At 36.8% G+C, this 72,089-nt stretch overlaps 1 protein-coding gene and 3 pseudogenes across 1 annotated transcript; 2 read left to right on the forward strand and 2 right to left on the reverse strand.

Annotated features, from left to right (window-relative positions):
* Positions 1-1,302: 1,302 nt before the first annotated feature.
* Vmn2r66 (vomeronasal 2, receptor 66) lies at positions 1,303-18,678 on the reverse strand. The gene is made up of 6 exons (NM_001033878.3): positions 18,482-18,678; positions 14,377-14,656; positions 13,181-13,987; positions 12,246-12,473; positions 11,772-11,895; positions 1,303-2,222 (listed from the first exon to the last, which is right to left on the reverse strand). The coding sequence occupies exons 1-6, from the start codon at positions 18,676-18,678 to the stop codon at positions 1,303-1,305; spliced, it is 2,556 nt and encodes an 851-aa protein (NP_001029050.3).
* Positions 40,736-41,202, forward strand: Vmn2r-ps64 (vomeronasal 2, receptor, pseudogene 64; annotated as a pseudogene).
* Positions 48,430-48,655, reverse strand: Vmn2r-ps65 (vomeronasal 2, receptor, pseudogene 65; annotated as a pseudogene).
* Vmn2r-ps66 (vomeronasal 2, receptor, pseudogene 66) overlaps positions 59,733-72,089 on the forward strand; it is a 17,860-nt pseudogene continuing 5,503 nt past the window's right edge.

The raw sequence follows: 72,089 nt of genomic DNA on the forward strand, positions 1-72,089 counted from the left end.
ATAATAACCTAGTGAACATTTCAAATTGCTTCAATCATTACATAAGCCAATAAAATATAAGTAATTATGAATTTCCCAATAATTTCATTGTAACATAATGATATTCATTTCTTAATTCCCTATATATCTTCTACAACATTGTAATAAAACCTCCAAAATTTTGGCTTTGGTTTTTGATAATTCACTATGTATAGTTAGGGATGCTAAACTGTTCAAACATTTAGGGCCATTTACTAGACAGTGTATATTCTAGCATAAACCATGCCCTCAAAAAAGAATGAGTTTTCATTCCAGATGCCCTCTCTACTTCTTATAGTTTAAAGTATGTTGGAGGACACCTAAAGATCTCCTGAATTTATTCTAGTGTTTTTACTTTTTGATATTTTAAGAGTTTGTTTAGTAATTAGAATTTTAAGAACAGTATCCTAATATATAGATAGAATATCATATCACTTCTAAGTTATAGGCCCTTAATTTTTCTGCCTCCTATGCCAAGATATTTTTCAAGCCTTAATGGTGAAGCTGTTTTACTTAAGGTGGATAACCCAGTCTATTATTCTCTGTACTTTAAACCATTATGCATTTCTCACCTAATTCCTGTGTATTACATAAATCATCTTCTATAACTAAGTTTGAGAGGACACTATGTCCTCAAATATAAACATAAATACAAAGATATGCTTTTCAGGGAATGACCACTTAGGAAAATAACAACAGATATATATGGACTCTTTTATATCCTCATTCATGAGGCTTTCAGCAGAATTACAATATGAATCATAAAGTATTTTCATTATAAACAGTATTGAAATTGAAACAGAAAGCATTGAGACCATCATAATGTTTATCATCCCACATCCTGGAATATTATATTACAAATAAAATGAGTTAATTGCTCTTTATAAATTTCTTTGCAGAACTAGAAAATATAAAGGTTTTCCTTCTTTATTTCTGTATGTATGTACTATCTACAAGGTAATATTTTTTTCTAGAAAATAACAATAACATAAATACATGTAGATGGATACTACATGAAATAATTTGCAAAGCTGAGTGCCACTTTTCAGATACCTGACAATTTTATAATAAAAACAAACCATCATTAGAGGTATAAAATTGTCTGACTACACACTTTGATCCAATAAACTGAGATCCAGGTCATGTGTTAGAATTTTATTATACAGCTTATGCTTTACATTGTTTACATGATAAACACTTCATATTTAAACATAAAATTTGATTGGTAGAAAGCAGTGTTGTGAAAAGGTAGATATGTTTGGTATAGCATATGAGAAGTTACATTTAACTTATATTTTCAGCTTTAGCATGTGGTCGCCTGAACTTGTAAAAAGAATTTGTCTGTGGTCTTAATAAAATAAGATAGCACTTTGGGGCAAAAATGCAAAGAAGCAGCCCTGCACTGGAGGCCAAGATACAGAAAACTTCCACAGCAACTGTAGTCTTACCTTTGGTGCTGTGGTAGACAGGGATGAAAGTGATCCAGACACTGCAGAACACCAGCATGCTGAATGTCAAGAGCTTGGCTTCATTGAATGTATGAGGCAGATTCCTGGCCAAGAAAGCTACAGTGAAACTTGCTAGAGCAATGGAGCCCATGTATCCAAGGACACAGTAGAAGGCAACCACTGAACCTTTGTTGCAAACAATGATGATCTGGCCATGTAGCATGTGTATATCAGCATCAACAAATGGAGGAGAAATTCTGAGCCAGATTCCACAAAGAATCAGCTGAACCATGGTGCATATGAGAATGATGTATTTGGGTGCCCCTGACACAAGTAGCCACCTCATTCTTCTTCCTGGAACAGTAGCCTTGAATGCCAATACTACAGTAATTGTCTTAGCCAAGATAGTAGAGGCAGCCACAGTGAAAACAATGGCAAATGTGGTCTGCTGCAGGATACAGATGACCATAGTGGGATGACCAATGTAAAGCAAGGAACTCATAAAACAAAATATAAGGGAGATGAGTAGGACATAGCTGAGAGTTTGGTTATTGGCTTTGACTATGGGAGTTTCTCGGTGTTTCAGGAAGACACAGATTACAACAGATGTAAGGACAGAGAAGCATAGTGCAAAGCCAGCCAGTGCTTTTCCCAAAGGATCTCTATAATCTAAAACAGCCACAACTTTTTGGAGGCAGAGAGTTTGATCTTCATTGGCATATTGGTCCTCTGGACACTTCACACACTGATCCATGTCTAGTACAGAAAAGGAAGAATTATAAGATATAGTTATTTTTAATCATTTACAACACAGACTCTAAAAGGCAAAAGATCTTGGGAAGATGTCACACAGACATTAAGTAAACAAAGATGCCAGCCGATGCTAATATACCCATGAAAACATTCAAATTCCAACGAATAAGAAATCAAGGTATTCCAAAACAAAACCAAATTAAAACAATATATTTTCACAATCCAGTCCAACAGATGATAATAGAAGAAAAAGACCAACACAAGTAGTGAAACTACACTCAAGAAAAAGGAAGACAATAATCTCACAACAACACTAAAAGAAGAGAACCACACAAGCATATTCCACCTCTAAAAAGCAAAATAACAATAAGCAACAACTGATGGCCCTTAATATCTTTTAACTTTAATGCACTCAATTCCCCAAGAAAAAAAAAACACACACTAACAAGCTGGACATTTAAACAGGACTAGCATTTTGCTACATACAGGAAAGCAACATCAGTGACAAAGACAAATACTACTTCAAAGGGAGAGGGGGAAGGCATAGGGGATTTCCAGAGGGGAAACTAAGAAAGGGGATAACATTTGAAATGCAAATAAAGATAATATCTAAGAAAAAAAAAGAAAAAATATTTCCAGGTAAATGAACCCAAGAAACTAGCTGGAGTAGCAATTCTAGTGTCCAATAAAATAGATTTACAATCAAAAGATATCAGATAATATGGGGAAGAAGACCAAATACTGATTAAAGTAAAATTCCAGCAAGAGGAGCTCTCAATTTTGAAGAATTTGAACATCTGTGCTACAAATGCAAGGGCACCCACATTTGTATATGAAACATAAGGAAGCTCAAAGCACACATTGGACCTACCTTACACAATAATAGTAGGAGACTTTGATACTCCACTCCCACCAATGGACAGATCATGGAATCAGAAACTAAACAGAAACCTAAGATATGATATAAACCTAATAGACTTAACAGATATCTACATAAAATTTCACCCTAAAACAAAAGAATATACCTTTTTCTCAGAACCTCATGGTACCTTCTCAAAAATAGACCATAAAGTCAGACTCAAGACAAGCCTCAACCAATACAAGAAAAATTGAAGTAATCCCATGCATCCTATCAGATCATCACAGACCAATGCTGCTCTTTAACAACAACTAAACAATAGGAAGCCCTCATGTACCTGGAAGCTGAACAACTATTTAATCAACGATAACTTGGTCAAGAAAGAAGTAAAGAAAGAAATTAAAGGGTATTTGGAATTTAATGAAAATGAAAGCAAAACATATCCAAGCACATGAGTCACAATGAAAGCAGTGATGAATGGAAAATTTATAGCTCTAAGTGCTTATAAAAAGAATTTCGAGAGAGCATATGCTAGCAACTTAACAGCACATCAGAAAGCTCAAAAACAATAAGAAGGAAATACACCTAAGAGGAGTAGACAATAGGTAATAACTTAGGGCTGAAGAAAAGAGATCTACTCAAAGAATCAGCAAAACCAGTATCTGGTTCTTTGAGAAAATCAACAAGATAGATAAACCCTCAGCCAGACTAATCAGAGGGCATAGAGATCATACTCAGATTAATAAAATCAAATGAAAATGGAGACATAATAACAGAAAATGAAGAAATTAAAAAATTACTAAACCCTACTACAAAAGCCTATACTCAATAAAACTGGAAAATCTAGATGAAATGGATAACGTTCTAGACAGATACCAGGTACCAAATTTAAATCAGGATCAGACAAACCATTAAACAGTCCCATAATCCCTAAGGAAATTGAATCAGTTAGTAAAAGCCTACCAAGAAAAAAAAATCCTATCATTACTTTTCAAACTCTTTCATAGAAAAGAAACAAGAGGAAAACTACTCAGTACATTCTATGAATCTATGATTAAACTGATACATACACCACATAAAGAGCCAAAAAAGAAAAAAAAAAAACCTTAAAACCAATATCCCTCATGAATATCGATGTAAACATACTCAATAAAATTTATGCAAAACTGAATCCAATAACACATCAAAATGATCATTCACTATCATGAAGAAGGCTTCATTCCAGTGATGCAGAGATGTTTCAATATATGGGTATCCATCAATATAATATTCTATATAAACAAACTCAAAAAAGAAAAAAAAACACCATGATCATCTCATTAGATTCTTAAAATGCCTTTGATGAAATACAAGAGCCCTTCATGCCAAAAGTATTAGAGAAATCTGGAAATCAAAAGGTACATGTAAATATAATAAATGCAATATACAGCAAGCCAACAGCCAACATCAAGCTAAATAGAGAGAAACTTGAAGCAATCCCACTAAAATCAGGGACAAGACAAGGCTGTCCATTCTTCCCCATCTATTAAATATAGTACTTGAAGTTCTAGCCATAGAAATTAGGCAACAAAATCAGATTAAAATAATACAACTTGGAAAGGAGGGTGTGAAGATATCAGTATTTGTAGATGTTATGACAGAGTACATAAGTGATCCCCCCAAAAATCTATGAAAGAATTCCTACACTTGATAAACAACTTCAAGAGAAGTGGCTGGACACAAAACTAACTCAAACAAATAAGTAGCCTTCCTCTACACAAAGAATAAATGGGCTGAGAAAGAAATTAGGGAAGCCACAACATTCACAATAATGGCAAATAATAAAAAATACCTTGGTGTGACTATAACCAAGCATGTTAAAAATCTGTAGATCAGGAACTTCAAGTCTCTGAATAAATAAATTGAAGAAGAGCTCAAGATGGAAAGATCACCCATGTTCATGGTTAGGCAGGATTAACATAGTAAAAATGGCCATTTTACCAAAAGCAATCTACAGATTCATTGCAATCTCCATCAAAATTTCATCTCAATTTTTCACAGAAATAAAAATAGCAATTCTCAAATTCATTTGAAACACAAAACCCCTGGATAGGAAAAACTATTCTCAACAATAAGATAATTTCTGTGGGAATACTCATCCTTGACTTTAAGCTCTACTACAGAGCCACTGTGATAAAAACTGCAAGTTACTGTTACAGAGACAGAAAGTTATATTAGAGGAATACAACTGAAGACTCAGAAATAAACCCACATACCAAAGAAGCTAAAACAATCGAGTAGAAAAAAAGATAGCATTTTCAAGAAATGTTGCTGGTTCAACTGGTGGTCAGTCTGTTGAAGAATGCAATTGACCAATTCTTATATCCTTGTACAAAGCTCAAGTCCAAGTGGTTCAAGATCATCCACATAACCAGATGCACTGAATCTAATAGAAAAGGAAGTGGGAAAGAACCTCAAATACATTGGCAAGGGGAAAATTTCCTGAACAGAACACCCAGGCTTATCGTCTAAAATCAAGAATTGACAAATGGGACCTCATAAAATGGAAAAGATTCTGTAAGGCGAAGGACTTTGTCAGTAGAAGAAAATGTCAACCAACTGATTAGGAAAAAGATCTTTATTTGTACATCTAAAAGAGGGCAAACATCCAAAATGTTAAGAACTCAAGATATTGAACTCCAGAGAAACAAATAATCCTACTAAAATTGGGTACATACCTAAACAGAGAACACTTAACTGAGGATTCTCGATTGGCTGAGAAGCACTTAAAGAAGAGCTTGCTGTCAGGTGTCTGACACTCTCCTAAGAGGCTCTGCCAGCGCCTGACAAATACAGAGGTGGATGTTTGCAAAAAACCATTGAACTGAGGAGGTGGTCCCCAGTGGGGAAAGTAAAGAAAGGACTGATGGAGCTGAAAGGGTTTGCAACCCATACAAAGAACAAAATATCCACCAACCAGATAGCCCAGAGCTCCGAGGAACTAAACCACCAATCAAAGAGTACACATGGAGGGACCCAGAGCTCCTGCCACATATATAGTAGAGGATGACCTTTTTGGATATCAATGGGAGGAGAGGCCATTGGTCCTGAGAATTCTTAATGCCCTTTTAGGAAGGGAATGAAAGAGTGGTTTGGTGGGTGAGCACCTGCATACAGTACTACTCAGGAGGGGGAAGAACATAATCTTTGAAAGTAGAGGGAGAGAGGGATATGGGCGGGAGAGAGGAGAGGTAGAAGAAAAGGGGGGCAGTTCATATAAGTGCTAAGAGAGGAGAATTACAGAGGTTCAGCAATTTGAAAGGAGAGTAAAAGTTTGGGAGGGGTAACTGTGTGTAGCCACTAGGAAGTTTGAGATGCCAGGGACCCAAGATGTTCCCAGGGCACAACAAAGAGCACATTATCTGAAATACCCAACAAAGTGGAAGAAGAACCTGTAGAGACCACATACAATGGAACTCAGTTGATCAATGGGGCCACACACCCACCTCAAACATATTAATCCTGAATTTATCTTGTCTAAAGAATGTGCAGGGACAAAGTATGGATCAGAGACTTAAAGAAAGGCCATCTAAAGACTGCCCTACCTATGGATCCATCCCTTGTACAGACACCAAATACAGACATTATTGCTGATGCAAATAAGTGCTTGCTGTCAAGAGCCTGGTATAGCTGTACCAGAGAACTTCTGCTAGGGCTTGACAAATACAGATGCACACGGCTTTAACTACGTGCTCAAAGCATTGGACAGTTCATCCAGAGAAAAGTTAAAAATGAAAAAATACTGTAGTTAAGTAATCTTACATATCAAATTAATGTAACAAATATAAACAAATCATTATGCTAAACATTAAAAAATAAACTTCTTTGTCAGCAACTCACACAGTTTTCTCCAAAATCTACCTATTAAGAAACAAGGGAAATCCCAAAAGATCCAGGAAAATTTAAGTAAGTCATTACATCCTAGCAGAACACCATGTATTAGTGATGAACAACATATACAAAAGTAATCACAGAAGGCTTACCATCTCATGGATAATGAACAACTCTTAGTTTTATGAAATAATGGATCAAAAAAAAAATAAAAATTGAAGACTTTCTAGAATTCAAGGAAGATTTGTACACAAAAACCTCAAATATATGGGACACAACGAAAGAGCTGCTAAAAGAAAAGTTAACAGCACTAACTATTTACTAAGGAAATTGGAGAGATCACATACTGGCAAGTTAACAGCACATCTAGAGGCTCCACAACAACAAAACGTTTAAATATACCTAACAAAATTAGATGGCAATAAATTATGAAAATGAGGGATGAATTTAACAATACAAAAAGGACAATTGCAGAAAGAAAAAAGAAAGTAAAGATTTTTAATAAATTGAACAAGATAGACTAACCATTATCCAACCAATAAGAAAGTCATAGAAAAACATCCAAAATAGTAAATGAATAGATAAATAAATAAATAATGAAAAGAGGAAATAGCAGACACTGAAGGTATTTATTAGGGCATACTTTAAAAACAAGCACTACACAAAATCTAATAAAATCTAATAAAATGATTATTTTTCTGATATGAGATACTTACCAAAGTAAAGTCATGGCCAGACAAGCAATATACATATACCAATGTCTCCCATTGAAATAGCATCACTCATTTAAATACTACAACAAAGCCTGTGTCCAAGTTTTAGGTAAAAACTCAACCAGAATTTCAAAGATCTAATACTAGTTCATCTCAAATTATTCCACAAAATAGATACAGAAGGATCATTTCCCAAGTCATGTTCTAAATCTCTCTCTAGTTACCCTAACATACAAGCTATATAAAGATTCAGTGGAGAAAGGAAATTATAGATTAATTTATCTAACAATTATACATGCAAAATTATTCAATAAAATATTGTAAACCAAATTCAAGGACACAGAAAAAATATCCATCTCTTCATGATAAATACTTGCATAAGTCCTAATGCAAAAAACATACCTAAAGATTCTAAATACAATTTACAGCAAGTTTATAGCCAAGATAAATACTGACATAATTCCTAATGCAAGAAATACACTTAAAGTTTCTAAAGACAATTTACAGCAAGGTTATAGCCAACCAAGTGTGGATTCCTCAGTCCCTCTTAGAAAGATGAACAAAATATTCATGGGAACAAATATAGAGACAAGGTGTAGAGCAGAGACTAGGAATGTTGATCCAGAGACAACCGCACCTTAGGTTCCATCCCATATACAGACAAAATACCCAGAGACTATCTTGGATGCTAAGAAGTGCATGATGGCAGGATCCTGATATACCTGTCTAGTGAGATGCTCTGCTAGAATCTGACAAATACAGCGGCAGATGCTCACAGGCAACCATTTGACTGAGCATGGGCTCTCCAATGGAGGCATTAGACAAAGGACTAAAGGAGCTGAAAGGGTTTACAACACTATAGGTAGAACAACAGTATCATCCAATGAAACCACACAGAGCTCAAGTACACATGGAGGGACCCATGGTTCCATCCACATATGTACCAGAGGATGGCCTTGTCAGGCATCAATAGGAGGAGAGGTTCTTGGTCCTGTGAAGGTTCATTGCCCCAGTGTAGGGAAATGCCAGGGCAGGAAGTCAGGAGTGGGTGTATGGGAAGGGGAACATCTCATAGTAGCAGGGGTGGGGGATGGAATAGTTTTTTTCTGGGGGCAAACTATGAAAGGTGGTAAAATTTGGGCCAAGGGGATTATACCTCCATTGCTGATGTGAAAGTGAACTTAAAGAGAAACTATGGAAATCATTATGGAAATTTCTAAGAAAATTGCGATTATATTTACCAGCAAACCCAGCCTTAACACTCTTACATATGCACCCCAAATATATTCTATCTTAAAACAGAGACACTTGCTTAATTAAGATCTTTTTAGTTTTATTTAAAAGAGACAGAAAATGCAAACAAACTAGATGTACTTCCACTCAAGAAAGGATAAAGAAAATGTACTACATCTACATAATGCAGATGACTCCCTGTTTAAAATAAAATGACATCTTGAAATCTGCTGTCAAATGGAAGGAACAATAGAGAAATCATCCTAAATAAAATAACCCAGACATAGAAAGAAAATATTGTATGCATTGGCTTAAAAGTGTACGATCACTGTTTAATAAATGATAAGAAGCTACAGTTTATAGGCCCAGAGAGATACGTAAAGAATAAATCTGAACAGAGAAAGATGCATGTCTCAGGGAAGAGGAAATGTATAATTTTTCTTATTGGGGACCAAAAAGACAGGAACAGAAGTGATCTGTTGTATGTTATGGAGAGACAGAAGATGGAGATAAAGAGCTGTATTTGGAAGATATTTGATGGACAGTTTGGAAATACAGTTCAGTGGAAATCACCTGGATGTATAAGGATGATCCTATTGAGGACTTCTCTTAGCAACGTATAGAGACTGAACTTGCCATCTTTGGTAACTTGGGAAGTAGTATGAATAGATAACATTTGGCTCTCTTGTTGTCGAGTAGTTCCCATTAAAGTCCCTAAACAAGACATACTGATGCTAGAACACAAGGTCATCATTTGAAATTTAAGAGTGCACCTCCATGGCTGAGTACAGTTTCTACTCAAGTTATTGAACTGAAGGAGGTGTAGCTGGTGTGGGTTAGAATCTAACATTCACCAGTTTTATAGTTTCTTTGCCATGAGCATGTATTCTTCAGGCTATGTATGACAAACCTAGACATCATTCTACCAGTAAAGTGAATTGCAAATCAAAGAATCCTAAGATACCATTTTACACCTGCCAGAATGGTTGAAATAATAATAATAAAAACAAAACAAAACAAAAAAAAACCTCAAGTGTTGGCACATGATATTAAGGACATATAGGAAGAGAAAACACTCCTCCATTGCTGAGGGCAGTGCAAACTTGTACAAGCACTTTGGAGATCAATTTGATGTCTTATCAGAAAACTAGGAATATTTTAACTTTATGACTCAGCTATACCCCTCCTGTTAATATAGCCAAAAGATGACCCACTTTACCACAGAGAGACTTGTTCAACTATGTTCATCTCAGCTTTACTCACAATACCCAGAAACAAGAAACAAGCTAGATTTCCCTCAAATGAAGAAAGGATAAAGAAATTAGGGCACACCAACACAAAAGAATTCTTTTCAGCTACCAACAAAACAAAACAAACAACAAAACAAAACAAACAAACAAACAAAACCAGATCTTGAAATATTCAAGCAAATCAATGGAATTTTATTATATCATCCCGAGTGAGATAGGGCAGAGCCAGAAAGACATCGATCTTATGTACTCATTTACAGGTAGACATTAGCCATAAATTTCAGCATAACTGTGCTACAATCCACTGACCCAAAGAAACTGGGTAATAAGGAGTTTCCAAACATTACACAGAAGCTGTAACTACAGTCTTAGGAAGTCAATTTAGAGAGATAGAGGTGTTGAAGAGGGATTAAGGGGGTACAGGGATAGTGAGAAACTGGGAAGAAGGACCAGAGAATCATGGGTGTGACAATAGAAGTTGATGAGGGGAAGCTCTGGGACAAGCTAGAGAACTGGGAAGGATGAGGATACAGGGAATATACAGTGATGGCCCTAATTGAGATTCTAAGCAGAAAGGGATATAGAAACTTAATTGGCTACCTGCTGTAGTTAGGCACAACTTGTAGAGGAAGAAAGGAACATCAATCCACACAGGGAACCTTGAACCACATATTTGTCATGCTTATTTGCAGGGATAAAGATGGAGCAGAGTCTGGGATTTGCCAGTCAATGAATTTCCCAAGTTCTACTATGGAGCCAAAATCTGCCACTATTAATTAGGAATGTAGCATAATGTCTTCTGAGAGGCTTCATATTGCAGCAGATGAAAATAGTTAGAGAAAGCCACTGGAAATATCAGGACGAGTTTAGTGAGTATTCTAGAAGGTTTGGAATAGACATGGGTGAGCTAGAAGTGGCAAGGCACTACAAGAACACCTACAGAGATAAATATCCTGGGCCTCTAGTAATTCATGGAGACTAGACTGTCAACTGGGAAACATGTCTAGGTTGGAACTAGGTTCCCTACACATAAATAGCAAATGTACAGCTTGGTCTTCATTTGGGTCATGTCACAAGTGGAGCAGCATCTATCTCCATATTTGTGCCCTGCCTTTGGATTTCTTTTCCCTACCTGGACAGCCACACTGGAACTCAGCGCTAGTACTACTTAGAACAGATAACACATGGTGGAGCAGTATCCAAGGAGATGCTGTCCTTCTCTGATGGGAAGGGGAGGGAGTATTAAATGGATGAATTTGCAAGAATGGGACTGGCAGAAGACAAGGGATGGGTGCTGTCATTAGACTGTAAAGAGAATAAAAGGTAAAGTATTTTAAAAGCATAGTATTCCTACTTTAAATAAAATTTAGAATTATAAACATGTCATAATGCAGTATGGTTTAGTATTCTAAAGAAATATTCAGGAAAAAATGTGTTCCTGGGATCTAGAATAATGAGACAAAAATATAGTTCAAGAGAGAGAAAGAGAGAGTTTACTATTTTGAATAACAGTATTTCTGAAGCATTTTACTTCTTAATATATCTTTTCCCTTCCACAAGGACTTTTGTTAACTATGTTAAATATGGGAAAAATCAATCTGATTACTTTGATAAATGATAACATTACTTGTCATGTTGGAAATTTCATTTTCTGGGCAGGGGTAACAAACAAAACAGCAGATGTCCTTTCCTTCCTGAGGGGATTTTCTGAGTCCTGGTCTGCAAGGCATACTACATACTGAGGGTAGAATCTGTGAAAAATAATACGCAATATAAAAATAAGGACAATATCCTAATTGACAAACATATAGTTATTCACACAACAGAGATCCACTGAAAGACCTCATTTAAGATACATATATCATATTACATTTTACTGTTTTGTTTTTTACGGATAAAATATTTGAGTGTATGATGATTTATATATTAATATATATATATATATATATATATATATATATATATATAAAGAGTATAAGAAAATGAAAGATAATATCTAGGACTCTGTAAAGTCAATAAACAAAGAAATTCCAGGTATTTATTCCATGGCAAATCAAAAGTAGAGAATACATGTTAAGCATTATGATTATGACTAAATTACCTGGTCTATACCTGTAGCCCACTTAATCATTTCCGTAGACATAAGTAACTGTTGACCACTTGGAAGATGACCAGAAAATCTTCCTATTTTAATTTTAAGTCCATAATATTTTTTAAAATCCATGATAAAGAATATGTCATACTCTGTATCCTGTTTCAAATTCTGGTTCATGATGACTAGTTCTCCAGCAGGATTTACAAATTGTAAGGTCTTCAAAAAATAGAACAGCTAAAACAAGTTTGTCATTTTATTTTTAACTAGATTTACACATCAGAATAGAAAGTATTACATTTAGAAAGTTCCTAATTTTTATTATCCTTTCCAAAAAAATCTAACTTTACCAGAAGTATTCAGTACTAAAGATGAAAATAAAAATCATGTAGGTGTAAATATATCTCCACTGTCTTTACTAATAAAATTTTCTTCCTGCATTTGGTACTCTAAAACCTATAATCCTGGTTTTTATATTTGGAGAAAAATGGCATGTTCTCTGTTTTTTGTTTTCTGCCAATAGTGTTATTTGATCACAGGCAATGGGATAGATATTATTAATAAGCAAAATTAATGGAAAAGTACCTGATATTCTTTGGGATCTTTTCAGTAAATTGGTCAGCAACTTTTGAATAACATAATAGACAAGTCATTTTCTTACTGATTTTTAAAAATTTCATGAGAAAAAATTAATATGCGAGTCACATATGTGGTTTCAATATCTGGACAAAAATGCATGACTTAGATTGTGAATTCTGACTTGTACACCAGTGTTGACTCTGTCATAATTTATGACACTAACATGAGATGCCACTTATGCAATAATAGAGTACAGAACTATATATATCTATGGGTAAAATAACTTATTGACATGGCTTAAGACCATGTAGTTTTATTAAAGAATTCAAACCATATAAATGCCATTTAGTGTTAAGACTCATTACCTTCCAAGAGTCAAATTCCAGTTCCTTCCCAGCATTCATTGACCATGTGTCTACTTGTTGCAGAATCATCTCATGGAGTGAGAGGGCCACAGCATACACACCATTATATAAATTATAGCATGTATTACTCATGGCCATTCCAAGTGGTGTCATGAATAACCATTTAAATACAGTTGTGGTTGGACAATTCTTCAGCTTCTTACAATTAGATGGTGGCAAAGAACATCTAAAATACGTCCACCATAGTTTGGCAAGGGAATGTTCACTACTGTAGTTTGAAGGGTGTACTGTTTGGATAAATTGCTCAAAACCAGGTATTTCAGGTTGCTGGTGTGAAAAAATGAAAGTCCCTATGGAGGAGTATAGCAAGAAATCTCCTATAATTGTGATCATATCAAATTGTGAGACACTAACCCAGATTCTCCAAATGCCTTTAGATTTCCACACAATGAGGGCAAAATGTATAGGAGAGTCTTTGTCTCCATAAACTATCACAACTTTTGCTGATGACATTATAATTTGGTTGTAATGCGTATGAAACTCTTTAAGGGCCATGATCTTCTCAGTTTGGATAATAATTGCAACTGATAAACAGACAATGTGTTTTTGCATTTCTCCTCTTAATTCAGAAAGGAATTGAATTCCATGGTCATCATTGGTAACAATCGCTCCTATCCAGTTCCACCTGAAATGAACCACTAAGGACACCATGGCTAGTGGTAGAGATGTGTCCTTTGGAGATATTTGGTAAAGATGAGGAAATTGTTCATTATCATTCAGAAGAAGATGAAAATTTCCACAGTAAAGCTGAAAAATACAGAACATAGGTAACAATATGAACATGATGGAATGCAGAGGGATACTTGTAAGAGCGAAGTGTGCTTGAGCAAGGTGTAATCCTGCTAGAAAGTGTTTACTCTTTATCTTATTATTACTATTATATCCAACTTCTTGTGATTCTTTAAACAAGTACTAGTATACTAAGTCTTCTTCTGGTATAACATTTCACAATACTGCTGTCTCCCATGCCCATTTATGATAAAGTTGTTTTGTTTGCCACAAAATATATCTGTGTATTTATGCTTGATAAATCATAAAAACATAAACCCTTTCTATGACTTATAAACTGCATTCATACTCAGAAATTCTCACTGAGGTAAGAAAGTATTTCCTTAAGTTTAATCCATCTTGATTACCTCAGGAATTCTCGAGATGTACAAGAATGGTCCAAGGCTTGTAGATACTGTCCATTCAGGTATTGTAAGTACAATTAAATATCTTCTTTGATTTCTGCAGTAGTAATTAGGAATAATTTCCTTACTTTTCAAACCCAAACCAGATTTCTTATCATATATTCTTTGGTCACATTCAATGTTAACTAATAGAGAAATGTTGGGCAAGATATGGTAGTCCTTATTTATTTCTTCTATGGCAAGATAAACAGAGAAAATCAAATGTATTGTCTTGGGTGTCACCCTGAAAACAGAGCAGTAGAGAATATAATTCCTAAAACTGTACAAGCACAAGCCAGAAAAATCCTAGCATGCAGAGAGGAAATCAACACAAAAACCCCACAGTTTTGTACTGCTTTTAATTGATAGGAAATGGAATATAAAATAAGTCTACATTAAATTTTCTAAATTCCTAAACAATCTATTTCTGGTGTTTTATATAGCCTACAAACGTAAATCATAATGTTATAACAAGCCCTATCTATTCTCCATGCTCATAATGATGGTATAGGATATAGTTAGATGTAATCTAAGAAAATATAATCAAATTGCACTTTCCCCTATAATTCCTGTTTCTCTAACTTAATGATATTACTCACAAATACCTAAAACACAACTTTAAAAATTATATTAGTAGGTATTAGTAGAATATCTCTTCATATTACCAATACTATATTCACACAAGATTCCTATTTGAGATTATAAATTTGGATTTAGTTTTGTTGTATCTCCACCATCATGACAAATTTTTGAGAGTCCTAATTTATTCATAACGGTGAAATATTATATTGCTTTGCAAGTAGAACACTAACCATGTAGGTGCAACAGTAATCCAGTATTTTACTTCTAAAAATAACTGGCTTATTAAACTGTGCTGTCATGTTTATAGTAATGATATAAACATCCAAGTATCGGTGACAAATTATCACTGAAAAACTGTACAACAATCTCTTTGTTTGGGCACAGTATAGGTTGAAAAACATACATTGTTTTGAAAACATATCTGCTATGCAATATGCAAGGTTTAATACGAAGTTATAAATAATAATTCTACTCTAATATCTATCTATCTATCTATCTATCTATCTATCTATCTATCTATCTATCTACACACAGACACACACATATATGTGTGTGTCTGTGTGTGTATGACTGTATGTGTGTGCACATGCATGCCCACACACATATTTGTAAATGATCATGATCACAGAAAAACTTAAAAACTGAGGCATGTATGCATTCAAAGGTATTTTCTACATAAAATGTTACTTTTTATTGTTAAAGTCTCAATAGGAAATTCTTGCCTTGACATTTTTCTTATTAATAGTATGTAAGAATCAATTAAAACATTCTCTATACCTCTCTTTTTCTATACCATGTGAAAACACATACAGTGAAAAATTCATGAAGTTCAAATTGTTAGAGAGCTAGACATAAAACTTCACATACTTTTAACAGAGAACACTCAGTCATATTGTCTAATTAGCTAGAAAAATTGAAATTAAATAAAATGAATTACAAAAACCCGTTGCTTGACATATGTCACAAGGCTCATCTGAAATAATGCCTAGCTTATCATAGGCTTTTGGGAGATGTGCAAATGTGTTTATGAAGATTTTGTTGTTCTAACAACTCAACTTCCCCTACATTCTTTCTCATCTATACCTGAATATTTTGAATTCTGGTTCATCTCCTTCATCCTACATTTTACCATGAATATTGATTTTTATTATTGAATACTCTTTTCTCTATTATATCAACCCATATCTCTAGTCATTTCTTCTAAATAATTACTTTACTCTAATTCAAAGTCACAAGTATTCATCATCTCTATTTCTACTTTATTCTGATATATTCTATTTAAAACTGAATAGAATCTTTATCTAAAATTGTCAGTGTCACTGTGCTAAGCTCTCCCTTTCACACACACACACACACACACACACACACACACACACACACACACACACAAACACACCACACAAAAACACACACAGACACACATACATATATGTATATATGTTTGTATACATATGTGTGTGTCTGTGTGTGTGTGTGAGTGTGTGATACCATTTTAAATATATTATTGAAACTTTGAAAAGTTATTTTGATAAATGTCCTACAACATTGCAGAGAAAGTATCACAATCTCTTCAACTGAAATCTCAAATACAGTAAACCCATTTAAATAGAGCTATTACATAAAATATATATTAACTTATATAAAGTGTACTCAATCCTCATAAACTTAAAGATACTTAATATTATTAGGAAAAAGAAATAGAAAAAATGTTGAATGAGTATAGTAGATGAAAATATACATTATAATGAGAAATAAAATTTTGAAATCTGTAAATGACAGTCTTGGGAATGGAAAATTCTGTACCCATAGTACTCTCCTCTCAACTTTTACCAGGTATCACTGACACCATATTTTATTCTAGCACTCATAAATAGAAATAGCAAGTCATAGTTTGTATGGACATCTTCTCTTATAACAAATTAACAAATAGTCTGCTGGAATAGGGAGATGTTTCATAAACTTCTAATTGATAACTTTGCATAAGCTTCTGATGTGTTTAATACAAAAAATGTGGAAATGCCTTTGAAATAAAATGTAAAAGATGTTCCTCAACAGAGGGATGGATATAGTAAATGTGGTACATTTACACAATGGAGTGCTACTCAGCGATTAAAAACAATGAATTTATAAAATTCTTAGACAAATGGATGGATCTGGAGGATATCATCCTAAGTCAGGTAACCCAGTCATAAAAGAACATACAAGATATGCACACACTGATAATTGGATATTAGAGCAGAACCTTAGAATATCCAAGATACAATTTGCAAAACACATGAAACAGAAGAAGAAGGAAGAGCAAAGTGTGTATACTTTGCTCCTTCTTATAATGGGGAACAAAATACCCATGGAGGGATTTACAGAGACAAAGTTTGGAGCTGAGATGGAAGGAACGACCATTCAGAGACTGTTCCACCTGGGGATTCATCCCATATACAACCACCAAACACAGACACTATTGTATATGCCAGCAAGATGTTGCTGATAGGACCCTGATATAGCTGTCTGTTGTGAGGCTCTGCCAGTGCCTGGCAAATACAGAAGTGGATACTCACAGTTATCTATTGGATGGAACAAAGGGCCCCTAACGAAGGAGTTAGAGAAAGTACCCAAGGAGCTGAAGGGGTCTACAACCCTATAGGTGGAAAAACAATATGAACTAAACAGTAACCCCCACCCCCTTCCCAGAGCTGTGTCTCTAGTTGTATATGAAGCAGAGGATGGACTAGTCAGCCATTAATGGGAGGAGAGGATCTTGATCTTGGGACGATCATATGCCCCAGTACAGGGGAATGCCAGGGCCATGAAGCAGGAGTGGGTGGGTTGAGGAGCAGGTTAGGAGTAGGGTATAGGGGGCTTTAGGCGCAGCATTTGAAATGTAAATGAAGAAAATATCTAATAAAAAAGAATATAAAAAAGAAAGAAAATTCTTTCAGTTCTGACTTCTACTGCAGGATTCATAAACCATAAAATTCTGAAATTATAATAGATAATTTGAACAAAATCTGTATATCTTCTTAATACATGTAACTAAATATAAGGGCAGATATCCAAATGGCTGATGTGCAGGAATTGGGCATCCATGCTGACAGATGAAACATTATCAGACCAATAATGACCATTTTATTGCAGTATCTATTAAATAAGCCAAAACCAATGTTTTTCCAATTTTCTTATGTAAATCCCAAGAAAAAATAAGTTGGAAATTGGCAAATTAATGGATTCTCTCTAGTAGCAAGACCAATACCATGGGTCATTCATTCAGCATCTGCCTAGAAATTGTGACTCAAAAATGTAGAACAATAAGGTACACATAAAACAACCAGAATTTGAAAAAATAACCAGCATTGAAACATAAAATAAATTTTGTTATCTCCTAGAAAGGGAGAGCCAGAAGACGCATGGTATCATGGTCTACATCCCAACATCTCTAGAATGCTTTGTCTCACATGGCAAAGTAAAATATGTAAATGAAGTATGTACTTACTGCTTGTCTAGATTACAACTGAAATAATCATTCTTCACATAACCACGCTTTGTGTAAATAGAAAAGAAACAATTATTTTCTTTATCTCCTAGATGGTTTTTGGTGTCTTTTATTCTCCAAAAGCATCTGGGGTCACTCAAATGACAAAAAATAGAGGAAATCTTCAGAAACCAGAAGACAGAGATCAAAGTGAACATCTTTTTCACATCAGCAAAATATTTACCTGAGTAAAATGCAGCACATACATTCAGATAGACAGAATCTCATGTATTAATATTTTGTGAACCCATCCAGGTGCCACTATTTATTACTGTACCTACTACTAAAGGACAAATGTACTTCTCTTAGCAATTTACTTTTCAGTTCCTTGTTTGCCTCTTGCGGATTCTTAAGCACTCTATGGCCTTAGGCTCAGCAACTGAGTTCATATGTTCAGGTAACAAATAAAGGGTAATAAGTTTCTTCATAATTATCTTTTTCCTCCATATCCCTTATGATTATATCCATGTCAGTAGACATGAACATCAGGCATGATTCCTCTTGGGCAAATTTTCTAACAAGTCTAGTTCATCAAACCAGTTTTCTGATGACCATTTGAAACAGTTACCTCAGATTACATCAGGTATTCCAAATGAGTTTTACTAGAAATTATGCCAATGACTCCAACTGAACTCAACTGAACACAGCAATAAACAAATTAACAATATTGTGAAATGCTTGCATGTGTCCCCAGTATTTGTAGATATTAATTTTATAAGTTTTCTTTTAGAGTGTTTTCCTCTTTCTTTAATTCATAAGTATATATTGAATTACTTTTGGGTCAGTGTTATGAAAGAATGAGGAATTTGAATTTAAAATTTTCATAATCTAAGTTTGTAAAAGCTGATTTTGTAGGAAATTTAAGGCTAGTAAAATTTTACTTTCATTTTTCTCTAGGGAAGATTAAATAATTTGAGTGCGCAGAATATCATTCTTAAATAACCTCCATTTTGTTAACCATTACTGTTATATTGATTGAGAATTCCAGTCTATTACAATGTAAGGACTTTTTGCATAATGATTTATCATTACAATGCACATAAGCCCAAGATTATTTTAAGTTTGAATTGCCATTTAAAGTTAGTTATAAACATTTTTATGTATTCCTCTTCTGTGTTAGTTTCCTTTATGGAAGATTATATGAGTCGTATATATAAGCAGTAGGAAGCAAAAATTATCCCCGAAAGGAGTGAAAATTCTTACTATAAAAGACAGTTAAAAACTCAGTGTATGTGGCTGGAAATATAACCCATTAATCAATTTTTTTATTAGGATCATGTTAGAATACAGTGTCAAAAATATATTTGTTTTCCCATTTGGTTGCTTTTTGTGGTTGTTTTTTCCTTAGTTGCTATATTATATGGCATTGGCCTGTGTGTTATATCTTAAAAAACTTAATAAGTTTTCTTAATACTTCTTTAATAGTCTTTGTTTTTGCATTATTTTTGATTATAACAGTATTCTTTCCTACTCTTTTCTATTCTCATATTTAACATCCACAGAACTTGGTGTCCTTAATTTTTACCTCTATCAAATCTACTTTTTGCTGGGAAATTTGTTTAGGATAAGTGATTGTTCAAAGAATGACAGTCATGTTATTCAGATGTGGACTAAAATTTCCACTCATTAATAACAATGATGGAATTTTGTAGGCAGCTCTCATCTTCACATTTGGATGTGATCTTTCTTAGATTTGCAAGGCTTTGTTTTTTCTTATAATGTCCCTCGGGATTTTATACCTTCCCTGGTGTGTTTAAGAATATGTTTTCTTCTAGTCATCTAACAGCTCTGTAACATACATTCAGCTTGCTCAGATTACTGTAGGAAGTCCCGTGCCCTGAAGAATATGGATTAACTAGACTAGAATTCTCAAACTAGATTATTGTGAGGTTTTTAATCATTACCCCTTCCTTCAGTTCAATAATTTCTCTCTGTTAATTATCATATATAAAAATAGAAACTTATGAGACATGTGTTGAGTACTCTCTTGGATTATATAATTAACTTAAGAAATCTGGGGTATTATACCCCTGTCCACATATGTAGCAGTAGTTCAGCTTGGTCTTCATGGAGGTCCCTTAACAACTAGAGCAGGAGCTACCTTGTGTTGTCTGCCTTTGTTCCCTGTTACACTATGAGGTCTGAGATTTCTGGCCTCAATGGGAGAGGATCTGCCTATTTCTTCATTGGCTTGCAATATCAGGATGGGATGGTAACCAGGGTGGTAAGCCTCCTTTTCTTATAGGAAATGTTTCCTAGTTAGGTTTTTACTTAGGTGAGCAGATACCATGACTAAACAAAACCAGAAATTCTTTACTTTCTCTCTTTATTTCTTCCCTGACCAAGTTATCACTGAGTAGAGAGTTGTTCAGTTTTTACGGGTATGTGGTTTTTTTTTTTTTTTTTTTTTTTTTTTTTATTCTTAAAGATTGAACCTTAGTTCTTGGTGATCTGATATTATGCCTGGAACTATTTCAATCTTCTATCTGTTGAGGCTTGTTTTGTGACTGATTATCCATTTTGGAGAAGGTAGCATAAGATGCTGAGAAGATATAGTCTCTTGTTTTAGGGTGAAATGGAGTATATTTGTTATATCCATTTGGTTCAAAACTTCTGTTAGTTTCACTGTGTCTCTGTTAGGTTTCTGTTTCAGTGATTTATCGACTAGTGAGAGTGGGCATTGAAGTCTCCTAATATTATTGTATGGAGATAATGTGTATTTTGTAGTCTGTTAGCTTGTGTCTTTTTATTGGGAATTTGAGTATGGTGATCTTGAGAAATATTAAAGACAGATGATTGGTAATTCCAGCTATATTTGTTATTTTAGGTGGCATTATATACATTTGATTCTCCCCTTTTATCTTTGTTGTAGGATGATTAACATCTTCTGTTTTCTTTGGTAGGTACCTACCTTGTCTTGGAATTTTCTTTCTGGAGTTCTCTGTAGGTATGGATTAGTAAATAGATACTGTTTGAATTTGGATTTGTCCTAGAATATTCTTTTCCATGTATATTGATTGAGAGTTTTGTTGGGTATAGTAGCCTGGGCTTGCATTGTGTTCTCTTAGGGTCTGCAGGACCTCTCTCCATGCTCTTCTGGATTTTATTGTGTTAGTTGAGAAGTCTGGTATAATTCTTATAGGTCTCCTTTATATGTTACTTGTCAATTTTACCTTTATGCCCTTAATATTCTTTCTTCTGTGCATTTACTGTTTTGATTATTATATGAAGAGAGGATTTTCTTATCTTGTCTAATCTATTTGTTGTTTTCTCAGGTTCTTTTGCTTTTATGGCCATCTTTTTCTTTCGGTTGTGATGTTTTCTTTTATGATTTTGTTCACAAAGTTTTTAGGTCCTTTGAGCTGGGAATATTCTCTCCTCTATTCCTATTAGTCTTTGATTTAGCCTTTTCATTATGCCCTGGGGTTCCTGTATGTTCTACATTAGAAGTTTTGTTTGTGTGTTTTGATTTTGACAGTTGTGTCTATATCTTCTAAGTTCTGCTCTACACGTTATAGTATCTTATCTCTCTTGAATTTTATTGGTATTGCTTATCTCTGTAATTTTTGACACTTTTCTTAGGTTTTCCATTTATAAGTTTGCCTCCCTTTTTGTTTTCATCACTACTTCTCCTTCCACTTTTAGGTCTGGAACCATTTTGTTCAGTTTCTTCATCTGATTGATTGTGTTTTCCTGTATTTCTTTAATGGAATTATTTGTTTCCTCTTTAAGGACTTCTACCTGTTCACCTGTGATTTCTTGTATTTATTTAACTGAATTATTTATATCCATCTTAAAGGTCTCTATTATTTTCATGAGTTAGGATTTTATGTCAGCTTCCTGATTTTTCAGGTGTGTTGGTGTATCTGGGTCTTGCTGTGTTGGAAGAACTGGGTTTTGATGGTGCTAATGTATATTAGCTTCTGTTGCTGTGGTCTTGCACTTGCATCTCACTATCTATTTATCCCTGGTTTAAGCTGCCCTGGGTGTCTGTGTCTGGAGCCTGCTTCCTCTGTCTCTGGGTAGCTGCAGTGCTCCTTGGAGGCCTGTGACCTTGTTGGTAGCAGTCCTCTTGTGAGGCCTTCAGACTGTTGTATCTGCAGAAGAGGAGTCCAGATGTTGCCCTGTATGTTGCTATTCTCCTGTGAGACATTCAGATGATGGGCTATGTTGCCATGTTTAAAGCAGAACTCCAGCGAGGTTTTCAGACTGTTGGGTCAGTTGTCCTGCATGTGTAGAAACTCCTGGGAGATCTTGAGATTGTTCTGTCTTCAGAGGAGAAGACAAGCTAGTGATCTGCTCTCTCAGAAGGTGCAGGCCAAAAGGGGAGTAGAATTCAGGTTGCAGGGTTTTGATGGGTGATGGGTTGTGAGACCACTTGGATCCACAATATTCTAAGCTGCTGTACCAGTCTGTGAGAGTCCATCACCTATTTGCCTGTTTGCAGCTGTACTCCTAGGAGGCCTTCATAATCTACAGAGAACCAGACAAGCTGGTGATCTGCCCACCGAAAAGGAATGGTCCAGAAGTTTATGTAATTTTCTTAAGTGGTATCTATCTTGAAAAAATATACATTTCATTTTATTTTCCATTATTATGGAGTATAGACTTTTGAAATAAGATCTAATGATTTTTTAAACATTTCTTTAGTTTCTGTTGTTATTATCTCCCTTTTTGTTTCTGATTTTGTTAATTTTGTTATAGTCTATGTGCCTTTTAGTTACTTTGTCTAAATGTTTATTTATTTATTTTTAAAAATTTCTCAAAGAATAAGCTCTTGGTTTTGACTCTTTGTATTGTTTTCATTTTTCCTAGTTGCTTGATTTTGGCCTTGAGTTTGAATATTTCCTGACATCCCTATCTCTTGCATGTGTTTGCTTCTTCTTGTTTTAGAGCTTTTACGCGTGTCCTTATGTTGCTGGGTAGGTTATATTCATTTTCTCAATTTAGGGACTTTGTGCCATAATTTTTTCTCTTAACATTAATTTCTTTGTGTTCCATAAGTGTGGGTATGCTGCAACGTAATTTTCATTGAATTCCAGAAAGTCTTTAGCTTCTTTATGACTTCTTTGACCTAGTGCTCATTCTGTAGAAGTTATTCAGTTTCCATGAGTATATGGGCTTTTTGTTGTTTCTGTTGTTATTGAAGTCCAGCTTTTATCTCTGGAAATCTAAGAATATTCAAACTATCATTTACATTTTCTTGTATCTGTTGATACTTATTTTTTTAGACCAGTTGTATAGCCAATTTTGAAGAATGTTCTGTGAGTTACTGAAAAGGTAAATTCTTTTGTGCCTGTGTGAATGGTTCTAAACATATCTTCAAAAAAGACTTACTTCATTTTTAATATCTGGTAGTTACATTATTTCTGTTTGGTTTCTGTTTATTGACATAAACTCTTCTTGGTGAGAGTTGGGCATTGCATACTAGGTCTATTAATTTCTGAAGTTTGGTGTAAGATTTGATCTTTTGTAGTACATCTTTTGAAAATGTGTATATCCTTGCATTTGAGGCCTAGATGTCCGGAATTGGGATACTACGTTAATGTGCTTTTCTTTTGATGGGTATGAAGTGTCCTTCCTATCTCTTTTGATTATTTTGGGTTGAAATTCTAATTTATTAGATACAAGAATGGTTACTACAGCTTCTTTCTTAGGTTTGTTTTCCTGGAAAATTTTTTTTTCTAACCTGTCATTCTGAAGTTGTGTCTGTTTTTCTTGCTTATGTATGTTTATTGAGGGCAGTGGAATAGTACATCCTGTTTAAATATCTTCTTTGTTAAACTGTGTCTTTTTATTTTTGAATTGAGTCCATTTATGTTGACGGATTCTTTTTTTTTTTTTTTTTTCATTTTTTATTAGGTATTTAGCTCATTTACATTTCCAATGCTATACCAAAAGACCCCCTTACCCACCCACCCCCACTCCCCTACCCACCCACTCCCCCCCTTTGGCCCTGGCGTTCCCCTGTACCGGGGCACCCAAAGTCTGCGTGTCCAATGGGCCTCTCTTTCCAGTGATGGCCGACTAGGCCATCTTTTGATACATATGCAGCTAGAGTCAAGAGCTCAGGGGTACTGGTTAGTTCATAATGTTGTTCCACCTATAGGGTTGAAGATCCCTTTAGCTCCTTGGGTACTTTCTCTAGCTCCTCCATTGGGAGCCCTGTGATCCATCCATTAGCTGACTGTGAGCATCCACTTCTGTGTTTGCTAGGCCCCGGCATAGTCTCACAAGAGGCAGCTACATCTGGGTCCTTTCAGTAAAATCTTGCTAGTGTATGCAATGGTGTCAGCATTTGGAAGCTGATTATGGGGTGGATCCCTGGATATGGCAGTCTCTACATGGTCCATCCTTTCATCTCAGCTCCATACTTTGTTTCTGTAACTCCTTCCATGGGTGTTTTGTTCCCACTTCTAAGGAGGGGCATAGTGTCCACACTTCAGTCTTCATTTTTCTTGAGTTTCATGTGTTTAGGAAATTGTATCTTATATCGTGGGTATCCTAGGTTTTGGGCTAGTATCCACTTATCAGTGAGTACATATTGTGTGAGTTCCTTTGTGATTGTGTTACCTCACTCAGGATGATGCTCTCCAGGTCCATCCATTTGGCTAGGAATTTCATAAATTCATTCTTTTTAATAGCTGAGTAGTACTCCATTGTGTAGATGTACCACATTTTCTGTATCCATTCCTCTGTTGAGGGGCATCTGGGTTCTTTCCAGTTTCTGGCTATTATAAATAAGGCTGCAATGAACATAGTGGAGCATGTGTCCTTCTTACCAGTTGGGGCATCTTCTGGATATATGCCCAGGAGAGGTATTGCTGGATCCTCCGGTAGTATTATGTCCAATTTTCTGAGGAACCACCAGACGGATTTCCAGAGTGGTTGTACAAGCCTACAATCCCACTAACAATGGAGGAGTGTTCCTTTTTCTCCACATCCTCGCCAGCATCTGCTGTCACCTGAATTTTTGATCTTAGCCATTCTGACTGGTGTGAGGTGGAATCTCAGGGTTGTTTTGATTTGCATTTCCCTGATGATTAAGGATGTTGAACATTTTTTCAGGTGCTTCTCTGCCATTGGGTATTCCTCAGGTGAGAATTCTTTGTTCAGTTCTGAGCCCCATTTTTTAAGGGGGTTATTTGATTTTCTGAGGTCCACCTTCTTGAGTTCTTTATATATGTTGGATATTAGTCCCCTATCTGATTTAGGATAGGTAAAGATCCTTTCCCAGTCTGTTGGTGGTCTTTTTGTCTTATAGACAGTGTCTTTTGCCTTGCAGAAACTTTGGAGTTTCATTAGGTCCCATTTGTCAATTCTCGATCTTACAGCACAAGCCATTGCTGTTCTGTTCAGGAATTTTTCCCCTGTGCCCATATCTTCAAGGCTTTTCCCCACTTTCTCCTCTATAAGTTTCAGTGTCTCTGGTTTTATGTGAAGTTCCTTGATCCACTTAGATTTGACCTTAGTACAAGGAGATAAGTATGGATCGATTCGCATTCTTCTACATGATAACAACCAGTTGTGCCAGCACCAATTGTTGAAAATGCTGTCTTTCTTCCACTGGATGGTTTTGGCTCCCTTGTCGAAGATCAAGTGACCATAGGTGTGTGGGTTCATTTCTGGGTCTTCAATTCTATTCCATTGGTCCACTTGTCTGTCTCTATACCAGTACCATGCAGTTTTTATCACAATTGCTCTGTAGTAAAGCTTTAGGTCAGGCATGGTGATTCCACCAGAGGTTCTTTTATCCTTGAGAAGAGTTTTTGCTATCCTCGGTTTTTTGTTATTCCAGATGAATTTGCAAATTGCTCCTTCTAGTTCGTTGAAGAATTGAGTTGGAATTTTAATGGGGATTGCATTGAATCTGTAGATTGCTTTTGGCAAGATAGCCATTTTTACAATGTTGGTCCTGCCAATCCATGAGCATGGGAGATCTTTCCATCTTCTGAGATCTTCTTTAATTTCTTTCTTCAGGGACTTGAAGTTTTTATCATACAGATCTTTCACTTCCTTCGTTAGAGTCACGCCAAGATATTTTATATTATTTGTGGCTATTGAGAAGGGTGTTGTTTCCCTAATTTCTTTCTCAGCCTGTTTATTCTTTGTGTAGAGAAAGGCCATTGACTTGTTTGAGTTAATTTTATATCCAGCTACTTCACCGAAGCTGTTTATCAGGTTTAGGAGTTCTCTGTTGGAATTTTTAGGGTCACTTATATATACTATCATATCATCTGCAAAAAGTGATATTTTGACTTCCTCTTTTCCAATTTGTATCCCCTTGATCTCCTTTTGTTGTCGAATTGCTCTGGCTAATACTTCAAGTACTATGTTGAAAAGGTAGGGAGAAAGTGGGCAGCCTTGTCTAGTCCCTGATTTTAGTGGGATTGCTTCCAGCTTCTCTCCATTTACTTTGATGTTGGCTACTGGTTTGCTGTAGATTGCTTTTATCATGTTTAGGTATTGGCCTTGAATTCCTGATCTTTCCAGAACTTTTATCATGAATGGGTGTTGGATCTTGTCAAATGCTTTTTCTGCATCTAACGAAATGATCATGTGGTTTTTGTCTTTGAGTTTGTTTATATAATGGATTACATTGATGGATTTTCGTATATTAAACCATCCCTGCATCCCTGGAATAAAACCTACTTGGTCAGGATGGATGATTGCTTTAATGTGTTCTTGGATTCGGTTAGCGAGAATTTTATTAAGAATTTTTGCATCGATGTTCATAAGAGAAATTGGTCTGAAGTTCTCTATCTTTGTTGGATCTTTCTGTGGTTTAGGTATCAGAGTAATAGTGGCTTCATAAAATGAGTTGGGTAGAATACCTTCTACTTCTATCTTGTGAAAAAGTTTGTGCAGAACTGGAGTTAGATCTTCTTTGAAGGTCTGATAGAACTCTGCACTAAACCCGTCTGGTCCTGGGCTTTTTTTGGCTGGGAGACTATTAATAACTGCTTCTATTTCTTTAGGGGATATGGGACTGTTTATAAGGTCAACTTGATCCTGATTCAACTTTGGTACCTGGTATCTGTCCAGAAATTTGTCCATTTCGTCCAGGTTTTCCAGTTTTGTTGAGTATAGCCTTTTGTAGAAGGATCTGATAGTGTTTTGGATTTCTTCAGGATCTGTTGTTATGTCTCCCTTTTCATTTCTGATTTTGTTAATTAGGATTTTGTCCCTGTGCCCTTTAGTGAGTCTAGCTAAGGGTTTATCTATCTTGTTGATTTTCTCAAAGAACCAACTCCTCGTTTGGTTAATTCTTTGAATAGTTCTTCTTGTTTCCACTTGGTTGATTTCACCCCTGAGTTTGATTATTTCCTGCCGTCTACTCCTCTTGGGTGAATTTGCTTCCTTTTTTTCTAGAGCTTTTAGATGTGTTGTCAAGCTGCTAGTATGTGCTCTCTCCCGTTTTTTCTTGAAGGCACTCATAGCTATGAGTTTCCCTCTTAGAAATGCTTTCATTGTGTCCCAAAGGTTTGGGTACGTTGTGGCTTCATTTTCATTAAACTCTAAAAAGTCTTTAATTTCTTTCTTTATTCCTTCCTTGACCAAGGTATCATTGAGAAGAGTGTTGTTCAGTTTCCATGTGAATGTTGGCTTTCTGTTATTTATTTTGTTATTGAAGATCAGCCTTAGTGCATGGTGATCTGATAGGATACATGGGACAATTTCAATATTTTTGAATCTGTTGAGGCCTGATTTGTGACCTATTATGTGGTCAATTTTGGAGAAGGTACCATGAGGTGCTGAGAAGAAGGTATATCCTTTTGTTTTAGGATAAAATGTTCTGTAGATATCTGTCAGATCCATTTGTTTCATCACTTCTGTTAGTTTCAGTGTGTCCCTGTTTAGTTTCTGTTTCCATGATCTGTCCATTGGTGAAAGTGGTGTGTTGAAGTCTCCCACTATTATTGTGTGAGGTGCAATGTGTGCTTTGAGCTTTACTAAAGTTTCTTTAGTGAATGTGGCTGCTCTTGTATTTGGAGCATAGATATTCAGAATTGAGAGTTCCTCTTGGAGGATTTTACCTTTGATGAGAATGAAGTGTCCCTCCTTGTCTTTTTTGATGACTTTGGGTTGGAAGTCAATCTTATCAGATATTAGGATGGCTACTCCTGCTTGTTTCTTCATACCATTTGCTTGGAAAATTGTTTTCCAGCCTTTCATTCTGAGGTAGTGTCTATCTTTTTCTCTGAGATGAGTTTCCTGTAAGCAGCAAAATGTTGGGTCTTGTTTGTGTAGCCAGTTTGTTAGTCTATGTCTTTTTATTGGCGAGTTGAGACCATTGATGTTAAGAGATATTAAGGAAAAGTAATTGTTGCTTCCTGTTATTTTAGTTGTTAAAGGTGGCATTCTGTTCTTGTGGCTGTCTTCTTTTAGGTTTGTTGAGGGATTACCTTCTTGTTTTTTCTAGGGCGTTGTTCCCGTTCTTGTATTGGTTTTTTTCTGTTATTATCCTTTGAAGGGCTGGATTCGTGGAGAGATAATGCGTGAATTTGGTTTTGTCGTGGAATACTTTGGTTTCTCCCTCTATGATAATTGAGAGTTTGGCTGGGTATAGTAGCCTGGGCTGCAGTTTGTGTTCTCTTAGTGTCTGTATAACATCTGTCCAGGCTCTTCTGGCTTTCATAGTCTCTGGTGAAAAATCTGGTGTAATTCTGATAGGCTTGCCTTTATATGTTACTTGACCTTTTTCCCTTACTGCTTTTAGTATTCTATCTTTATTTAGTGCATTTGATGTTTTGATTATTATGTGTCGGGAGGAATTTCTTTTCTGGTCCAGTCTATTTGGAGTTCTGTAGGCTTCTTGTATGTTCATATGCATCTCATTCTTTAGATTTGGGAAGCTTTCTTCAATAATTTTGTTGAAGATGTTTGCTGGACCTTTGAGTTGAAAATCTTCATTCTCATCCACTCCTATTATCCGTACGTTTGGTCTTCTTATTGTGTCCTGGATTTCCTGGATATTTTGAGTTAGGATCTTTTTGCATTTTCCATTTTCTTTGATTGTTGTGCCGATGTTCTCTATGGAATCTTCTGCACCTGAGATTCTCTCTTCCATCTCTTGTATTCTGTTGCTGATGCTCAAATCTATGGTTCCAGATTTCTTTCCTAGGGTTTCTATCTCTAGTGTTGCCTCGCTTTGAGTTTTCTTTATTGTGTCTACTTCCCTTTTTAGGTCTAGTATGGTTTTGTTCATTTCCATCACCTGTTTGTATGTTTTTTCCTCTTTTTCTGTAAGGACTTCTACCTGTTTGATTGTGTTTTCCTGTTTTTCTTTAAGGACTTGTAACTCTTTAGCAGTGTTCTCCTGTATTTCTTTAAGTGATTTATTAAAGTCCTTCTTGATGTCCTCTACCATCATCATGAGATATGCTTTTAAATCTAGGTCTAGGTTCTCAGGTGTGTTGGGGTTCCCTGGACTGGGCGAAGTGGGTGTGCTGGGTTCTGGTGATGGTGAGTGGTCTTGGTTCCTGTTAGTAAGATTCCTCCGTTTACCTTTCGCCATCTGGTAATCTCTGGAGTTAGTAGTTATAGTTGACTCTATTTAGAGATTGTTCTTCTGGTGATTCTGTTACCGTCTATCAGCAGACCTGGGAGACAGATTCTCTCCTCTGAGTTTCAGTGCTCAGAGCACTCTCTGCTGGCAAGCTCTCTTACAGGGAAGGTGCGCAGATATCTTGTATTTGGACCTCCTCCTGGCCGAAGAAGAAGGCCCAAAACAGGACCTTTCTCCTACACTGTGTTGCTTTGGCAGTTCCCAGGTGGTACAGACTCTCACCTAAGCAGACTAAATTCCTAAGTTCCTTGGAGTCCCGGGACCAAGATGGCGACCGCTGCTGCTGTGGCTTAGGCCGCCTCCCCAGCCGGGTGGGCACCTGTCCTCCGGTCCGGCAGGTGGCCGGCTGTCCCCGGCCCACACAGGGTGCTGCCTCAGCACCTCTGTGCTTCTGCCTGTTCCAGAAGCTGTCAGGTTCTCTGGCGCACCCTCTCACCTGTTCAGACTAATTTCCTAGGTTCGGCGGGTCCCGGACCAAGATGGCGACCGCTGCTGCTGTGGCTTAGGTCGCCTCCCCAGCCGGGCGGGCACCTGTCCTCCGGTCCGGAAGGTGGCCAGCTGTCCCCGGCCCACACAGGGTGCTGCCTCAGCCCCTCTGTGCTTCTGCCTGTTCCAGAGGCTGTCAGGTTCTCTGGCGCACCCTCTCACCTGTTCAGACTAATTTCCTAAGTTCGGCGGGTCCCGGACCAAGATGGCGACCGCTGCTGCTGTGGCTTAGGCCGCCTCCCCAGCTGGGCGGGCACCTGTCCTCTGGTCCGGAAGGTGGCCGGCTGTCCCCGGCCCACACAGGGTGCTGCCTCAGCACCTCTGTGCTTCTGCCTGTTCCAGAAGCTGTCAGGTTCTCTGGCGCACCCTCTCACCTGTTCAGACTAATTTCCTAAGTTCGGCGGGTCCCGGACCAAGATGGCGACCGCTGCTGCTGTGGCTTAGGCCGCCTCCCCAGCCGGGCGGGCACCTGTCCTCCGGTCCGGAAGGTGGCTGGCTGTCCCCGGCCCACAAAGGGTGCTGCCTCAGCGCCTCTGTGCTTCTGCCTGTTCCAGAAGCTGTCAGGTTCTCTGGCGCACCCTCTCACCTGTTCAGACTAATTTCCTAAGTTCGGCGGGTCTCGGACCAAGATGGCGACCGCTGCTCATGTTGACGGATTCTAATGACCAATGATAGATCCTATTATTTTCTTGCTGGAAATGATAGTGTGCATGTGTGTGTGTTTGTGTGTGTGTGTGTTCTCTTTGTGTTGTAGTTTTCCTTCTAGTATCCTCTGTAGTGCTGGACTAGTAGAATGATGTCCTTTAAACTTTACTTTTCATGTAATATCCTAGTTTTTCCATTTATGTTATTGAAAGTTTTGCTGAGTATGCACGACTGAGCTGACATATATTATTTCTTAGGGTTTGCAAGACACTTTCCAGAATCCTCTGCCCTTTTAACATCTCTGTGGAAAAGTCTTAGAATTTTACAGACTTTCAAAGAACATTTAGTAACTTCATATGACAAAGAAAAAACTGAAGATAGATAAAGAGAAAAAAAAAACCTGAACAGTAACAGAACTGCTGGTGGTAACACCATTTCTGGTTTCAAGAGTTACTACAAGGCTATAGTAATAAATGTACATTATATTTGATTAAGCATATTGACCAATGGAATAGAATTAAAGATGAATTATATATTCAAATATCTATGAGCATCTGTAGGAATTTTTTTTTAAAGATTTATTTATTTATTTATTATATGTAAGTACACTGTAGCTGTCTTCAGACACTCCAGAAGAGGGAGTCAGATCTCGTGATCGGATGGTTGTGAGCCACCATGTGGTTGCTGGGATTTGAACTCCTGACCTTCAGAAGAGCAGTCGGGTGCTCTTACCCACTGAGCCATCTCACCAGCCCCTGTAGGAAATTTTGATGGTAAAATTTTCAAGTTGCCTCTGACTTCCTTGAATAAAAATGCTTTTTTACCCATTTTTTACATTTATTTATTTATTTATTTATTTATTTATTTATTTATTTATTTATTTATTTATTCATTTACACTCCAGATCACATTACCTTCCCAGTAATCCCATTCTACATCCCATTTCTCCTCCCCACCACTCTGTCTCCATGATGATATCCCTACCAAACACAACCCTCCCCACCAGACCTCTAACCTACCTAGGGCCTCCAGTATCCATAGCATTAGGTGCATCTTCTTTGATTCTACCAAGACCCAGAATTCCTCTGCTATATATGTGTTGGTGGCCTCATATCAGTTGGTGTATGCTGTTCAGTTGGTATTTAAGTGTTTGAGAGATCTCAGGGGTCCAGTTTGTGACTGTTGGTACTCCTATAAGTTCACTCTCCTCCTCAGCCTTCTTCAGCCTTTCTCCTATTCAACCACAGGGGTAAGCAGCTTCTGTCCATTGGTTGAGTGCAAATATCTGTATCTGACTTTTTTACCTGCTTATTGGTTCTCTCGATGGGCAGGCATGATAGGGCAATTTTGTGAGTACTATATATCCTAAGTAATAGTGTCTAGCATTGAGACACCCCCTTGAGCTGGATCCTACTTTGGGTGTGTTGTGGAACCTCATTTTCCTCAGGATCCTCTTCATTTCCTTCCCTGCAGTTCTTTCAGGTAGGAACAATTATGGTCAGAGTTTTGACTGTGGCTTAACAAACTCCCTACCTCACTACATGCCCTGACTTTCTGCTAGAGGTGGGCTCTAAAATTTCCCCTCCCTACTTTTGGGCATTTCATCCAAAGTCCCTTCCTTCAACTCCCAAGAGTTTCTCCCTCCCCAGGATTTTGGTGCATTGTGGAGTTTACCCCATCCTCCAATCTCCTGAGGTTGCCTATTTCCATTCTTTCTGCTGGACTTCAGGGCTCCAGTCCTTTTTCTTTATCCATTACCACATTTGGTTCCACTCTACCTCCTGCCCTATCCACTTTCCCTACCAGGCTCTCCACTCCCTCCCTCCCTCTTGTATTTCTTTTCTTCTCCCTCCCATGTGGGACTGAGGCATTCTCACTTGGGCCCTTCAGCTTGTTGAAATTTTGAATTCTGAGTAGTGTATCTTGGGAATTCTATACTTTTTAAATGCTAATATCAACTTATATGTGAGCGCATACCAGGCATGTACTTTTGGATCTGAGTTACTTTACTCTTTTTTTTTTTTTTTTGCTTTGTCTTTCCTTTTCTTTCTTTCTTTCTTTCTTTCTTTCTTTCTTTCTTTCTTTCTTTCTTTCTTTCTTTCTTTCTTTCTTTCTTTCTTTCTTTCTTTTTCTGAATCAGGGTTTCTCCTTGTAGCCCTGGCTGTCCTGGAACTCACTTTGTAGACCAGGCTGGCCTTAAACTCAGAAATCTGCCTGCCTCTGCCTCCCGAGAGATGGGGTTAAAGGCATGCGCCACCATGCCTGGAGTCCTCTTTCTTAATAGCTGATTACTATTCCATTGTGAAAATGAAAAACATTTTCTGTATCCATCCTAATGTCATGGGACATCTGGGTACTTTCCTGCTTCTGGATATCACAAATAAGGCTGCTATGAACATAGTTGAATACTTTTGCCAGTGGCATTGTGAGGTATCATTTTGGTACTCCCAAGAGTGGTATTGCTGGGTCTTCAGGTTGATCTATTGCAAATTTTCTGAGGATCATCCAGATTGATTTCCAGAATGTTTGTAAGAGTTTGAAATCCCACCAACAATGGAGGAGTATTCCCCTTTCTCAACATCCTCACCTACATATGTTGTCATCTGAGGTTTTGATCTTAGCCAATCTGACTGGTGTAAGATGGATTCTCAGGGTCATTTTGATTTTCATTTCCCAAATCACTAAAGGCTTGGAACATCTCTTTAGGTGCTTCTCAGCCATTCGAAATTCCTCTGTTGTGAATTCTAGTTTTAATTCTATCCCCAATATTTTGATTTTGTTGTTTGTTTGTTTGTTTGTGTTTTCGTGGTTAGCTTCTTGAAATCTTTATATATTTTTGATATTAACCCTCTATTGGATGTGATATTAGTGAATATTTTTCCCAATGTGTACATAGCTTATTTTTTATTGATTATGTCTTTTGCCTTATAGAAGCTTTCCAATTCCATGAGGATCCATTTATCAATTCTTTGTTTTTAATTTTTTATTAGATATTTTCTTCATTTACATTTCAAATGCTATCCCAAAAGTCCCCTATACCCTCCTCGCTCCCTGATTCCCTACCCACTCACTCTCATTTCTTGTTCCTGGTATTCCCCTGTACTGGAGTCTATAAAGTTTGTAAGACCAAGGGGCTTCTCTTCCCAATGATGGCCAACTAGGCCATCTTCTGCTACATATGCAGCTAGAGACACGAGCTCTTGGGGTACTGATTATTTCATATTGTTGTTCCACCTATGGGGTTCCAGATCCCTTTAGCTCCTTGGGTACTTTCTCTAGCTCCTGCATTGGGGGCCCTGTGATCCATCCAATAGCTGAGTGTGAGCATCCACTTCTGTATTTGCCAGGCACTGGCATAGCCTCACATGAGACAGCTATATCAGGTTCCTTTCAGCAAAATCTTGCTGGCATATGCAATAGTGTCTGCATTTTGTGGCTGATTATGGGATGGACCCCAGGTGGGGCAGTCTTTGGATGGTCCATCCTTTCGTCTTAGCTCCAAACTTTGTCTTGGCAACTCCTTCCATGGGTATTTTATTCCCTATTCTGGGGACGAATGAAGTATCCACGCGTTGGTCTTCCTTCTTCTTGAGTTTCTTGTGTTTTGGAAATTGTATCTTGGGTATTCTAAGTTTCTGGGCTAATATCCACTTATCAGTGAGTGCATATCAAGTGACTTCTTTTGTGATTGGGTACCTCACTCAGGATGATATCCTCCAGATACATCCATTTGCCTAAGAATTTCATAAATCCATTGTTTTTAAAAGCTGAGTAGTGTATGCAATGGTGTCATCGTTTGGAGGCTAATTATGGGATGGCTCCCTGGATATGGCAGTCTCTAGATGGTCCATCCTTTTGTCTCAGCTCCAAACTTTGTCTCTGTAACTCCTTCCATGGGTGATTGTTTCCAATTCTAAGAGGGGGCAAAGTGTCCACACTTTGGTCTTCGTTCTTCTTCAGTTTCATGTGTTTTGCAAATTGTATCTTATATCTCGGGTATACTAAGTTTCTGGGCTAATATCCACTTATCAGTGAGTACATATCATTTGACTTCTTTTGTGATTGTGTTACCTCACTCAGGATGATGCCCTCCAGGCCCATCCATTTGCCTAGGAATTTCATAAATTCATTCTTTTTAATAGCTAAATACATTTAATAGTAAATACATTTAATAGTAAATGTAAATGTAAATGTACCACATTGTGTAAATGTACCACATTTTTTTTTTGTGTCCATTCCTCTGTTGAGGGGCATCTGGGTTCTTTCCAACTTCCGGCTATTATAAATAAGGCTGCTATGAACATAGTGGAGCATGTGTCCTTCTTACCGGTTGGAACATCTTCTAGATATATGTCCAGGAGAGGTATTGCAGGATCCTCTGGTAGTACTATGTCCAATGGAGGAGCTAGAGAAAGTATCCAAGGAACTAAAGAGATCTGCAACCCTGTAGGTGCAACAACATTATGAACTAACCAGTACCCCGGAGCTCTTGACTCTAGCTGCATATGTATCAAAAGATGGCCTATCCCTGGAAAGAGAGGCCCATTGGACAAGCAAACTTTATATGCCCCAGTACAGGGGAATGCCACGGCCAAAAAATGGGAATGGGTGGGTAGGGAAGTGGGGGGGGGGAGGGTATGGGGAACTTTTGGGATAGCATTCTAAATGTAATTGAGGAAAATATGTAATAATAAAAAATATTTAAAAAAAGCTGAGTAGTAATCCATTGTGTAAATGTATCACATTTTCTGTATCCATTCCTCTGCTGAGGGACATCTGGGTTCTTTCCAGCTTCTGGCTATTATAAAAAAGGCTGCTATGAACATACTGGAGCATGTGTCCTTATTACCAGTTTGAACATCTTCTGGCTATATGCCCAGGAGAGGTATTGCTGGTTCTTCCGGTAGTACTATGTCCAGTTTTCTGACCATTTATCAATTCTTGATCTTACAGCTTGAGCCATTGGAGATCTGTTTAGGAAATTTCCCAATGTGCCATTGAGTTCAAGGTTCTTTTACACTTTATCTTCTACTATTCAGGGTATCTGGTTTTACATTGAGGCTCTTGATCCACTTGGAATTGAGCTTTGTGCAAGGTGACAAATATGGGTCTGTTTTCATTCTTCTACATACAGATAGTCAGTTAGACCAGCACCATTTAATGTTGGTTTTTTCTTTCCATTTTATATTTTTGGATAGTTTGTCAAAGACCAAATATCCAGAAGTGTGTGCTTTTATTTCTGCATCTGCAATTCTATTCCATTGATCAAAGTGTCTGTCTCTGTGCCAATACTATGCAATTTTTATTACTATTGCTCTGTAGTAAAGCATGAAGTTAGGGATGGTGATTCCCCCAGAAGTTTATGAATTTAAGTATTGTTTTTGCTATTCTGGATTTTTTGCTCTTAAAGAATAATTTGAGAATTGATCTTTCCATGTCTTTGAAGAATTGTGTTGGAATTTTGATGGGGACTGCATTGAATCCGAAGGTTGCTTTGGTAAGATGTCCATTTTTTACTATGTTAATGCTGCCAATCCATGAGCATGGGAGATCACTCCATTTTCAGAGGCTTTCTTCACTTTCTTTTGAGAGACTTGAAGTTATGGTCATACAGGACTTTCACTTGTTTGGTTAGAGTTACCTGATGATAGGTTATATTATTTGAGGCTATTGTGAAGGGAGTTGTTTCCCTAATTTATTTCTCAGCATGTTTAATCATTTGTATAAAGCAAGGCTACTGATTTATTTGAGTTAATTTTATATCTGGCCACTTTGCTAAGTTGTTTATCACCTTGAGATGTCCTCTGGTAGAATGTTTGGGGTTGCATATATATATATTCTAATATCATCTGAACATAGTGATACCTTTATTTATTCTTTGAAAATTTGTATCTCATTGATCTCATTTTGTTGTCTTGTACTAGCTAGCGCTTCAAGTGTTATATTGAATAGATATGGGGGAGAGTGGGTATCCTTTTCTTGCCCCTGATTTTAGTGGGAATGCTTCAAGTATCTCTCCACTTAATTTAACAGTGGCTCTTGGTTTTCAGTAAATTGCTTTTATTATGTTTAGGTATGGGCCTTGAATTCCAGATCTTTTCAGTACTTTTAAGATGAAGGGGTGTTGTATTTTGCCAATTTTTTCTGCATGTAAGGAGATGATCATGTGATTTTTGGGGGAGATTGTTTATATAGTAGATTAAGTTAATGAGTTTTTGGATGAAGCTTACTTGATTATGGTGAATAATGGTTTTGATGTGTTCTTGGATTCAGTTTGCAAGAATCATATTAAGAATTTATCCATTGATATTCATGAGGTAGATTGGTCTGGAGGTTTCATTTTTGTATGGGTTCTTGTGTGTTTTAGGTGTCAGTGTAATTGTGGCTTCATATAATAAATTATGTAGTGTTTTTTCTGTTTCTATATTATGGAATAATTTTAGAAATATTGCTATCATGTTTTCTGTGAAGATCTGGCAGAATTCTGCCCTAAATATATCTGTCCCTGGGCTTTTTTGGGGGGGGTATTTTTAATGATTCCTCTATTTCCTTGTGAAATATGTGTATATTTAAATAGTTTTCCTGCTCTTGATTTAACTTTAGTATGTGGTATCTGTCAAGAAACCATCCTTTTTTTTCAAAAATTTCAAGTTTTGTTGCATATAGGCTTTTTAGTAGGATCTGCTGATTTTTAGAATTTCCTTTGTGTCTGTTGTTATGTCTCCCTTTTCATTTCTGATATGGTTAATTTGGATACTGCCTCTGGGCCACTTAGTTAGTTTGGCTAGGGGGTTCCTCTATCTTGTTGATGATCTCAAAGAACCAGGTTTTGGCTTTGTTGATTCTTTGTATTGTTCTCTTTGTTTCTATTTTGTTCATTTCAGCCCTGTGTTTCACTTTTTTCTTCTGTCTATTCCTCTGGATTGAGTTTGCTTCTCTTTGTTCAAGACCTCTCAAGTGTCCGGTTGAGGTGCTAGTATTAGATCTCTCCAGTTTCCTTGTCAGGGCACTTAGTGCCATAAATAAAACTCTTAACACTGCTTTCATTGTGTCCCATAAGTTTGGGTATGATGTGTCAATATTTTCATTTAATTCCAGGGAATCTTTAATTTCTTTCTTTATTTCTTCCCTGACCAAGTTATCTTTGAGTATAGGGCTGTTCAGTTTCCATGTATATTTGCACTTTCTGTTGTTTTTCCTGTTATTGAAGACCAGCCTCAGGACATATTAATCTTATAGGATTCCTGGGATTATTTCAATATTCTTGGATTGGTGGAGGGTTGTTATTTTTCCAATTATATACTCAATTTGTAGAAGGTATGGTGAGGTGCTGAGAAGAAGATATATACTTTTGTTTTAGAATGAAATGTTCTATAGATATCTGTTAAATCTATTTGTTTCATAACCTCTATTAGTTTTACTGTGTCTCTGTTTAGTTTCTGTTTCAATGACCTACACATTGGTGAGAGTGGGATGTTGAAGTCTCTTACTATTACTGTGTGGAGTTCAATGTGTGTTTTGTGCTTTAGTAATGTTTTATTTATGAAAGTATGTGCCCTTTAATTTGGGGCATAGATGTTCAGACTTGACTCTTTCTCTAGGCGGATTTTCTCTTTGATGTATATGAAGTGTCTTTCAACATCACACTTGATAACTTTTTGTTTAAAGTATATTTTACCAGATATTAGTATTGCAACTCTGTAGGCTCCCCCAGCCTGAAGCAGGCTGTTATAGACCATGCTTGAGGTGTGGCCAACTGCCTTGCAGCTTTCCAACTTGGCTGGCTCCTTTTTGAAGTGACAACTGCCTTGTTTTTCTGCCACCTGCCAAGAGGTTGAACCTGTTTTCCTGAGAGATTCCTGAATAAGCAGCCTGCCTGGTTACTGAGTGCTGACAAAATTGCTCTAGGCATCTAGTGTGGAACCAGCGGACTAGTGCTAACAACTTGGCAACAATACATCAAGAAGCCTGGCATGGCAGAGGGGGGCGTGGGGGGGGGGAGGTGCCTTCCTCTTTATAAGCATGGTCTCTTAGTAAACTCGTGGGCCTTGATCAGAACCTTTGTCTTGGCTCCATTACTTCTCTCAACCATCTAGTTACTCTCTTTTCATCCCCAGCCTGCCTCCTAGGAGTATCCTGGTTCTAGGAAGCCACAGGCCAGTTTGCTACACAACTCCAGCTTGCTTCATGGGAAAATTTGCTTGGAATATATTTTCCCATTCCTTTATTCTTAAGTAGCCTCTGTTTTTGTTATTGGGCTGTGTTTCTTATATTCAGCAAAATGCTAGATGCTTTTTTTTGATGCTACATTTATTTTGGAAATTATACTATTATGTCATTTAAAGATTATCCATCTTTCCTGCTGCCAAACACCTTTCATTTTTCTTTTTTTTCTTCAATTTTACAACCTCTTAATACAAATATCATTGCATATACATTTATTTCTAAATACAATACAAATAGTCTGTATAATATTACTTACATGATTTTAGGGAATACGATTTTATATAAACTGATTATTCATTGGTGTGCTCTCCTTGGGGAAAGCAACTTTTCCAACTCTCAATATTCTTTAATTGTCTGTTGGAATCTATGCAAGCTTGTTGCCTGGTGTCTTTGGTTTTCCACTTTGTAATTTATAAAGTTTTGTTTCATACAGTTTGCATTTAAACAGCCATTTTTGTGAGATTTTATGGGTACTACTGTAAAATTTGTGAGATATATAGTTGGCCATCAATTTCTTTCATCTGCTTCTTACAATCTATATAACTGTTAAATTCAATTTTTTAGTTTTAGTTAGACATTGATTTTTGCATATATATCCATTGGACTGAACTCCAAAATTGTAATTTTTATTATGTATTTTTTTCTAATGCTTTTTGTCTTTTTCACATACAAGTTTCCACAATGAATTGTGAGGAATAGGGCATATCTGTGTGTATAAGAACAATTATTCCAAACCTAGTTAGAGACAATGTTTGTAAAATGTTAGTTGTAGGTACTTTCATAAGATAGGAAGTGGTAGAGTTTTATGTCCAAGGAAACATATGAAACATGTGAAATAAACTTATTGCTGATAATTAGAGTATAAGATGCATGGACATAGTTTCTTCTAAATTCATGATATGCATACTATTACAAAATTATGAATTACAAAAGTCATGTTCCATGAGTGACCAATTCATGTTATATTATTGTAGAAAAGTGAATATTATGATACAGGAATTTTTGATTTTTAAAAATGATTATATAAAACTTGAATATATAAGATAAATATTAATATACATTATTACCAATAGATAGCATACAAGTAATTTGCTTTGGTATCTAGGATCACATCCAATGCAGCTTCCACACTTATATTCCCAAATACCACCCACAATATGAAAGTCTATTTTAGTTATGATATTCCAATGCATGAATTTAGTATACTTTTAGATAAATACAGAACAATTAAATCTTAGAATATGTCTCTTTCTATATTAAACATGGATCAGTGTTTGAAGTGTCCATAGGAACAGTATATCAACAGATATCAAACATACTTCCTCAAAAAAGTTGTGGCCTTTCATGCTTATGAAGATGCCTTGAGAATTGCAATTATTGACTTGGGTCTGTGATTCTCTTCTCTTATAGCAGTTGTATGCTGTGTCTTCTTGAAGTACAGGGACACTCCTATAGTCAAGGCCAATAATGAAACACTCAGTTATGTGCTAATTATCTCTCTCCCTCATTTTCTTTTATATGTTTCTTGTTCTACATTGTTCTTCCCACTATGGCCAGCTGCATTCTGCAATAGACAACATTTGCCATCTTGTGCACTGTGGCTATTCATACTGTCTTTACAAAGGTAATTACTATAGTACTTGCATTCAAGATTGCTGTGCCAGGAAGAAAGGTAGAGGGGATACTTTTGTCAGGCGCACCTAACTACATCATTATCATACATATCACGAACCAACTGATACTTTGTGGAATCTGGGGGGGGGGGAGGGAAAGAGCCCACATCCAGCCAGAGCTCCTGTACTCTGGCCAGGCAGACACTGGAGGGCTGCCAGACGCTTTCCACTTGACCCCGAGTGGGCATCTAAGTTTCTGACCCCATTCAACAGGGGTGGACAAGGCACAGCCCTCAATACCAGGGTTCCTCGGGCAACACCCTCAGTCTCAGAGATACAGGAGAGAGGGCAGAGGGAAAGAAGTTCCCAAGCAGGCGAGAGTTTTTAGTCTGGCCCATGGAGGGAGTACAGGAAGGACTACTGATGGGAGATTAGAAATGGCTCATTAGGAGAAAGCCTACCTTTTCGTCTAAGCACAGCAGACCTTGAGGAACAGAGACAGTCTATGATTTTATAGCTTTATTTTAGAAAGGCAGGGGGAAAGAGGGAAGGTAAAGATAGAGTGGCAATGGCCAAGAGGTGAGAACGGGGAAAAGGAGAGAGAGAGAAGAAAGGCTAGAGTAAGAGAGAGAGAGAGTAAGAGGTTAGAGAGAGATAGTGAGGAGAGGATGAAGAGAGAGAGTAAGAGAGTGAGAGGAGAGTGTGAGGTGGGGCCAAACAGCCCCTCTACTGGTGGGCTTGTTATCTTGGTGTTGCTAGGTAACTGGGAGGAGTCTAGCCTGAAGGTCAGAAGCTTGGAACATTGTCTGCATGATTAAAGCCATGCTTCTCCTGTGGCGGTTGTGGGGGAAGTAACTTCAACAGGAGCCAGGGTTCCAGGAGATATGGGGGAATGCCTACCTTCTCATGTAAGTGAATTATCACCACAGGGTACCGGGATTCCACACACCAGCTTGACTGGAGACCAGACTGTCTGCATAGCCCATTGGCCCATTGACTTATTGGGAGGTCTTTCTTATCTCTGAAAACCATGCCTGTATAACTTGGGGATGAATGCATGTTCAGAGCATACCAGGTACATAAGAACTTCAAGGAGATCTTTATTGACAGAATTCTAGTGCATTGTAGCATGTGACTATTCAAGAGGAATCAGAGAGCGTTTTAAAGTTGTCCTATACTTTTGTGATGAAGCTCACTTCAAAGGACAGAATCAGACATTGTTGAAGTTTAACTTATATATTTATTTGCTGAGGAATATGAACTAGTTGAGGAGTGTGGTGGGCCTTGTACCTTTGTTGGAATGAGCCAACTTCAGGCTCTGAGGTAAATTACATGCCTGCCATAGGGTCAGGCAAGGAGATTTAAAGGTAGGGTCACAGGCAAGATGAGACATGTCTGGTACCATCTCAAGTTTTGCTGATAATAGTTAACCTTTTGTCCAAAATATGTAGTTTCAAAAGGAAGTATGGGCAATGAGATAGTCCCCTGTCCTTGGGAATGTGGATGCCTAATGTCCTAGGAAATCCTGTTGCTATCAACTAAACCCTGTAGTGGCCCAGATTCTTGCAAACAACAAAGATGGGGGTATTGTGTTGTCCTGGTCAAGGTTCTGAATGGCTGAGGTTAAGTTCTTCTTGACCAGCTTTCTAAGGGCCAATAACTTTGTTTCAGTATGGGATATTTTCCCAACCAGGAGTCATATTCCAGCAGCCAAGAGAGGGCTGTAAGAATGGAAATTTGTAGCCCCTTGTTCTGGTGGTGAAAGAAGCCTCTAGAATGCTAAGTGAACCCAGTATGAATCATTTGGGGCAGGTTGTCCTGAAAAACACATTTCATAGTACATCATAACATTATCATAAATGTTGCAGTGATCTGTTGTTATTATAGCACCTATATCCTACAGCAAGTATCTGGCCTATAAGTTATTAGGAACATCTCCTATTATAAGGGTGATTGACCCCACTTGCCTTCAAGAACTTCTTAAGAGTACTGGTCAAAGAGTTCAGGTTGATCATTGAATTCAAATATCTTTTTGTGAGGCCAGGCTTAAACTTTCAGTGTGGGAAACTTAAAGCCTCATTATATATTAGAGGAGTGGCATCAGCTCTGGTACCTAGCAGTCCATTGACAGGCTGCCCACTCAGATGAACAGCCATTATAGGAGAGTGGAAGGATACTGGTAGGTTCCAGAATATAGGTAGGCTGTAAATTGATTGGTATCAAGCTACTTCAATGACAGCTGTAAGAGCTTCCAATTGTTTAGGGTCTCTCCCTTATTTTGTCTCTCTCCTTCTCTTTCTCCAAGGATTATAAGATTATAGAGAATTACAGAGACTGAGGATTATAGAGCTCTATTCAAATTAGCACTCTTTATAAAAACTTTGTAACAAAATTCAATCTTTGGAGGAACCAATGGAACAGAAAGTTCCCATGCTGTTCAACCTTACTATCTTCTTAGAGGTAAATATCTGGGATCTCCTAATGTTTGCTGAAAACAAACTTCCAGAATGTTTAATCAAGTTTATTTTGCTACCCTACTATTTATTACATGATGTTGGTTTGGTTCTGCCTATTCTCTGAAGAAAGGCTTTATGATATAGATGTAATAATGGTAATAATGGAGTGATTTGCTAATTTAGAAAACCACTAGAAAGACAAACAAATGCAATCATACTTCCACATATCTTTCAAACTATTGCTTTGTTAATGAAAAAATAATAAATAAAATAATAATTTTTTAAAAATCCAAAAGATATGCTATGTAGTTGAAAAGGATAGTCCCAGAGTTTGTAAAGTTATTGAATAAAAATGTCTAAAATAGAAGTAGGCCACCTTCCCATGATTTTTTTTTTGACCTGGGAAAACTCTAAATAACAAATTATAAAAGTCATTAGTAGTGCTCTTTTATGCGGAGACTAGATAGAAAAATCCTTTGGCTAAGGACACTTCAATTACATAGTTTGACTGTAGGATTGGAAACGAGTAATTTAACCTAGGAATAAACTGAAAACTCCTAGCACGTTGGATAGATTTTACATAGTCAGTGAGGTAAAAACACAAAGACTATGGTGAATTGTCACCAACACTCTTGATTGGCCTACAACTATGCATAATATACTACCTTCATAACAGGCATGTTATGTCTGCCTGTGCAATCTTGGCTCAATTATCATGGATAAGACCAACTGTCTTCTAGTTGTAACCGATGCTCACTCAACAAAAGGCAGTTCTAGAATGGTCCTGTAAGGAAGAGCAAAATCCTTTGTCTAGAGAAACTATTTCTGTGGCTCTTCTCAGAAGATGTGATATGTAAGTGAAACTGTCATGTAAGTATATATGTTTGAATTCATTCTTCAGTGCTATTGATAGTGTCAAATCATAACAATTTATAAAGATCCTGGAAACAAACTGTTCAGTGAAGAAGAGATGCAGAGAAGATTCTGAGACCCTACTGGTTGTCTCAAATTAGGAGAACCACACAGATCTTCCTGGAAGATGATTATACAAGTGTTATTTGGAAAGGACATGCTGTTTCTAAATTTTGAAGTGCACTGAAGGTTGTGCAATATATTTAAGATTCCCAGGTTTGCGTGGTTTTATTCATACTGGGGTATTATGCTGCAAATGTCTTCTGTTCCTATAATTAATTGCTTACTAATATTATGGTAAGCAAAACTAATAAAAATTTTGTGAACTTACTGGTTCATAAAATTGGACTGATTTTGGAGTTCCCTCTCTGGAGGTAATAGACATGTATATTGAATGTACCAAGGAGAGTTTTGTAATTGAACAAATCTTAAGATTATGTGAAAAGATTTTGAGACATAAGTCCATATCACATCCTTAACATTATTGTATTCTGTAAAGTTGCAGAACTAAACAGATAGGTCTTTCTTACAATGCGTAATATAGACATACATCAAATAACAAATATCTAAAGATATCATCTCCAACTGGATACAGCCATGCCTGGATTTCACTGTGAGCTATTCTTGTCACAATGTTGTTTAAGGAATTCAATGATTTCTTTACTTTGGTAGATGTGATGGTTTGTATATCCTTGGACCAGGGAGTGGCACCATCTGAAGGTGTGGCCTTGGTGGAATAGGTGTGACCTGGTTGGAATGGGTGTGTCACTGTGGGTGTGGGTATAAGATCCTCACCCTAGTTGCCTGGAAGTCAGTCTTCCACTAGCAGCCTTTGGATTAAGACATAGAACTATCAGCTCCTGCTGCGCCATGCCTGCCTGGATACTGCCATGCTCCCACCTTGATGATAATGGACTGAACCTCTGAACTTGTAAACCAGCCCCAATTAAATGTTGTTTTTTTTTTTTATAAGACTTGCCTTGGTCATGGTGTCTGTTCACAGCAGGAAAACCCTAACTAAGACAATAGACTTCCATAAATCATGAATTAGTAAAATATTTGCAACCTCTTATTAAATTTTAGATTATGTGTGTGATGCACTCATGGAATAATGCATATAGAAATCATATTTTATCCAAAAGAATGTCTGAATAAAGCTTATAGAATATTTGATGCCTAGAGTTTTAGAAATTATTCAGATTTTGAGTCCACACAGTACTTCTTGTATTTATACTTTCTTCAAAAATAATATTAAATTTCTACCTACTTTAATTTTTCATCCTTTAACCTTTAGCTTGTTTGGTCCCCCTTTAAAATCTACTCTTAGTTCATATGAACATTCAAGAAGTAGGACCTCTCTTTTTACTTCAAATAATAGATTATCTATATTGTCTGACAGAATTAAATTGGTGTGGAGACATCTCCATGGACTATTTGCAGGCCTGGGGCTGAGTGTGGTGGATACATGGACTACATTTTTGCAACACTAGAAGAGACTATTATCAGAAGGCGATAGAGAAACTGAAGTATCCACATCCTATAGCCAAGTAGGACATTCAGAGGCAGGAGAATAACAACAATCCACCCACAAAATCTTCAACCCCAAAATTTTTCTTGCAAGATGTGAAGTGTGGAGTAGTCTGAGGCAACAGACAACCAATGACCATCTCAACTTTAGACCCTTTATGTGTGAGAGAGGCTACAATGAAGACTACAAATGATGTTCTGAGAGGTTTCTTACTACACAGGATGGAGGCAGGTGCAGAGTACAGTCAAACATCATGCAGATCTTCAGAATGTGAACACTGGGGAATAGAAATAAACAAGGCCAGGACACCACAAGAAGTAAAAGAGAGTATACTAATCTGGAACTAAGCAGAGAACATGCATGAACTATACCTAGATTCCTTACATATTTTCACAAGTGTGATTCTTGGTCTTCATGTGGATACCCTAAGAAGTGGAGCAGATTTATCTCAGTTTCTGTATTTTTTCTATAAAGCAATATTTTTTCTATAAAGTACTGATACTTAAAAAGTTATACTTGAAATATATATCAAATGAAATGATTTTTTCATTCAAACACACAATTTCTTGATGCTAGGCAATTAGATAGTAATAGGCTAACCAGCATTAGAGATATACAAGTCCGATTAAAGAATTTGATCCAATAGATTGAGTTCAGGTTCATATATTAGGATTTATTGTTCACATTGTATTGTAATACAATGTGAACAACTTTAACTTCCCTTTCTCCAACCTGGACTGCCTGGATGGTCTTCACTTTTAGAGAATGTATTTAATTATGCTGCATGGAGTGGTAACTAAAGGGAGGTGTTTCCCCTTTCTGGGTAGAGAGGGACAAATGGGAGTAGGAAGTTTGTTAAGGTTAGTCGACAAGGAAAGGAGCAAGGGTATGATTGGAATATAAAATGAATAAAAAAATAATAAAATATTCATAAATTACCTCAACATTTTAGCACAAATTTTCATGAAAGCTTCATGGTTCCATATATTTAATACTAGGAATTAAGCTTCAAAATATAGATGACATTTATATAATAGCCTAAAAAATGTCATTAATTGATTTCCTTTCATCATTTCATATATTAATGAATCCAACCAAATAATATCTTTCTCCCCATCTATAAAACTTTCACCACATTTCATCACATTATTCACCCAACTTCTTGGCTTTAACTTAATTAACACAGTACATTCATTTTGTGATACTAAACTGTACATAGGTTTAGGGACTTTAACTAGAGAATGCATAGTCAAACATAAGCTGTATCCTCAAAAAAGAATGAATTTTCTTCCCATAGGCATCCACTACTTCCAGAAGCTGTTAATTTATGTGTGTGGGGATTCAAAATTGTTCCCTGAATATATGATAGGGTTTATTCTCTTTGATCTTAGAAATATTTTATTTCATAATTAGAACTTCAAGAGCATCATCATATTATAAAGATAGTATGTCACCAAATTCCTTACCAACTGGCTCTTAATTTCTTTTCCCTTCCATGCTATGACATTTCCCAAGCCTTGATGATGAGGAGATATGTTTAGCTGTTTAATTTCATTTGGTCCACCCTGTATTTCAGTCTCCATACTTTTAAGCCATTATACGTTTCAGAATTGATTGTTGTACATTATAAAAATAAGATATAGATAAGCGTTTATGATTTTATTTGAGACAAGTCTATGTCCTGGATGATAAACCTAAATATTTAGAAATGAATTTAATCCTATGACCACTTAGCAACAAAAAGCAACATAATGATATGGATATTTTACATCCTTGTCCATGAGGTTTTCAACTGCACTACAATATAAATTCTGAAACTCATTAAGGATGAGAAATCTTCAAGTTAAGCTGATAGCAAATTGTTAATATAACACACCATAATTCAGGTCATCCTAAGTACTGTGCCATAATCTCACATACAAAATTATTCAATTAATCTTTGTAAATTTTTCAGCTGCTCTTTATAATAGATTCTCTTAATAATTGTTATTTTTATACGTTATCCATGTAGCAATATTTTTTCTATAAAGTACTGATACTTAAAAAGTTATACTTGAAATATATATCAAATGAAATGATTTTTTCATTCAAACACACAATTTCTTGATGCTAGGCAATTAGATAGTAATAGGCTAACCAGCATTAGAGATATACAAGTCCGATTAAAGAATTTGATCCAATAGATTGAGTTCAGGTTCATATATTAGGATTTATTGTTCACATTGTATTGTAATTATTTTATGCAAAAATCTTCAAATTTTGATTAATAATTGAATGGTAGGAAGCAGCCTTGTGCTCATGTAGAAGTATTTGGAATGCTATGTAAGTGGTTAAATTTGATTAAGATTAAATTTTAGAATGTGGTTTTCTGAACTTGTAAAAAGAAATTTTCTGTGGACTTAAAATAGTATAGCACTTTGAGGCAAAGTCACAAAGAAATAGTCTTGTACTAGAGGCCAAGATACAGAAGACCTCCACATGAGCGTTTCATTATTGGCCTGGACTATAGGAGTTTCCCTGTGTTTCAAGAAGACACAGCATACACTTGCTGTAAGAGCAGAGAAGCACATAGTCAAGTCAGTAAGTGCCATGACCAAGGGGTCTTCTTAAGCTAGAAAGGGCACAACATTTTTTGAGGAAATGTGTTTGATATCTGTTGGTATACTGATCCTCTGGACACTTCAAACAGTGATCCATGTTTACTATAGAAAGAGACATATTCCCATATTTAACTGTTCTGTATTTATCACAAGTACATGCATTAGAAAATCATAACTAAAATAGGCGTTAATATTGTGGGTGGTATTTGGGAATATAAGTGTAAAAGTTTCATAAGGTGTGATACTAGATACCAATGATAATTACTTTTATGTTATCTATTTTTAATAATGCCTATCAATATTTATCTTATATATTCAAGATGTATATAATTATTAAAAAATAAAAACAAAAAACAAAAAACAAAGCCGGGCAGTGGTGGCACATGCCTGTAATCCCAGCACTTGGGAGGCAGAGGCAGGCAGATTTCTGAGTTCAAGGCCAGCCTGCTCTACAGAGTGAGTTCCAGGACAGCCAGGACTGCACAGAGAAACCCTGTCTCGAAAAACAAAAACAAAAACAAAAACAAAAACAAAAAACAAAAACAAAAACAAAACAACCAACCAAACAAACAAACAAAAAACCAACCCCCCCAAAACCCAACCCCCAAAACAAACAAACAAAAAAACAAACAAGAATGTACTCTACTGCAATATTCACCTTTCTACAATAACATTACTTGGTTTGGTTAATCATCGAAGACTTTTGTCCTTCATAATTTTGTATATTATGCAAATCATGAATTTATAATAAACCTTGTGCATATACCTTATGGTCTAATTATCAGAATTAAGTTTGTCCCACAAGTAGTTTCAAGAGCTTCCTTGGACATAAAACTCCACCCCTCCCTGTCTTAGAAAATACCTACAACTAATATTTACTAAACCATTTTGATCTATAACTAGGTTGGAAATATTTGTTCTAATACACAGAGATAGGCCTATTACTCTCAGTTCATTGTAGAAATTTGCCTAAGAAGAGAACACAAAGCATTATTGAAAATAGAAAATTTACAGTTTTGGAGTCCTGTCCAGTGGATACATAAACAAAAATCAATCCATCACTAAAACCCAAAATCAAAAATAATAGTTATAAAGATTGTAAGAGATAGATGAAAAGAATTTGATGGGTGACTATGTAGCTCATAAAGTTCACAGTGGTACACATAAAAATCTCAGAGAAATAGCTGTTTAAACATGAGCTGTTCAAGAATGAAAACTTTACAAATAGCAAAGTGGAAGCTCAAAGATCATCAGGCAACAACCTGGCATAAGTCTAACACACAATGAAGGAATATTGAGAGTTGGGAAAGTTTCCTTTCACAAGGAAAGCACACCAATGAATAATCAGTTTATAATAAATTTGTATTCCCTGAAAACATGTAAGTAGTTATACAGACTATGTTGTATTTAAAAATAAATATATATGCAGGGATATTTGTATTAATAGCTTGGGAAATTGAAAAAAGAAGGGGAGATATATGGGAGTAAGATCGATAGATAATGTGTAAATGTAATATATTTAGTATGATATGTAGTATAATTTAATTGTTAGTATTATAATATTGTATTATATGTAGTTTAATTGTAAGTAGTATTATAATTTCCAAAATAAAAGCAGCATTAAAAATTGTATCTAGCATTTTGCTGCATAAAAGAAACACATCTCAATAACAAAAACAGAGGCTACCTCACAATAAAAGAATGGTAGATGACTTTCAACAAATGTTCGGAAGAAATAAGCTGGAGTCAATAAATTATACTTTCAACAAAAAGGTCTGAAGCCTGATGAGAAAGGATACTTCATATTAATAAAAGTGAAAATCCACCTAGGAAAGAGTCAATTCTGAACAACTATGCTCCAAATGCAAGTGCATCCACATTCATAAAAGAAGCATTACTAAAGATCAAAACACACACTGGAACCCACACAATTATAGTGAGAGATTTCAACACCCAACTCACAACAATGTACAGGTCATTGAAACAGAAACTAAAAAGAGACATATTGAAACTAACAGACATTATGAAACAAATGGATTTAACAAATAGTTATAGAACATTTTATCCTAAAACAAGAGGACATACCTTCTTCTCACCACCTCACCATACCTTCTCCAAAATTGAACATGTGTTTGGTCACAAAACAACCCTCCACCAATACAAGAAGATTAAAATAATCATATGAATCCTATCAGATAAATCTGGATTAAGGCTGCTCTTCAATAACAGAAATAAACAACAGAATGCCCACACACACTTGGAAACTGAACAACTTTCTACTCAATGGTAACTTGGTCAAGGAAGAAATAAAGTAATTAAAGAATTCCTGGAAATTCATGAAAATATTGAACATCATGCTCACACTTATGGGAAAAATGACTGCAGTGCTATGAGGAATACTTATAAAACTAAGAGACCTGGTATAGAAACTGTAGAGATCTAACACTAGCAACTTACCACAATTGATAGGTCTAGAACAAAAAGAAACAAGTTCACCCAAGAGGAATAAACAGAAGAAAATAGTCAAACAAGGGGTGGACATGTTCCAAATAGAAACAAAGAGACCAATACAAATAATCAACAAAACCAAAAGCTGGTTCTTTTAGAGAATCAACAAGATAGATAAACTCTTAGCCAAACTAACTAAATGTCCTAGAGGCAGTATCCAAATTAACAAAACCAGAAATGAAAAAAGGAAACATAACAAGAGAAATAGAGGAAACTAAAAAAATTCATCAGATCCTACTACAAAAATCTGTACTCTATAAAACTGGAAATTTTAGAAAAAATAGATGGTTTTCTAGACAGATACTGCATACCAAACTTAAATCACCAGCAGAAAAACTGTCTAAACATGCACATAATTAACAAGGCAAAATATGAAAATCATTAAAAATCTCCCAACCAAAAATTGCACAGTACCCGATAGATTTAGGGCAGAATTCTACAAGACCTTCACAGACACCAATATTCCTCAAACTATCCATAAAACAGTTGGAGAAATCCTACACTACCAGCTGAACAACTCTTCTAAGAGCTATAGAAAAAATTAAGAAAACACACCTAAAAGGTGTAGAAAGCAGAAAATAGCCCACTGTCAGATGGCTTCAGTACAATATTCTACCAGACCTTCAACAAAGAGCTAATATCAATAGTCCTTCAAATAGTCCACAAAATAGAAACAGAAGGAACCCTATATAATTCATTCTATGAAGCCACAATTACTATGATACCTAAACCTCACAAGAACCCAACAATAAATGAGAATTTTAGAATGTTGCTTTTTAGGTGTGTTGTGCTATTTAGGGCTTGCTTTGGTGTGAAAACTGAGTTCTGTTGATGCCAAGTAGCCTTGGTTTCTATTGCTTATGTTCTTTCTCTTGCCTCTCACCGTTTGGTTATCTCTGATGTTAGCCTGTCTTGCTGTCTATGACTGGAACCTCTTGTGAACTTCTAATCAGGTTTGTCAGTGATCCGGCAAGACAAGCTGTCTCTGTATGGGTTTTGTGGAGAGCTATAGCACAGGGTTAACTCCAAGGTTTAGACAGAAATCATAAGGCAAACTTCATATGGACAGACAAAACAATTATGATAGTCTTTTTATATGAAGTCTGTCAATGTGGCATAGGATTTAAGATCACTGTGCAGTCTTTCCCTGTTTGCCTTTGAAAATCTCAGCTCACCTGCACCATCTGGATGCTCTCATACTCCTACCTTGATGAGATTCTTAATGTGTAATCCAACCCCAAGTAACTGTTACCCATAATAGGGTTTCTTTGGTCTTGGTATTTGCTAACAGAATTAAAACCCTAAAAAATATTTTTCTCTGAGAAGAGGAGGTTCACCATACTGGGTACTGTCCCATCCTGGAATATCGAGTCAATGCAGGTCTAGGCATATCCTCTCCAACTGAGGCCAGAAAACTCAGAAAACTCAGTTTAGGGGAACTGGAATCACAGGCAGATAACTCTGAATAGACTCTGATCCAGTTGATGAGGACCCTCCATGAAGACTAAGCTGAACTATTGCTACACATGTGGACAGGGGATATAGGACCCCAGATTTCTTAAATTAATTTCGTAATCCAAGAGTGCTGTCAATACATGTCTTAAAAGTTTCTATTCATTTTTATATGATAATTAAAAGACAGAAATGACTAAACTGAAGGGGTGATAATTAAAAACTATACAATATTTTAGTCTAAGGATATCATAATCATGTTCTTCATGGGACAGGAATGACTGCAGTAATTTGAGCAGACTGAATGTAAGTTACAGAGGTGGTAGATGACTAGATGAAAACATACTATTAGACACACCAGGGCAGGTATAAAATCCTAGGGACTTCACCAGGAAATACAAAGCCTTGCAAATATAAGAAAGATCACATTCAAATGTGATGATGAGAACTGCATACACAATTCTATCATTTGTATTAATGAATGGAAATTTCAGTCCCTAGAAAAGAAAGATTGATTTTTGTATTTTTTAATATAATCCTCACCCGATACTGTGACTGTCTTCATTGAATGTTCAATTATCCTAAACAAATTTTCCATCAAAAATAAGACTTCATGGAGGTAAAAAATAATGGAGACAAGGTTCTCTGTATGATAAATATGGGAATAGAAAGAATTGTTGAAGAATATTATTATAATAAAAAGTGCAAAAATGAAGACTATCAAAGAACTAAAAAGAAAAAATATTGTTTTAAAGATATAACAGACAAATACAATATAATATAGCAACTAGGAAAAAAACAAAAGGTACTGAATAGGAAAACACATATATTTTTGAAACTGTATTCTAACTAATAATACTAATAAAAAAGTGACCAGGAGCTCATATGCCCTGCCACATACACTTAGTTTTTTAGCTGTATTTTACAGTGAGATTTTTTTCATTTCTTTAAGGGATAATTTTTTGCTTCCATTTGCTTATATATACCCCTCACAAAACTTCAATAAAGGAAACTACTACAGAAGATGAATAAAAATGTTTATAACTAACTTTAAATGGTAATTCAAACTAAATATAAGCTAGAGCTTGTGTGCATTATAGTGATGAATCATTATGCAAATATCTCTTACTTTATAATAGACTGGAATTACTTTTTCATTTTTTATCTTTTTTTAAAAATTAGATCTTTATTTACATTTCGAAATTTATCCCATTTCCTAGTTTTCTAAACTGGAATTCTTAATCAGTTAAACAATTAAGGTTAATAAAAATTCAGGTTAATTAAGAATGATATTCTGTGCACTCAACTTTTTGTTTAAACTTCCTTCAGAAAAATGAAAGTAAAATTTTACTAGCCATGATTTCTTTTTTTTCCTTTTCTTTCTTTATTTTTATTACATATTTTCCTCAATTACATTTCCAGTGCTTTCCCAAAAGTCCCCCATACCCTCCCACCCCACTTCCCTACCCACTCATTCCCATTTTTTTTTTTTTTTTTTTTTGGCCTTGGCATTCCCCTGTACTGGGGCATATTCAGTTTGCATGTCCAATGGGCCTCTCTTTCCAGTGATGGCAGACTAGGCCATCTTTTGATACATATGCAGCTACAGTCAAGAGCTCCGGGGTACTGGTTAGTTCATAATGTTGTTCCACCTATAGGGTTGCAGATCCCTTTAGCTCCATGGGTACTTTCTCTAGCTCCTCCATTGGGAGCCCTGTGATCCATCCATTAGCTGACTGTGAGCATCCACTTCTGTGTTTGCTAGGCCCCGGCATAGTCTCACAAGAGACAGCTACATCTGGGTCCTTTCCATAAAATCTTGCTAGTGTATGCAAGGGTGTCAGCGTTTGGAAGCTGATTATGGGGTGGATCCCTGGATATGGCAGTCTCTAGATGGTCCATCCTTTCGTCTCAGCTCCAAACTTTGTCTCTGTAACTCCTTCCATGGGTGTTTTCTTCCCACTTCTAAGGAGGGGCATAGTGTCCACACTTCAGTCTTCATTCTTCTTGAGTTTCACGTGTTTAGCAAATTGTATCTTATATCTTGGGTATCCTAGGTCTTGGGCTAATATCCACTTATCAGTGAGTACATATTGTGTGAGTTCCTTTGTGAATGTGTTACCTCACTCAGGATGATGCCCTCCAGGTCCATCCATTTGCCTAGGAATTCCATAAATTCATTCTTTTTAATAGCTGAGTAGTACTCCATTGTGTAGATGTACCACATTTTCTGTATCCATTCCTCTGTTGAGGGGCATCTGGGTTCTTTCCAGCTTCTGGCTATTATAAATAAGGCTGCTATGAACATAGTGGAGCATGTGTCCTTCTTACCGGTTGGAACATCTTCTGGATATATGCCCAGGAGAGGTATTGCTGGATCCTCCGGTAGTACTATGTCCAACTTTCTGAGGAACCGCCAGACTGATTTCCAGAGTGGTTGTACAAGCCTGCAATCCCACTAACAATGGAGGAGTGTTCCTTTTTCTCCACATCCTTCCAGCATCTGCTGTCATCTGAATTTTTGATCTTAGCCATTCTGACTGGTGTGAGGTGGAATCTCAGGGTTGTTTTGATTTGCATTTCCCTGATGATTAAGGATGTTGAACATTTCTTCAGGTGCTTCTCTGTCATTCGGTATTCCTCAGGTGATAATTCTTTGTTCAGTTCTGAGCCCCATTTTTTAATGGGGTTATTTGATTTTCTGAAGTCCACTTTCTTGAGTTCTTTATATATGTTGGATATTAGTCCCCTATCTGATTTAGGATAGGTAAAGATCCTTTCCCAATTGGTTGGTGGTCTTTTTGTCTTATTGACGGTGTCTTTTGCCTTGCAGAAAATTTGGAGTTTCATGAAGTCCCATTTGTCAATTCTCGATCTTACAGCACAAGCCATTGATGTTCTATTCAGGAATTATTCCCCTGTGCCCATATCTTCAAGTCTTTTCCCCACTTTCTCCTCTATAAGTTTCAGTGTCTCTGGTTTTATGTGAAGTTCCTTGATCCACTTAGATTTGACCTTAGTACAAGGAGATAAGTATGGATTGATTTGCATTCTTCTACATGATAATAACCAGTTGTGACAGCACCAATTGTTGAAAATGCTGTCTTTCTTCCACTGGATGGTTTTAGCTCCCTTGTCGAAGATCAAGTGACCATAGGTTTGTGGGTTCATTTCTGGGTCTTAAATTCTATTCCATTGGTCTACTTGTCTGTCAGTATACCAGTACCATGCAGTTTTTATCACAATTGCTCTGTAGTAAAGCTATAGGTCAGGCCTGGTGATTCCACCAGAGGTTCTTTTATCCTTGAGAAGAGTTTTTGCTATCCCAGGTTTTTTATTATTCCAGATAAATTTGGAGATTGCACTTTACAATTCGTTGAAGAATTGAGTTGAAATTTTGATGGGTATTGCACTGAATCTGTAGATTGCTTTTGGCAAGATAGCCATTTTTACTATATTGATCCTGCCAATCCATGAGCATGGGAGATCTTTCCATCTTCTGAGATCTTCTTTAATTTCTTTCTTCAGAGACTTGAAGTTCTTATCTTACAGATCTTTCACTTCCTTAGTTAGAGTCATGCCAAGATATTTTATATTATTTGTGACTATTGAGAAGGTGTTGTTTCCCTAATTTCTTTCTCAGCCTGTTTATTCTTTGTGTAGAGAAAGGCCATTGACTTGTTTGAGTTAATTTTATATCCAGCTACTTCACCGAAGCTGTTTATAAGGTTTAGGAGTTCTCTGGTGGAATTTTTAGGGTCACTTATATATACTATCATATCATCTGCAAAAAGTGATATTTTGACTTCATCTTTTCCAATTTGTATCCCCTTGATCTCCTTTTGTTGTTGAATTTCTCTGGCTAATACTTCAAGTACTATGTTGAAAGGGTAGGGAGAAAGTGGGCAGCCTTGTCTAGTCCCTGATTTTAGTGGCTTGCTTCCAGCTTCTCTCTATTTACTTTGATGTTGGCTACTGGTTTGCTGTAGATTGCTTTTATCATGTTTAGTTATGGGCCTTGAATTCCTGATCTTTCCAAGACTTTTATCATGAATGGGTGTTGGATCTTGTCAAATGCTTTTTCTGAATCTAACGAGATGATCATGTGGTTTTTGTCTTTGAGTTTGTTTATATAATGGATTATATTGATGGATTTTCGTATATTAAACCATCCCTGCATCCCTGGAATAAAACCTTCTTGGTCAGGATGGATGATTGCTTTAATGTGTTCTTGGATTCGGTTAGCGAGAATTTTATTGTGTATTTTTGCATCGATATTCATAAGAGAAATTGGTCTGAAGTTCTCTATCTTTGTTGGATCTTTCTGTGGTTTAGGTATCAGAGTAATTGTGGCTTCATAAAATGAGTTGGGTAGAGTACCTTCTACTTCTATTTTGTGAAAAGTTTGTGCAGAACTGGAATTAGATCTTTAAATTGTGATGACAAAGTCTTTGAATTAACATGAAATTGTGCATGAAAATCACATGCCAAATCATAGATGAGGCCATTAAAAAGGCTATGCATTTTCTGGAAGCTTTATCAACTATTTCATTCCCTTCTGCAAGGGGTCCTGGCAATCCAGTGTGAGCACGAATATGTTGAATAAAAAAGGGTGAATGCCGATTCAAAATAATTCCGTGCAACTTAATAACTAATTCTCCAATGCTAGATCTCAAATTTATTTTGCCTACTATCTCCAAACACTGTAGCATATTTACAACGTACTGGCTGTCAGAAATTAAATTAAGGGGAACTGGAATTAATTCAAATACTTTAATCACAATTTGCAATTCAATGACTTGGGGAGATGCAGGGGGAAACTGAATGGTAACTAGGGATGATCCTGTTATTAAATAGGCTCCATGTCCTGTTTTAGAACCATCTGTAAAAACACGAGGAGCAACTGGCAATGGATCTTTAGCAGTAATACGAGGAAAGATTACTGGATGTACTTTAACGAACTGTAATATTGGATCCTTGGGGTAATGATTATCTATAAGGCCTTGAAAACTACACCTCAAAATAGCCCAATTATCCTCCATGGCTGTTAACACTTCAATTTGCTTAGCATTATACGGTACTATTAGACTTTCAGGTGCAATTCCAAAGAAACCCTGCATGCTTTGCTGAATACCAATCAGAGCCAGCTGAGCCACTGAGGCAGGATAATAAACAAGTGTCTTGTCTGGGGAGATTTTTGGGTGTATCCATAACAGGGGAGCTCCCTGCCATAAAACCCCAGTGTGTTGCAACTCTGTTTGTAGTACACACAAGATAAACTGGACTCATCTCGGCGTTTCAAGGCAGCAGTCTGAATACGTTGTTCTACTAGAAACAAAGCCTTCCTGGCAGCATCAGTAAGATATCTGGGAGTATTTAAATCTGTATTGCCTGGTAAGATATCATATAATGGCTGTATTGTTTATTGGTCAAAGAGAGATAGGGTCGGACCCATTGAATATCTCCCAATAACTTTTGAAAATCATTCAGGGTGCATAATCCATCTGTGCAAAACTGAATCTTTTGAGGGGACACATATTTTGCTGTAATTTTTGTTCCTAAATAATTCACTAAAACATCCTTTTGCACCTTTTCTGGGGCCACTACTACTCCAGCAGCTCCATTATCTGCTTCACCTGCTCAAATGAGACTCTCTGGCACTGGAGGTGCTGGCTTTAATGATCTCCCTTTGCATCCTGAAATACAGAAAAGCACTGGGCTGGCAGTTCACTCCAGGTTTCTGGATGCAGACTATGCCCTGATGTTCTGTCAGGGGCGCCCCGAAGGTTCTACCTTCATTTTCACTTTCTCTAGACTTGTCGGCTATGCTCTCCAGATCATCCTCAGACATGCCCCCATCACTAGAACTTCCTTGTGTCTCTGACTTTTGGAATTGCTCCTCTCTCACCTGATTCAGTGCCTCATTGCCCTTTTGGAGGTCAACTCCATATCTTTCCTTATCCTTGATACAATTCCGTATTAGCTTCCACACTGGCAGCACCCCTTTAGCGAGAACTCCCTGATCTGCAAACTTCAAGTCCTTCCCTAACTTCTCCCAACTGAGCCCTGTAAGATGTCCTGACCCGGAGAACCAAGGAGCTATCTGATCCACTGCTTTTAAAATGTTCTCCAGGGTCTCCTTTTCAGCCCGATTCCTTTCACTTTCAGCAAGTCGTTAAGTGCTTGGCACACTGTTTGACCTGAGATTGAATTCCCCATGGTGCTTGGTGCAACTTGTCCCAAAACCGGGAACCGTATTGTCTCAATCTGAGAACTTAAATTGTCCCACTTACCTGGGAACCTTACCAGCTAGCTGCCCTGACTGTGATGAGTTCTGAACGTCTCCCAGTATGGGCCACCATTTGTCGCCTCCTATTCCGACCAGCAGAAAAGAGAGACAACACTATGTTCTTCTCAAAGCAGTTTATTCAGGAACCTTTCAATATCATGCATGAATCTCTCTCCAGAAATCAGTCTCTCAAGGAAAAAACAACAACAGCCAACCCACCCCCAATCGCAATCCCTTATATATCCTCTCAACCATGCCCCATCAGCCCAGTCCAGGTAACAGCAGTCCATTGGCCAGAATCATCACTCGTCATATGGTCGGATCTTGTATCATGGTGCACCTGCGCAGTTCTCAAGATGATCGTGGCTTATTTTCAGGTGTGTGAGGAAGTCAGGCACAAGTCATAAGACTTAGCTACAGTCCCGGACACCATCTTGGGACTGCTACCACACCCGCTCCTCACACACATATTTGTTTCATGTATAATTTTTCTCATAAAATTCTTAAATAGCAATAAGAAAATGATTTGTCTTTTATGTTATTCAAAAGTTCCTAATCAGTTTACTAAATAGATCCTAAAGAATATCAAGTACTTTTCCATTAATTTTACTTACTAATACTTTGTATTCCTTTGTCTGTAATAAAATAACAATACTGGCAGAAAAAAACATAGAGAATGCGTTGTTACTCTCCAATCCTAAAAATCAGAAGATTAGGTTTTAAAGCACCAAGTCCAGAATGAAAATTGTATTAGTAAGCAAAGTAGAACTAACTTTACATCGACATGAAATTCATTTTTGAGTTTAGTTCTGAATATTTCTCATAAAGCTAGATTTTTTGAAAAGGGTAATTTAGAACATTCTAAATGTAATACTTTCTATTCTAATCTGGAAGCCTAGTTGAAGCTAAAATGACAAATGTGTTTTAGATGTTCTCTATTCTGAAGACATTACAATTTGTAAGTTCTGCTGGAGACCTAGTCAACATGAACCAAAATTTGAAACAGGATACAAAGTATGACATTTTCTATATCATGGATTTTCAAAAAGATTATGGACTTAAAATGAAAATAAGAAGATTTTCAGGGCATCTTCCAAGTGGCCAACAGTTGTATATGTCAAAAGGAATAATGGAGTGGGCTACAGATATTGATCAGATAATTTAGTCATAATTTTAATGCTTAACATGTAGCATAATTACCTAAATTATTCACCTCTTTTGCTTTGCAATGGAATAAATACTTGGTATTTCTTTTTTTATTGACTTGCTTTACACTGCCCTAGATAGTCTCTTTCTTATTCTCACACTCTAGTTTGGTATTTCTTAATATATAAATCATCATACAGTCAAACATTTTAGCTGAAAAATACAAAACAATAAAATTTAATATACGTGTGTTAAAAGAGGTCTTTCATTGGATCTCTGTGGTGTGAATCACTGGATGCTTGTCCATAATGATATTGTACTTATTTTTGTAATGTATATAATTTTTCACAGATTCTACCCTCAATATGCAGTATGCCTTGCAGAACAGGACTCAGAAAATCCCCTCAGGAAGAAAAGGATATCTGCTGTTTTACTTGTAACCCCTATCCTGAAAATGAAATTTCCAACATGACAGGTAAGGTCATAATTTATCAAATATTCAGATTGAATTTTTCTTCCATATTGACATAGTTCTCAGAGTCCATTGTGGAAAGTAAAATATATATCATGTTAAGGAATAAAAAAAATCTTCAGATATACTGTTATTTAAAATAATAAACTCTCAATTGAACTGTATTTTTGTTTCATTACTCTAGATCCCTGGAAAACAATATTTTTCCAAATATTTCTTTAGAATACTATGCATTATGATATGTACTTGCTTTTCAATTTTATTAAAATCGGAATACTATGCATTTACAATACTTTACCTTTTAGTCACTTTACTGTCTACTCACATACCTCCCTCCCTCCTCTTCTGCCAGTCCCATTCTTACAAATTCATCCCCCCTATACACCATGTCCCATTAGGCAAGGACAACTTCCCATTGGATACTGTTCCACCTTGCAATCTGTTCAAAGCAGGACTAGTGCTGAGGCCCAATGTGGCAGACCAAGTAGGGGAATGAATTCCTACGGCAGGTCACAAAGATGATGATAGATATTGCTCCACTTGTGACCAGGACCCAGATGAAGAACAAGCTGTACATTTGCTAATTATGATTAGGGCGCCTAGTTCCAGTCATGGCATGCTCCCCAGTTGGCGGTCTAGTTGTTATGAATTCCCAGAGACCCAGGTTATTTGATGCTGTCGGTGCTGTTGTAGTGTCCTTGAAACTTCAAGCTCACTTATGTCTATTTCACACTTTATAGAATACTCGATAAACACATCCTGATAGTTACTGTTGGTTTTGTCATCTATTTACACCTGCTGCTACATGAAGCCCCTCAGGAGACAGATCTGCTACATTCCTGTTTGCAAGAATAACAGTACTATTAATAATGGTAGTATTTGGCTCCATCATAGAATTTGGGAAAATCATTGGTTGGCAATTCCCACAGACAGCTCCATCTTTATCCCTGTAAATAGTCATCACATATATTTGATTGAATTTTCCCTGGATGGATTGATAATGTCACTTTCCTTCCTCTTGAAGTTGTGCCTATCTACAGCAGGTTGCCAATTAAGTTTCTATGTCCTTTTCTGCTTATAACCTTAGGTTCATCCCTGTATATTCCCTGCATCCTTACCTTTTCCAGGCCTCCAGCTCATCCCGGAGCAGCCCATCTAAATTTCTATTCTCACTCCCAGGTTTTTCTGACTCCTCAAACCATAGTTTTTCAGCATCCCTTTACCGCCTTAATCCCCCTTCAATAACTTTTTCTATCTTAATTGACTTCCTAAGAATATTTAGTTGCATCATCTGTGTTATATTTGTATATCCCCATTTGGAAAACCTTATTACCCCGTTTCTTTGGGCCAGTGGATTGTAGCATGTTTATGCTGAAATTTATAGCTAATGTCTACATGTAAATGAGTATGTAAGATCCATGTGTTTTTTTGCTCTGGCCTGTCTCACTCAGGATAATACACTAAAATTCCATTCATATTTCAAGATGTGGGGTTTTTGGTAGCTGAATAGTATTCTTTTTTTTTATAGGTGGGCCCTATTTTTTTATGCTTTGAGGGAAATCTTGCTTCTTTCTAGTTTCTTGGTATTATCAATAAAGCTGAGATGAACATAGTTGAACAAGTCTCTGTGTGGTAGAGCGGGGCATCTTTTGGGTATATTACCAAGAGTGGTATAGCTTGGTCATGAAGTACCAGTATTCCTAGTTTACTGAGAAAATATCAAAGTGATTTCCAAAGTGCTTGTACAAATTTACACTGCCACCAGCAATGGAGGAGCTTTTTCTTTTTACACATGGTCTTGACATCATGTGCCACCACTTGAGATTTTTTAATTATTATTATATCCATTCTCTTAGGTATAAAATGGTATCTCAGGATTCTTTGATTTGCATTTCACTGATGGCAATTTAATGGTAACATGAGGTCTAGGTTTGTCATAGCCTGAACTATGCAAGATCATGACAAAGAGAGTAATATGGGTGAGTGCTAGATTCTACCCCACATGAGCTACACCTCCTTATGTTCAGTAACCTGTGAGGAAACTGTCCTCAGCAATGGAGGGACACACTTAAGTTTAAAATGATGAACTTCTGTTCTAGCATCAGTCTGTCTTGTTTAGGGACTTTCATGGGAACTACTCAGCCAACAAGACAGCCAAATTTATCACTTCATACCAATGGCCTAGTTACCAAAGATGGCACGTTCAGTCTCTGTATACTCTGTTAAGAGAAGTTCTCAATAGGATCATCCTTATACATCCAGGTGATTTCCACTGAACTGTATTTCCACACTGCCCATGAAATACCATCCAAGTCCAGCTTTTTGTCTCCATCTAATGTCTCTCCATACCCTACAAAAATCACTTCCTTTCCTTTCTTTTTGGTCCCCAATAACAGAAATGATATATTTTCTCTTATTTCTCTTTTCAGATTTCTTCTTTACATATCTCTCTGGGCTTGTGCATTGTAGCTTCTTACCATCAATGTTAACAGTGATTGTCCAATTTTGAGCCAATACATACAATATTTGATTTCTATGTCTGGGTTATTTTATTCAGATTTCTTTCTTGTTCCATCCATATGATAGCAAATTTCATAATATCACTTATTATGACAGCATCTGCTGTCACCTGAATTTTTAATCTTAGCCATTCTGACTGGTGTGAGATGGAATCTCAGGGTTGTTTTGAGGTGCATTTCTCTGATGATTAAGGATGTTGAACATTTTTTCAGGTGCTCCTCAGCCATTCGGTATTCCTCAGGTGAGAATTCTTTGTTCAGCTCTGAGCCCCATTTTTTAATGGGGTTATTTGGTTTTCTGGAGTCCACCTTCTTGTGTTCTTTATATATATTAGATATTACTCCCCTATCTGATTTAGGATAGGTAAAGATCCTTTCCCAATCTGTTGGCGGCCTTTTTCTCTTATTGACGGTGTCTTTTGCCTTACAGAAGCTTTGCAGTTTCATGAGGTCCCATTTGCCAATTTTCGATCTTACAGCACTAGCCATTGCTGTTCTATTCAGGAATTATTCCCTTGTGCCCATATCTTCAAGGCTTTTCCCCACTTTCTCCTCTATAAGTTTCAGTGTCTCTGGTTTTATGTGAAGTATCTTGATCCACTTAGATTTGACCTTAGTACAAGGACATAGGAATGGATTGATTCGCATTCTTCTGCATGTTAACAGCCAGTTGTGCCAGCACCATTTGTTGAAAATGCTCTTTCTTCCACTGGATGGTTTTAGCTCCCTTGTGGAACATCAAGTGACCATAGGTGTGTGGGTTCATTTCTGGGTCTTTAATTCTATTCCACTGTTCTACTTGTCTGTCATTATACCAGTACCATGCAGTTTTTATCACAATTGCTCTGTAGTAAAGCTATAGGTCAGGCATGGTGATTCCACCAGAGGTTCTTTTATCCTTGAGAAGAGTTTTTGCTATCCCAGGTTTTTTATTATTCCAGATAAATTTGGAGATTGCACTTTACAATTCGTTGAAGAATTGAGTTGAAATTTTGATGGGTATTGCACTGAATCTGTAGATTGCTTTTGGCAAGATAGCCATTTTTACTATATTGATCCTGCCAATCCATGAGCATGGGAGATCTTTCCATCTTCTGAGATCTTCTTTAATTTCTTTCTTCAGAGACTTGAAGTTCTTATCATACAGATCTTTTGCTTCCTTAGAGTCACACCAAGATATTTTTTATTATTTGTGACTATTGAGAAGGGTGTTGTTTCCCTAATTTCTTTCTCAGTCTGTTTATTCTTTGTGTAGAGAAAGGCCATTGACTTGTTTGAGTTAATTTTATATCCAGCTACTTCACCGAAGCTCTTTATCAGGTTTAGGAGTTCTCTGGTAGATTTTTTAGGGTCACTTATATATACTATCATATCATTTGCAAAAAGTGATATTTTGACTTCATCTTTTCCAATTTGTATCCCCTTGATCTCCTTTTGTTGTCGAATTGCTCTGGCTAATACTTCAAGTACTATGTTGAATAGGTAGGGAGAAAGTGGGCAGCCTTGGGTAGTCCCTGATTTTAGTGGATTGCTTCAAGCTTCTCACCATTTACTTTGATGTTGGCTACTGGTTTGCTGTAGATTGCTTTTATCATGTTTAGGTATGGGCCTTGAATTCCTGATCTTTCCAAGACTTTTATCATGAATGGGTGTTGAATCTTGTCAAATGCTTTTTCTGCATCTAATGAGATGATCATGTGGGTTTTATCTTTGAGTTTGTTTATATAATGGATTATGTTGATGGATTTCCGTATATTAAACCATCCCTGCATGCCTGGAATAAAACCTACTTGGTCAGGATGGATGATTGCTTTAATGTGTTCTTGGATTCGGTTAGCGAGAATTTTATTGAGTATGTTTGCATCGATATTCATAAGAGAAATTGGTCTGAAGTTCTCTATCTTTGTTGGATCTTTCTGTGGTTTAGGTATCAGAGTAATTGTGGCTTCATAGAATGAGTTGGGTAGAGTACCTTCTACTTCTATTTTGTGGAACAGTTTGTGCAGAACTGGAATTAGATCTTCTTTGAAGGTCTGATATAACTCTGCACTAAACCCATCTGGTCCTGGGCTTTTTTTTTGGCTGGGAGACTATTAATGATCGCTTCTATTTCTTTAGGGGATATGGGACTGTTTAGATGTTAACTTGATCCTGATTTAACTTTGGTACCTGGTATCTGTCTAGAAATTTTTCCATTTCATCCAGGTTTTCCAGTTTTGTTGAGTATAGTCTTTTGTAGAAGGATCTGATGGTGTTTTGGATTTCTTCAGGATCTGTTGTTATGTCTCCCTTTTCATTTCTGATTTTGTTAATTAGGATGCTGTCCCTGTGCCCTCTAGTGAGTCTAGCTAAGGGTTTATCTATCTTGTTGATTTTCTCAAAGAACCAACTCCTCGTTTGGTTAATTCTTTGAATAGTTCTTCTTGTTTCCACTTGGTTGATTTCGCCCTTGAGTTTGATTATTTCCTGCCGTCTACTCCTCTTGGGTGAATTTTCTTCCTTTTTTTCCCAAGAGCATTTAGATGTGTTGTCAAGCTGCTAGTGTGTGCTCTCTCTAGTTTCTTTTTAGAGGCACTCAGAGCTATGATTTTCCCTCTTAGAAATGCTTTCTTTGTGTCCCATAGGTTTGAGTATGCTGTGGCTTCATTTTCATTAAAGTCTAAAAAGTCTTTAATTTCTTTCTTTATTCCTTCCTTGACCAAGGTATCATTGAGAAGAGTGTTGTTCAGTTTCCACGTGAATGTTGGCTTTCCATTATTTATGTTGTTATTGAAGATCAGCCTTAGTCCATGGTGATCTGATAGGATGCATGGGACAATTTCAATATCTTTGTATCTGTTGAGGCCTGTTTTGTGACCAATTATATGGTCAATTTTGGAGAAGGTCCCGTGAGGTGCTGAGAAGAAGGTATATCCTTTTTTTAAAGGATAAAATGTTCTGTAGATATCTGCTTGATCCATTTGTTTCATAACTTCTGTTAGTTTCACTGTGTCCCTGTTTAGTTTCTGTTTCCACGATCTGTCCATTGATGAAAGTGGTGTGTTGAAGTCTCCCACTATTATTGTGTGAGGTACAATGTGTGCTTTGAGCTTTATTAAAGTGTCTTTAATGCATGTGTGTGCCCTTGCATTTGGAGCATAGATATTCAGAATTGAGAGTTAATTGAGATATTCAGAATTGGTCTTCTCATTGTGTCCTGGATTTCCTGGATGTTTTGAGTTAGGATCCTTTTGCGTTTTGTATTTTCTTTTATTGTTGTGTCGATGTTCTCTATGGAATTTTCTGTACCTGAGATTCTCTCTTCTATCTCTTTTATTCTGTTGCTGATGCTTGCATCTATGTTTCCAGATTTCTTTCCTAAGGTTTCTATCTCCAGCGTTTCCTCACTTTTTGTTTTCTTCATTGTGTCTACTTCCCTTTTTAGGTCTAGTATGGTTTTGTTCATTTCCATCACCTGTTTGGTTGTGTTTTCTTGTTTTTATTTAAGGACTTCTACCTGTTTGGTTGTGTTTTCCTGTTTTTCTTTAAGGACTTGTAATTCTTTAGCAGTGTTCTCCTGTATTTCTTTAAGTGAGTTATTAAAGTCCTTCTTGATGTCCTCTACCATCATCATGAGATATGCTTTTAAATCCGGGTCTAGCTTTTCGGTTGTGTTGGGGTGCCCAGGACTAGGTGGGGTGGGAGTGCTGCATTCTGATGATGGTGAGTGGTCTTGGTTTCTGTTAGTAGGATTCTTACGTTTGCCTTTCACCATCTGGTATTCTCTGGAGCTAGTTGTTATAGTTGTCTCTGGTTAGAGCTTGTTCCTCAGGTGATTATATTAGCCTCTATCAGCAGACCTGGGAGACTAGATCTATCCTTAGTTTCAGTGGTCAGAGTGCTCTCTGCAGGCAAGCTCTCCTCTTGCAGGGAAGGTGCCCAGATATCTGGTGTTTGAACCTGCCTACTGGCAGAAGTTGTGTTCCACTCACCAGAGGTCTTAAGATCCTGTGGAGGGTCCTGTGAGGACCTTGGGGGTGTCCAGATACTCCGCGCACAAGGAAGTCCGCTGCTGGAGTGAACCGGAATGGCCTTGTGCCCCTGATAAGGCCAGGTTATCTGCTTCCTTAATTAATGCAATCTCAGGTCACGCGCAATTGGATTGGAGCAGACACTGTGTTCCACTCACCAGAGGTCTTAGGATCCCTTGTGGAATCCTATGTGGTTCCTTGCGGGTGTCTGGAGACTTCTCGGGCAAGGCACTCTGGTGCTGGAGTGGGCCGGAAGGGACTTGTGCCCCTGCTCAGGCTGGGCTATCTGCTTCCCTAGTTATTGCAGTCTCAAGTCCCGAGTGATTGGATTGGAGCAGATGCTGTGTTCCACTCACCAGAGGTCTTAGGATCCAGTGGGGAATCCTGTGTGGTTCCTTGCGGGTGTCTGGAGACTCCGCAGGCAAGGCACCCTTGTGCTGGAGTGGACCGGAAGGGACTTGTGCCCCTGCTCAGTCATTTTCTAGTTCTTTTAAAGAAAACTAAATAGATCTTAATAAAGCAAGTGGTGTTGCGGTTAGGTAGAACATATTTGGGTGCATATGCAAGAGTGTTAAAGCTGATTTTGATGGTAAATCTAATCCCAGTTTTCGTAGTAATTTCCATATTGATTTACACTCACATCAGCACTGAAGGTATATTCCCCTTAACCCAAATTGTTACCAATATGAATAATGGCTTTTATTATTACTACTACTACTACTATTATTAAAATATAGATTTATATTTAATTTAGTTATAATAAGTTTTTATTTTCATTGGATATTTTTCATTTTTATATTTTTTCCCTCCAGAATGCTTCTATTCCATTTCCCAAACCTGCTTCTATAGGGATTTTTCCCTTTCCACGAAACCACTACCGACTTCCTGCCCTGGCATTTGTCTACACTGGGGCAATGAGACTTCACAGGACCAAGGTGTTTTTCTCATACTGGTGCCCAACAAGACCACCCTCTGCTACATGTATGGCTAGAGCCAATGGCCCCTCTATGTGTACTTGAGCTCTTGGTGGTCTCATTGTTTGATAATATTGCTCTTCCTATGGCATTGCAAACCCCTCCATCTCCTTTAGTCCTTTCTCTAACTCCTCCATTGGGGAGCCCATGCTAAGTCCAATGGTTGCCTGTTAACCTCTGCCTCTGTATTTGTCAGATTTTGGCAGAGCTTCTTAGTAGACAAGCATATCAGACTCCTGTCAGCATGCACTTAGCATCCAAGATAGTCTTTGGGTTTTGTGTCTATATATGAGATGGGTCCTCATGTGGGGTATTCTCTGTATGGCCATTCCTTTGGTTTCTGTTCCAAACCTTGACTCTGTATTTGCTTCCAAGAATATTTCGTTCCCCTTTCTAAGAATGAATGAGACATCCACACTTGGTTGGCTATAACCTTTCTATAAGTTGTCTTTAGAAACTTTAGGTGTGTTTCTTACATTAGGAATTATGCCAGTATTTATCTTGGCTATAGAATTGTTGTAAATTGTATTTAGAATCTTTAGGTATGTTTCTTGCCTTAGGAATTACACAAGTATTTATCATAATGAGGTAGATAATCTATTAGCTGTATTCTTGAATTTGGTTTGCCAGTATTTAATGAATAATGTTACATGTTTATTTGTTAGAGAAATTAATCTATAATTCTCTTTCTCCATTGAAACTTTATGTACCCTGTGTGTTAGGGTAACTAGAGATTCAGAAAATGAGCTAGAAAATGATCCTTCTGTATCTATTTTTTGGAATTATTTGGGATGTACTAATGTTATGTCTTTGAAATTTTGGTTGAATTTTTACCTAATACCAATTTGCACATAGGTTTTGTTGTGTTTGGGAGTGTTTAAATGAGTGGTCCTATTCAATGGGGCGCATTTTTATGTAAAATACTTGTCTGGTCATGATTTCACTTTGGTAAGAATTCAATATCAGAAAAATAATCAATTTTATTAGATTTTGTGAAGTGCTAGATTTTAAAGTGTGTCCTAATAATTCCTTCAGTGTATATTTTTTCTTTTCATTCTTTATTTATTTATTCATTTATTATTTTGTAAGATTTTTATGACCTTTTAATTGGTTGGATAATGGTCAGCCTATTTGTTGAATTTATTAAAAATTTATATTTTCTTAATCCTTCTGTCATCTTATTTATTTATTTATTTATTTATTTATTTATTGAAACCTGGATTTCACTATGTAGACCAGGCTGGTCTTGAACTCAGAAGTCTGACTTCCTCTGACTCCCAAGTGCTGGGATTAAAGGCGTGTGCCTGAACTGCTTGGCAGTCAATATTTTTTTGGATATATTATTAATTTCACCCCTCATTTTCATAATTTATTGACATCTAATTTCCTTAGGTATATTGAAACATTTTGTTGTTGTTTTTGCAGTTGAGCCTTTAGATGTTCTGCTAACCTGCCAATATGAGATTTCTTTATTTTCTTAAGTAAGTACTTAGTGCTATTATCATTTCATTGAGCAATTTTTTCATTGTGTCCCATGTATTTAAGATTATTATGTACAAATGTTCATTAAATTCTAGAAAGTCTACATTTAAAATTTTTTTTGTTTGATCCATTATTTCATTAAACTATGTGTTGTTCATTTCCCATGAGTTTGTAAGCCTTCTGTGTACCCATCATTAATATCTGGTGATTTGCTAGGATATAGTGAGTTATTTAAAATTTCCTGGACAATTTGAGACTTGCCTTGTTTCTGAGTATGTAGATTTTTGAGAAAACTGTGTGATTTCCTGAAAAAGAAATCTATTCTTTAATGTTTAGCATAACGATCTGTATATATTTGTAACATTAATTTGATTTATAAGATTAGTTAACTCCAATATTTTTCATTTTATACTTTTACTTGGATGAATTATCCACTGCTTTGAGTATGTAGTTGAAGCTGTCTGCATGTGCATCTGTATTGGTCAGACTCTAGCAGAACTTCTCTGTGGCAGCTATATTAGGCTCCTGTCAGGAAGCACTTCTTGGTATCAGCAATAGTGTCTGGGTTTGGTGTCTGCAGAAGGGATAGTTGCATAGGTGGGGCAGTCTCTGGATGGCCTTTCTTTGAATCTGCACTCCACTGGTTGTCCCTGCACTTTGTTCTAACAAGCAGAATTCCGGATTAAAATTTTTGGGGTGGGTGTGTGGCACCATTGCTCAACTGGGGACCATTCCTATCCACTAGAAATGGTCTCTATAAATTCTATCTCCAATTTGTTGGGTATTTCAGATACTGTCCTCCGTCTTGTATCCTGGGAACCACTTGGATCCCTGGCATTTGGAACTTTCTAGTGGCTTCACCCAGTTAACCCTCCCCAATTGTTACTCTCCTTTAAAATTCATGTACTTCTGTACTTCTCTTTTATCTCAGTACTTATATGACTTGCCCCCCCCCCCTTTTCCCCACCCCTCACTCCCTCCATTCCTTATCCTTCTGTCCCTCTACTTCCAAAGAATATTTCATTCCCCCTTTTGAGTAGGACTGTAGCTTCCACATATTGGTGTGGTCTTCATTCTTCTTGGGTTTCATATGGTATAAGATGTGTATTGTGGGAATTCCCCAGGTTATTTTTAGATAATATCCACTTATAGATTACATGTCGTGTGTGTGTGTGTGTGTGTGTGTGTGTGTGTGTGATTTTTGATGGGATTATCTAACAAAGATGATATTTTCCCATCCTATCCATTGACCTGTGAATTTGGTGAAGTCTTTGTTTTTAATAGCTAAGTAGTACTCCATTGTGTAAATATACCACATTTACTGTACCCATTCCTCTGTTGAGAGTACCTCTAGGTTGTTTCCAGCTTCTGTCTATTATAAATAAGGCTGCTATAAATTTGCGGAGCATGTGTCCTTGATTTATTTTGGAGCATCATTTGTATATATGCCCAGGAGCTGTATAACTATGACCACAGGTAAAATTATTTCCAATTTTCCGAATGACTTACTTCCAGTGGTTGTACCATCTCACAATCCCAGCAGCAATGGAAGAGTTTCTCTTTCTCCACAACCTTGTAAGCATCTGCTGTCACCTGATTTTTTTGATCTTAGCCATTGTGATGGTCATGAGGTAGAATTTCAGGGTTCTTTGATTTGCATTTTCCTGATGACTAAGGATATTGAACATTTTTAAATTTTATACAAAATTTTATTTATTTACATTTCCCAGTATCTCCTACAAAACCCATGATCTTTCCGCCTGCTTCTACGCACATGCCCCCCCCCCCCCATCCTCCCACTCCTGCACTCTCTTCCTGGAATAGCTTCAAGCCTTCTCAGTACAAAGGGCATCTCCTCTTTTCAATGTCCAACAAGGCCATCCTCTGCTACATATGTGGCTGGAGCCATTTGTCCAGCCATGTGTACTCTTCAGTTGATGATTTAGTTCTTGGGACCTCTGGGTTATCTGGTTGGTTAATATTGTTCTTTGTATGGGTTGCAAACACCTTTAGAAAGATCAGTCATTTCTCTAACACCCTCACTGGGGACCACCTCCTCAGTCCAATGGTGGGCTGCAAGCATCCAACTCTGTATTTGCCAGGTTCTGGCAGAGCCTCTCAGGAGACTATATCAGGTGCCTGACAGCAAGCTCTTCTTTAAGTGCTTCTAATCCATTCGAGAATTGTCTGTTGAGAATTTGCTATTTAGTTCTGTACCCCATTTTAATAGGGTTATTTTGTTTTCTGGAGTCCAACATCTTGATTTCTTTGCATATTTTGAATGTTAGCCTATTTTAGATGTAGGGTGGGTAAAGTTCTTTTCCTAATCAATGGGTTACAATTTTCGTCTATTGACAATGTCCTTTGCCTTACAGAAGCTTTTCAAATTTATGAGGTCCTATTTGTTAAATCTTGATCTTAGAGCATAAGCCTGGGTGCTCTGTTCAGGAAATTTTCTCCTTGCCAATGTACGTGAGGTTCTTTCCCATTTTTTCTTCTGTTAGATTCACTGTATCTGGTTATGTGGAGATTCTTGATCCACTTGGACTTGAGCTTTGTACAAGGAGATAAGATTTGGTCAATTGCATTCTTCAACATGCTGACCACCAGGTGAACCAGCACTATTTCTTAAAAGTGCTGTCTATTTCCACTGGATTGTGTTAGCTTTTTTGGTATTTCAGT

This window comes from Mus musculus, chromosome 7 (assembly GCF_000001635.26).
Source record: "Mus musculus strain C57BL/6J chromosome 7, GRCm38.p6 C57BL/6J".
Lineage (NCBI taxonomy): Eukaryota > Metazoa > Chordata > Mammalia > Rodentia > Muridae > Mus > Mus musculus.

Bases quoted from the DNA above. Each gene is read 5' to 3' on its own strand.
- Vmn2r66 (NM_001033878.3), bottom strand. From the start codon at position 18,678: ATGTTCACTTTGATCTCTGTCTTCTGGTTTCTGAAGATTTCCTCTATT. The intron at 12,474-13,180 runs GTAATGAGTCTT...AACTTGTTTTAG, and splicing joins TGGAATTTGACTCTTGGAAG to CTGTTCTATTTTTTGAAGAC. The intron at 11,896-12,245 runs GTAATTTAGTCA...TATTTTTCACAG, and splicing joins GGGCTACAGGTATAGACCAG to ATTCTACCCTCAGTATGTAG.